This window comes from Lygodium microphyllum, chromosome 3 (assembly GCF_053477565.2).
Source record: "Lygodium microphyllum isolate KBCC chromosome 3, Lygodium_microphyllum_v1.1.10, whole genome shotgun sequence".
Classification (NCBI taxonomy): domain Eukaryota; kingdom Viridiplantae; phylum Streptophyta; class Polypodiopsida; order Schizaeales; family Lygodiaceae; genus Lygodium; species Lygodium microphyllum.
In genome coordinates this window covers 62,362,806-62,434,894 of record NC_141137.1, presented here as the reverse complement: position 1 = coordinate 62,434,894, position 72,089 = coordinate 62,362,806, and the positions used below count along the sequence as shown (strand labels likewise).

At 39.2% G+C, this 72,089-nt stretch overlaps 1 protein-coding gene across 1 annotated transcript; it reads left to right on the top strand.

Annotated features, from left to right (window-relative positions):
* The first annotated feature begins 40,740 nt into the window (after positions 1–40,740).
* Positions 40,741–43,446, top strand: EMB3143 (YCF54). Its single transcript, XM_087671655.1, has 3 exons — positions 40,741–41,128; positions 42,285–42,520; positions 42,976–43,446. The coding sequence occupies exons 1-3, from the start codon at positions 40,844–40,846 to the stop codon at positions 43,157–43,159; spliced, it is 705 nt and encodes a 234-aa protein (XP_087527781.1). The 5' UTR covers positions 40,741–40,843; the 3' UTR covers positions 43,160–43,446.
* The last annotated feature ends 28,643 nt before the right edge of the window (positions 43,447–72,089 follow it).

Sequence of the window (72,089 nt, the reverse complement as noted above, 5' to 3'; positions counted from 1 at the left end):
GCCTACGATGAAGCAAAAGCTGGACTTAATCATGATGCAATTGGAAGAAGAACGAAGGGCTAGGCAAGCATTGCAAGCTCAACTGGCAAATTTACAAAGAGCGTCTACCGGCAAAGAAGAACCTTAAGCTGAAGATCTTATCCGACGTACCATCGACGCAACTCTTGAAGCTCAAACCATTCGCAAGGAATCAAAGATAAGTAAACGAAGTTTCAAATTCCATACTTTCAATGGCATACAAGAAGGAAAAACTATTCTAGCATTCATTAGTCAGTTTGATGACTATTTCCATGAGGAAACCTACGCAGAAAAAGATAAAATCAAGTGTGTTACTAATCATTTAGTAGACAGAGCATCTCTTTGGTGGATTGTAGTACGCAAGAGCATAGATTGTCCTGCTACTTGGGAAGATTTCAAGAAGAAGTTCATGCAGAATTTCCTTCCACCACAAATTCATGAGAAAGCTATTAAGCAATGGGATCTTCTCCAACAACGGGATCGTGAGCCTATACCTCAGTATATAGAGCGTTTTTGGAATGCACTACTCTAGCTACGCATGCTTGAAGACGTACTTGAAGCGACACACAAGCGCAAGTATATGTTTGGACTTCTTGGACATTACTACGCTGAAGTTAACATGTTCAAGCCTGCTACTCTTGAAGACGCCATTTCACTAGCTCACGACACTAAAGATAAGCTACGAGGTAGAGACAGACGACCACAGCAATTCCAAGCCAATGGTAACTATGGATCAAAACAATTCAATTCCAATTTTAGAAGATTTAATCCAGGTCGTTTCTCTTCATCATCTTTTCGCAAGAATTGGGCAAAACCACCTGCATTACCATCCAATCTTAATCAAAATCCTAAGCCTATTCCACAGCCAAATCCTAATGTACCTAGACTTCCCGCCATTGCAAACAATGTAACCAAAGCCAAGCCAATAGTATGCTATAAATGCCACTAGCCTGGACATCTAGCAGCAAATTGTCATTCAGAGAAGCCACCTACCCATATCAACTAGCTTGGAGCAATGGATGAAGACGAACATGAAGATATGCCTGATTTCACTGAAGATGAGGACGACACTACTACTACTTCCGATACTTTACCAGGTATGCCTACTCCACATTCATTATTGACTATGAAATGTTTGGTGCATGGAAAGGAAAAGACTATTTTGCATGATGACAGTAGTACTCATGATTTTATTTCAGCAAAATTAGTAAAAGAATTGAAATTACAGACTGTACCTACGCATTATCGCATCAAAGCTGCATTCTTAGGCACTAGGTATAATGCTACACAGAAAGTGCAAGACTTAGAGATTCACATTGGTCAATACACTGAAAGACGAAATTTCTTAGTTGTTCCATTACAGTCGAGTGACATTATTTTAGGTATGCCTTGGCGTCACCAACATAACCCAGATATAGACTATTCCACACACTCAATGAAGATTAATTTTCAAGGAAAATCTATTACATTATATGGTATGCATGCATCTAATGTTTTTCCACTGCTTTCGCATACTCAAGCTAAACGTGCATTACGCAAGAGTAGTAAATCTTATCTTATTTGGGTGAATGAACTGCAAGTAAAAGAAAGTCATATGCACCCTAGGCATAAAGAATTTCTTGCATATTTTAAGGACTGTTTTGCAGAAGACCTACCACCTGGTTTACCTCCTTCACGTCCAGAAGACCATAAGATAGATTTGATCCCTGGCACACAACCACCTTGCAAAGCACCATATAGGCACAACCAGATAGAGCAAAAAGAAATCCAGAGTCAAGTTGAGGAATTACTAAATAGAGGATTGATTCGACCTAGCAGTTCTCCATTCGGTGCACCTGTTCTGTTAGTCAAGAAAAAGAATAATACCTACCGTATGTGCATTGACTATCGAGCTTTAAATAAGATCACTGTAAAGAATAGGTATCCTATTCCTAGAGTTGATGACCTTATGGACAAACTACAAGGATCTGCTATATTTAGTAAAATTGACCTTAAGTCTGGTATCATTAGGTGAGACTAGATAAGTCTGACATATTCAAGACTGCATTTAGAACACAGTTTGGTCATTACGAATTTTTAGTCATGCCATTTGGATTGACTAATGCACCTGCTACCTTTAATAGAATGATGAACCGTATATTTCTAAAATATCAGTATTGTGTAATTGTCTTCTTTGATGATATTTTGGTGTTTAGTCAAAATGAGAAAGAGCATTATGAGCATTTGTCATTGGTTTTTCAGTTATTGAAAGAAAATCAACTGTATGCAAATCCTGAAAAGAGTGAATTCTTTAAAACATAAATTGAGTATTTAGGTCATATTGTATCATCTGATGGAATTAAAGTTGATCCTAAGAAAATTGATGCAATATTGAATTGGCCTGTACCTAAAAACATGCATGAGTTACGCTCATTCCTTGGTCTTGCTAGTTTCTATAGGAAGTTTGTACGTAATTTTTCATTACTTGCTTTACCATTAACCAAACTTCTGAAGAAAGGAATTGTTTATCAATGGACCGAAAATCAACAGAAATCCTTTAACTTACTAAAACATGCATTAACCCATGCCCCTGTTCTATAGTTGCCTGATTTTAATAGACCATTCTTTCTAGTAGTGACCGATGCTAGTGGATCAGGAATAGGAGCTGTACTTATGTAAGACAATCATCCTATAGCCTATTCTAGTTGTAAGCTGAAACCCTCTGAACTGAAATATTCCACATATGACAAAGAACTATTAGCAGTTGTACAAGCATTAAGACAGTGGAAACACTACTTAATGGGTTCAGAATTTATGATTAAGACCGATCAGCAAAAGCAAAGTATTAGACATTTACTTAGCCAACCCCAGATATCTGATCGACATATCAAATGGGCATCCTTTATTCAGAGTTTTCATCCTATCATTCAATATCAACCCAGTAAAGAAAATGTAGTGGCTGATGCATTCAATAGAAGACCTGCCATTCATAATATTTATGTTATATCTTTTGATTCTTTGATTGCTATGAAAGATACTTATCATCAGGATATTACTTTCCATGCTGATTGGAATAAATTAGTTCAAAATAACTTGATTCCTATTGATTCACTATCTTATAATGATGGATTTATGTTTTATGAAAAGAGATTATGTATTACAGTTCCATTTAGATCTTTTGTTTTGAATGAGATTCATTGTCCCCCATATCAAGGTCATAGAGGTATCATATCTACTTTACTTACATTAACTGAAGATTTTTATTGGCCGCATATGGACACTGATGTATCTAACTTTGTTTCTGAATGTTTGATTTGTCAAAGAGTTAAGAGACATCATGGTAAACAGTATGGATTACTTATGCCTTTGTCTATTCCATCGAGACCATGGGAACAAATTTCTATGGATTTTAGTGCTGGTTTACCTAATACTAAATCTAACCATGATATGATTTGGACAGTAGTAGATAGGTTTAGTAAACAAGCATATTTCATTCCATGTAAGAAAACTTTAACAGCATCACAGGCAGCACAATTGTTTTTGAAAACTGTTTTCACTAACCACGGATTACCAAAAGTTATTATTTCTGATCGTGATTCTAGATTTTGTAACAACTTTTGGATCACTTTGTTTGCTAACCTAGGCACAAAAATTGATTTCTCATCTGCATTTCATCCTGAAACTAATGGACAAACAGAAGCCACTAACAGTACTATTCTAGATCTTTTACGTGCTTACACTATTTCTAAACCACAGACATGGGATACACATTTGCATTTATTACAGTTTGCATATAACAATACACCACACACATCTACAAAGAAAGCACCGTTTGAAGTGATTTATGGATATAGATTATCTACACCTGTTGCATTTTTGTCAAATAGAATTCAAAGTGCTGATGATATTGCTAGTATGCATAACACTATTTTTGATGAGGTTAAAGATATGATTGCTAAAGCCCAACAATCATATACTAAACAAGCCAACAAGAAAAGACAAGCAATGAATTTCAAAGTTGATGATTATGTTTGGTTGAGAATAGAAAAACGTAGACTGCAAAGTGTAGATAGACATCCATTTGTCAAATTAGCCCTTAGATTCTATGGACCATTTAGGATCATTCATAAAATTAATGATAATGCATTCAAGTTAGAATTACCACCTCATTGGAAAATTCACAACACATTTCACATTAGTTTATTGAGACCATTTAGAGGCCAATTACCTGTACACCCTGTTTATGAAAACCCACCCTTATTAGAGGAAGAGACTAAAATACTTGAACCAGAAGCTATTATAGACACTGACTTTATGACCACTAGAACTGGCAGAAGATATTCTAGATATTTAGTTAAATTTAAGAACCATCCTATAGAGGAAGCACAATGGATGCACGCTAGAGACTTAAATGCTTTCCCCACTCTGTTAGCTCCACATTGAGCTAATAGCAATTGAGGTCAATTGCTATCCCACCCCGGGGGTATGATGCCAAGAGGCATATTTCACGGTGGATTCCGTGAGGTTTTACGGTGGATTCCGTAAACTTTGATGACCGGGGCTCATACACAAAGTGGATTCTTTGTGCGAGAAGTTGATGGGGATGCCTGTCCTTTTCGGGCGTTTCATTAATTTAGTGTGTACATGGGTGATTCCATAGCGGGTGATTCCGCAAAATGCATATTAAATTAATAAATGTTTATGAGTTTAGAGTGCGCACTTGTAATAAATTAAGGTTAGGATTTATTTCTAACCAGTTGATTTATTTATGTAGCTGAAGACTGCTAGGTATTCACTTTTGTCGGTTTAATTGTATTATTTTACTAATGATTGTGAATGCTTCAGTTGATGTGTAGAGATAGCAGCAGTGGCGGAGGAAAGCATTGGAGGATAGCGAGTATTCGATCTATGGATTATATTTTGATAGGCGCCACGCCTATATTTTGTCATGCCTATTTATTGAGGCATCGATTATTTATTATTATGCGCATGGGCGCACGGTTATGTTATTTCTATTTGGACATTGTATTGGGCGTGCCAGACTCTTTGGGCACCGTCCATTAGCTTTATTCCTATTTTTGTAAAAGCAAACTCAAAAGCTAAAAGCTTGATATATTTTTGTAAATTGGGCTATTATTGAGCATGAAGATGAAATATACATAAAAATACATGCTTTGTGAAGCGCTCACACAAGGCATGGGGGGAAATTGCACCCAATTGGTCTCTTGCTCTTGACGTTCATGCTTTTTACCTTGTAATTTGTGCAAAAAGTAGAGTTCTATTGTTCTTGGGGACCTTCCGGCATTCACTACGCAAGCATACAACATCTGATCTGTGCACCATTATGGCTTCCCTAAACAACTACTATCACTTTACCATGATTAGCTTGTTGGCTTCTAGTTGAACTCTACATTACCTTTCATTATATAGGGCTACTCCCAAGGCATCAGTGAGCTTCATCAAGGAGTCTCATAGAGTCCCTAGATTTTGTGTTCCACAGTGCTCATGGACCATGTTAGACTACTAAAAATGGTTTTCTACAAGCTTACATATGAGGCACTCCATTAGCTATGTAATTGCTGACGTTCCAAGTGCCTTGTTTCATTCAATTCTGTATTTTCTTTCTCTTGGGTCACTTCAATTTTAGTTGTAGAAAACTGGTGGTTGATCACCATTACATGTGTGCTTAGCTTAATTGTTTTAGTTCTTTAGCTCGCAAGTGACTAATCTTGCTCCTCTAGTTGATCATGAAGCTTACTCATGGTAGCCTCTTGCTCCTTTAGTTGATCATGGAGCTTCTTAAGCACTATGTCACACTCCTCTAGTTGATCTTGAAGTTGTTCAACATGTTTTCCTTGGAGCTCCTTAAGTGTATCAGGACCTAAAATGGGCCCGACACTAGCTGTGTGGTACTAGCCATGCCTCTACTACACACCCAAACCAACCCTCACAGCCTTGCGGCCAGGAGCATCTAAGGGCTATATTACCCTAACCTCTGATGTAGAACTTCGCATTTGTATGGATCATAATCCAACGGATAACCCTTCCCAAACACCTCAGAGGGAGTCCCTACACATATTGGTGCAATACACCACGTAAGCATAGACAAAGGGAGAGCCCCCTTGGCTGATTGCCACAGCCCCCACTACGGCTCTCCTACACCTCGAGGATTGGCCCCAAGATGCGTCGCACATATATAGAACACATACGATACATGCTCCACTCTTTTAATGAATCGTTCCAAGATCCTCATTGAATATACTCCCCAAAGGAGATTGAGCACTAGCCCTACAGCTTAGGGTACCTCACCTCCTCAACATAGGTCATCATTCATGAGAACAATTGTTGTGCATCTAGGATAATGCCATGTTTTGCATGCAATACAATTGTGTATGATTTATAGTGCTCAAATAATTTTTCGTATTAGAATTCATCATATTATCAGTCCTTAACGCCCCCCTTCTCCTCCTACCGCTTAAGATTGTGCATTTGGTGGTGGGTTTAGGGAGTATTTTTAATGTATTTTTCCTTCATGAAAGCAGTAAAAACCCACTTTAACATAGAGATAGGACTGAACTAAGGTTAAAACTTATGCCTCAACCTTACAATATATTCACAAACATAATTATCACTTTTTTGTATTTTTATGATGTAAACTTTTGATATTTTTCTATTTTTACTATTGATTTATGGATAAATATCAATATTTTTTATTCATTCATTTGGATTGATTGATCTTACTGAGAAGTATATACCTATCATATTCCATCCCATATGAACACCATATGCACAACAAAACCCCAAAACCGCACAATTTTTCTTAAAACTACAATGTTGCGGGTTTTGCGTGTTTATAAAGAAATAATTAGATGACTGATTTTTCTTGATTCTTTAAATATTTATGATCAATCACAACATTAACAACCAAATGCAACCATTTCCAATCAAAATTTATCATAAAACAATAAAATCTACCACTTACTCATAAAACCATGCCTTTATGATGTACATGTCTCATGATTGGAGTCCTGCTGATGCTTTCCAATAGCCACTAATGATCCTTCTAACCTCGATCTATGCTCCTTTATACTTCAGTGTCATCCCACGATCAAAATCTCTCATCCTAGAGCCCACCCCCTTCTCTCATAGAATCAACCATGGAAACACACAAGAGGAGAGAGAAGAGAGGAGAGAGAAATACTAAAAACTAATCTCTTCATAGAATGTATCGTTTTTCGATTTGATTCTTGCATTGGATGGAGTCAAATTTCTTCATCTTGTTGCCCTTTGGTTTTGGAACTCCTACTCTTGCCTTGCATGAATCTCTTTTAGTGCCTTTCATGAGCTTGCAACAAATCTCAAAGCTACTTTGTCTACTATTCTAAATCTATCAAAAAGTTTTTGTACTCCTATTGTGTCTTCTCCAATCTTTCGTGTAGCTCCTAATTGGTCTTGAGTGCATTGGTATTGTCCTCCTTGAGCCCTTTGATTATTTTCTCAAGGGCTCCTATTCTCCTTGCAACAGTCTTTTCTTTTAGAATATTCTTGTGCATCTATCGTGGAATCAGTTGAGTGGATGCTCTTTTTTGACCCAGTGATGGTTTCTTTTGGAGGGGGTTTTACCTTAGCCAGCTATGATATTTGTGCTTGCATTTGTTCTATCTATTTCTGTAGGTTGTGTAGAAGAACTGTGTCAATTGGTTAGGCTTCTATGGTTGCATTTTCCTTTCCTTTTTTGGAGCTACTTTCACCTCTCTTTACTACAATTTTGCCCACTTGCCTATGCATTAATTCCTTGATGGATCCTCTTATGGGTGCTTAGAACTCTTTTCATTCTTTTCTCATGAGATTTTTCCTTTTTTAAAATCCCTCCTTGGACTACTGAAGAGCTTTTTCAAGTAGATCCTTGTCTTTTGAGTCCTCATTGGTACTATCTTCTTTACATCTTTTGCATCGTCTTTGGTGCTATTTAGGCCCTTTTCTTCCCTATCATTCTTTTGGTGTGTGAAAGGTAGTAGTGGCATTAAACATACAAGCCGCTATTAGTGGTGGATTAAAGAGCCAACGAGAGCAAAGGAGTAATGGCAACCTAGCACGGCAAATGGGCAAAGAGAATGTCCCACTGCTTGACATGGCACATGGGTAGTCGAAAGGCCCCTCCACAAGCAACAACCTATATAATAGGAGGAAACAAATCATGGTTTGTTGTTGTTGTTTGAGCATACTCATTTTCCTAAAGGCCAAGCAACAAGAAGTCTTTTTGCTCTATGCCATATCCTTCATGAGTCTTTTTTCTAGTCCTCTTTGACTAGCAACCTTGGTGCACTCTAATAGTAGAGCTATATTGTACTGTTCCCCCCAATCAATGTATTCGGAAATAGTACTACTTTAGTCATTGTATCTATCAGTGTTTTGCTCTTGTATTTCACAGGATTGTGTTGTGACCATTTGGTCCCTAACTTATGTATTGACTTTGATTTTAGCAATACACTTTGCACCCAAGCTTTAAACATCAAAAGTGATGGTTCTGAATGCGTTTATCATTATTTTTGTGGTATCTATACAAGAAAATTGATAATACATGGCAACCACAACTTCCATTCCTTCATGTGCTAAGCTAATTGCATACGCATTTGCATGGCTCTCTTGAGGCAGTTCTAGTTGTAAACCATATACGATAGTCCCTTGGTCTAGACAATGCTAGATGATACTACCTCCTAAGGCAGTCTCGTTCCTCAGTGAGGCCACAGCCAAAGCGCAACATGCTACCCCAAAATTGTGGACGTGTTGTTTGCCTTTTACTCCCCCGACTGGGAGCGAATTGAATCCTTCTATCTTTCTGCCTATTACACCTTTGAATCTGACTAACTAATTTCTCGCTTCACTCAACCCAGTAGGTGTCCCACTAGTAATCCCCACTTCACCTGCCATCTTGATTTCAATGGCACATCATCCTAGTATTTCCCCCCCAAGTTCTCAGGATCTTCCAATGAAGGTTAGATGCTTTTATCTAGCTATTTGATGTGGTATACATAGAAAGTTACCTTAGTCAAGTTAATGAAGATGACAAGGTTGCCGTTTTTGAATCCTTGATGTAGAAGAAGTTTGCAACATGGCTAGCTGCCAAAATGTCTAGTCATCATGGAATGAAGCCCTAATTGCTTTCTGTATCCAATTCTAACTAGACCAAATGAACACGAAAAAACTTGAATGACTCTGCCACCTCAAGCAAGGCGATAGATTGGTTCAAGGGTATACTACCAAGTTCACAATATTGAATAGCCACATTGATCCAAATGCGCAATCGAAGGATGAAATGTTGAATACCATGTATGTCCAAGGTTTCAATTGACCTATTGAGAAAGCTTTTGCTTCTGATGATCTCTCTGGTACTAGCATTGACTTGTTCTATAAGAAAGTTCTCAGGTTAGAGCAATTCCTATCGAAAGAGAAGTCAGGAAAAGGGAAGAAGTTTGGCAAGTCAGCTGGAAAACACTAACATGACGATAACGGTGAATCAACTTTTGATTCTAACCTAAATGTAGAGTCTAGTAGTATAGAGTCAAATTTAAAGGAGGAAGAAAAAATGATTAAAAAAAGAAAGATGCAAGATAAAGGAAAGAAAGTAGTAGACAACAACAAGAAGAATGTCATTAGCAACCTTTGGAGCACACACTGCAACAATCTCGGACATGTCTAGGCTGAATGTGGCCTGAACCAAAGATAGTGCAACATTTGCAACTTGGCCACACACAACATTGAAAACTATCAGTATAATGGCAAGTTTTAGATGGCCCCGTCCCGAAGGTTAGCAAGGGACTAGAGCAACCAACTTCGATTAATGGAAAAACCTCCATGCCAATTCAATTCCTACATTGGCCATGGCTTATACCAATTAGGATTACTAGCAACTCGATAAATGGCCGTAGTGGGCGTGGTTGAGGTTGAAGAGATCGAGGGAATTTTCAGCCCTTTTCACAGCATTGCTTCTTTTACATGTAGAAAGGACACTGGCAAGCTGAAGGCCCTAATGCCCAAGCATATGATGCCTAGAAGAGACAAGGACAAGGCATGTCACATATGTTAGGAGCAAATACAGAGGAGATCAAGGAATTGTTAGAATCAGAGGTGTATGTGATCACTGGGCCTAGCAAGACCTACAAGGAGGCCACATTGCTCCCCATGGGCACTTCGTGGGCCGAACAAGATAGTGTCCCTTACCAGGTGGTTGGATGGATAATAAGCGAGTCAGCGGCAACCATAGCATTTACCCCATGCTTCAATCTGAATGTTAAATCCAAAAATCAAACGGGAAACTTGAAGCAACTACCAATCAATAGGCATATCTTGCCCCCTCAAGGAATGCAACATCGTGGGAGGACAAAGTCCCACCTAGGAGGAAGCCAAGTCAGTTCCAACTTGAGCATATATCCAGAGTTTGTGAAGTTCAAACCATAGCTAAATTCAACCTTTAAAACTTCAAACCCACCCTAGGTGTGAGGTGTCTGCCAAGCTCATTCCAAGGTGCACCTTTTTGTAGTCCATCATTAGGTTTTCCAAATGATGCTGCCCGACGAGGTTTGTCACTTAGACTTCACTGAGTCTACATCACAACGGAAGTGTTTCGACTGATTGGGATTGACATGAATTTTCGAGTTCCTAAAATCAAACGGGTCTCTTAACAGCTAGCTAGTGTCAGTAATTTTGAGTTCCCACTATCTACAGGATTACTCAAACTAAAGTGGACTTGCCATTGCACTTGGTTCAAAGAGAATGGAAGATGGAGGGGAGTGTGGTACATCAACCCCCCTGCCCATAAGGAAAAATCCCATTCCGGCCCCCTAAAACAATGCAAGTCGATTCTATCTAATGACTAGTTGGTCAATTTTTATGTCACTGATTTAGAAAAGCTCCTAGCTAATCGAGACTACCCTACTATTGAACGGACCCATTGAGGGTTATGCCCACTCGCTTTTCTTTAATGATGGAATCATCTTTACTTTTTTAATTACTTATAGCACATTTATTGGAACATATACAACTGGCTTCCTTAATTAGTCCATTAAATCACAGATTCATTCACGTAATTTATCTCATGGACACACATACAATTCAAACAACCCTTGAGTAAAACAAATTTCTTTATTATATTGGAAGTTTATAACAATTTTCATCTTTTCAACCCTGCAAAAGATATACAGGATCCATGAGGGTATTCTGCCTACCAAGATTCCACCCTTGTAACTAGTATTTAGGGCTTTAGGATCCCATCTTGGGTCACAAAGGGGCTCGTCATATTTTAGGAGTAATGCAGAATTTACCTCAAATTTACGGCCAGAGCCCCCCTTGGCACCCACAAATCCTACAGCCCAAGGCTATCCCTATGGATAGACCTTTCGCTACTACGGAGCCGATCTAAGCCTCTCGAAGTGATAACCATGATCCCCTTGGAGTAGGGTCTCGCAGCTAGTTTGGGGGTAGCCTAGCGTGATCTTTCCTTTTATCCTATTTCTCAATGTTTTTAATCAGAGATCTAGATTCCAACACAAACAATCATTTCAAACAATGAAAATTACACCATCGTGCAGTTCATAGCTTCCATAGCCAAGGTAGACCTTATCCTAAGATAACCTTACATTCTAATGATTATTCTCCTCCCCATTAAGAAGTGTTGAGTACATCTCTTACAACATGTTAAGCAAGACATGAATTTCCTGTTTGGGGCTAACTTACCCAATATAAGCGAATTTCCTTTAGAAAAAATATTGCGACAATAATTTAACGAGATGATTTATAAGACCCTTAAATAGAAATTCACTTTTCATAACAAGTGTTAATCAACCTTAACCTTGTCGCGTTGACAATATATCGAGTTATTTTATTAATCTCAAGTGTGCATATAGTCTTTTACTCTGCAATATCCTCTTGCAACTATTTCCATCATGATCTTACGAATTATAATCTTGATTAATTTAACTACAAATCATAGGTAGTAGCTAACCATTTATGCTTGTATTAATATGCTCTCTAGATAAAATTATCAATTCGTGTAAGTGAAAAATATAGAAGCTAATATATTTTTTTGTACTTAATTACTATATGGATGCTGTCCATGCAATCTAGCAAGTAGATCTTGTACCGTTTAATGCAAAAGCTAATATTTTATGTAAAAATTCGATAAAAATTTTATCATTTTATACGGTGATATGAAAATAATATCCTATTTTTGAAACGTGAATAACCCGGTTTGGCACGACGATATTGGGAATTTTGTCTTTGCTTGCACTTGCATTCGCTACACCCGATGTTCCGTTTAGTAGTGGCAACTCCAACAACCTCGGGCACTCTTGTATCTTCGGCAATACCCATTCTTTGACTGGTTGCAGTGGTTCTCATGGTCTTTCCACCTTGTCACTTTGGAACCATCGTTCGCAAGTGGATTGGAGAGATAAAGAAGGAGGAATGAATTTGGGATGAGAGAGCGTAAGAGAAGATGGCTTAGTTGAAGACCAAGACAAAGGGGTTGAGCTAACTCTCTCCCTTGTAGCCTCTCGGGGTAACCTCTCTCTCTCTCTCTCTCTCTCTCTCTCTCTCTCTCTCTCTCTCTCTCTCTCTCTCTCTCTAGCTTCATCTCGCAACCTCTTGGAGGGGTATCCTTCTACCTCCCTCTCTCTACCTCCCTCTTGTAGCCTCTCAGGGTATCCTTGTGCCTCTCTAAACTACTAAATTATAGAAGAAGGGTTGTGGCTAAGAAGAAGAGCTCTTTATGGCAGGGATCTTAGCAAAATCAGCAATCTAAAACTTCTAAGATGCAATCTGATGCTCAAATCACAAATCAGATGGTTTTGTTGGCTTTGAAAGGGGGAGTAAACCCACATGACACCTGCGCAAAAATCTTTTAGACCACTCATTCTTCTTCTCCCTGTTCAGAGTGTTGTTTGTTGCATGTAAACTGCGATCACAACACGTTTGATTTCGTCAATCCTCCTTTTTTGCATTAAATCTCCAAAACTAGCTAAAAAACCATGAATTTTTTACATGACACCGTATTCTAGAAGTTTCTATAGATTTTTAGGATATTTACAATAAATAATATCCAAAATATGTCCAAAAATCTAGTATTTTTGGACCATCCATACTATACACACTGACACTAATGGCTAATATGGCTCATAACTCTCGTTCATGTGGTAACTTCCGTGATGGGTGGCTATAGTCCTTATCAATCCGAAAAAAATATTGGGTTACGATCCTCGATTTTTTTAAAATTGTTAGTTAGTTAGTTATTAATGTTAGTTAGTTTTTACTTTAGTTAGTCTTTAGTTAGTAACCTCACTAACTTACTAATTGACTAACTAACTTTCGAACTAACCAACTAACTTTTAATTGCATGGAAGTATTACACCAAGAGAAAAACAAACAAGTGGCAAGAAATCTTTACTCCCTACAATCAAAGAGGGAAGCCACCAAAAGCTTATCTTGGCAAACAGAGAAGTCAGATTTCACAAGATAATTTTGAAAAAAGTCAAAAATAGAATTTGGAGGATCATCCTAGACAGTGTGATAGAGAACCACTCTGGATGCTTATCCCCCATGGTAGTGGCAATTGAAAGACCAAGGGGAGTCCTGCATCAATGGAAGGGAACATGCCAAGCACTTTGGCTATTCCAGACTCATATGAAGCATCAGTCAGATGGTGTCCTGTCCACATTATTGTCCCACTAGGTGACTTACTCAACCTAGTCTCAGCTTTCAAAGATCATCTCCTAAAGATGATTTAACATGAATGTGTGGTACTACCAGAACCAAAAGCAGCGACCATGATGGCTCAAGCCCTAAAGGAAATGGTGAGGAAGATTCAACACCAGCCCACTGCTAGTAGGGCCCCTATCCATCCCAACCATCCTAGTTGTTCTTGTTCGGTGCAAAGATCATATCGTCTAGAACATCTTGCTTGACAACATGTTAGAGGTAAATATCATCACAATGGCCACTTTCCAACAACTATGATTGATAGATTGGGAACTCGCCCCTAGTATGGACGTCCAATCAACAAAGAATATGCCCTCTCAACATCATTAGGTTGGTACTTTTGGAAATTGGTTCTCTTGATGGATGAGCTTGCTGTCTTGGAGGAAGCACACCAAGGAGCTACTAGTGGTCACTTTGCTTCTAAGGTCACAATTTGAAAAATCTAGCAAGCTGGACTATGATGGCCAATGATGCAAGGGGATGTTCACAAAGTGGATCTAGCACTACGATTCCTGCCACACTGAATGGGCCAACTCAGAGCCAAAGATTGCTTATCACTCCAACCAATCCTTCCCTTGGAACCTTTCCAAAAGTGGGGATTAGACTTTGTTAGACCCATCTCTTCAGCTACTACCTACATCTGCAACAAGCACGTATTGATGGCAACAATTAGCTACTACACCAAGTGGGTAGAAGCTCCAAACAACACCACCAAGTCAATAGCCAAATGCCTATTTCAAGATATCTTCATGAGGTATGGAATGCCGATCGAATTGGTCAATGACTGAGGTACACACTTTGTAAATAAGGTCATCAAAGAGCTCACATCATTCTTTCTAATTGTCTATAAAAAGCCATCTCCTTACTATTCACAAGCCAATGGTTTAGCAAAATCCACCAACAAAGTTATTTGCAAGATACTAACCAAATTGGTATATCAACACCAAAAAGATTGGGATATCAAAACCAAAAAGATTGGTATATCAATGCTAGAAAGATTGGTATATCAACACCAGAAAGATTGGGATACCAAGCTTCTTGCCACACTTTGGGCTTTTCAAACATCTTTCAAGGTCACGACTAGCATGACTCTTTACAAGATAGCCTTTGGATTGGAAGCCATTACACCATTGGAATTTGTAGTCTCTAGTTTTTGACTAGCAGTACGAGATCGACTGATTCCGAAGGAATCCCTCCCATTTCAGATGGAAGCCATTGCTTAGCTCAAAGAAGATCAAATACATAGCACCTACATCCTAGCCAACATCCAAACCTGGTAGAAACACCAAGTCGACTAACTATCCAAGAAGCCATTATTTTGCAAAGGTCAACTCATCCTGGCTTTCAAAACCCGAAGATGGGGAACCTCCCTTGAAAGCTCCGATGAAGTGGTTCGTTTTGGGTATTTCATGACTCCAGTCCTAATTCATTTTATTTGATTGACTTACAGGGTAAGTTGGAGCCAAGACTTATTAATGGATTCCGACTATGACATTACCATGCGGAAGGCTTCCAGTGCCCATTCCCCCTAAACCCGAACTCCCCACTTCTCCTTCTACACTAGATCCCAAATTATCTTCTCCATTGGTCACCCAACTTCAAATTGAATTGAATCTAGAATTTGCAAGTCCTACTGGTGTGACATGCATTTATGACGTCCACTCATTTGATAATATGCCGGATGGCTACATGATTTCTTAGGAATCTCAATTGCATTATACATGGTTATGGGCTATTTTGATGACATCGTGTGCATGCATTGGCCATAGCCCCTATGCATCAACTCATCAAACTTTTAAGAAGTTTTCCTCTCTCACTACTCTCATTTTTTATCTCCCTATTGTAATCATTGCCTTAGCTCCCCAATCTTCCCTCTATGTTCCCTCTATGCATCCTTCACTGCATATATGGCTATGGTAGACTTTTAGCTTTACACTGAGGAAGTGTATCCTCCTATTATAGAGACCATCACTAGTGCCTGCCACCCTTGGTTGGATGCATTGTAGCTAACCCAATTCATCATGCTCTCATGGGCCACTTAATCAACCCACTAGCTCTCTTCACACTGGAAATGGAGGACGCATTCGGTCCAATCACAACCAAGGAGTATCGGCTCAGCAACATCCTTACACCACACAAGTTGAAGTAGGAGGTCCTCAAGTTCTTGGTCAAGGCACTCGACCTGTAGGCAAAGGCCTTCGGCATATCAAGGATGGTAGTCTCTTTGTTCTTCTCTCCTTTTTCTCCTATTGTTGCTTGGGTCCATGTTCTTTGGGAGCATCTCTTTGTCAAGGCTAGAGGTGTTGCCCACATTGGGCATTCACCGTCAAGGCCATGAAGGTGATGTGCGAGCAATAATTCACCCTTATTTCCCCTTTCTTTAGTTGAACCTATCTACCTCCTTGTCTCCCAGTGCTGACACTTTTCAGTCTCATCCCGAGATGGCAACCACTATAGAGCCCATCCCCAACCTAGTCAAGGAGCCCATGGAAGGTGAGGAAGGACAAGGATTCAAATATGAGGTCTTAGTTGCCATCAAAGACTAAGTCCTCAAAACGAAGGACCACTTAGAGAGCAACCTGGACAAGTAGGCCATCGCTCAAGCACATCCCCATCAGGAAACCCCAAACCCCTCCCACCCAAGAAGTCCACCTTAGCCACTAGTCTCTTCTCCAAACTTGCCATCCCGAAGTCGAAGGTCTAGAAGTGCCCGCGGGAAGATGAATCCCAACAAGATACCAACCCCCTCTGCCAAGCAACCAAAGACCCTATAGCCCCCACCCTACTAATTACCGAGCCCCTCCCTACCACCACACCTGTGTCCCTTGTCCTCATCCCACAAGAGCTCAATTGGACATGACTCTCCAGGCAGTGAGCTTCTTCAATGGCTTCTTGACACAATAATAGAGTAGGAGCTCACCATGTAGGTTAATTGCCTAAAGTAGGGAAACACCACCCCCTTTGAGCAACTTTGCTAGAGAGATACTACCCTTTGCAACATTAACAATTGTTAGAAGCATGCCAAAATGCCTAGCTCACCTTCATTGATGAGATCTAGAGCAAAGCCCACTGGTGGCAAGAGAGGGAGAATGTGTTTCTCCAAGCTTAGGTGGTTAGAGTAGAGAACTCAAATGGCATGACCCTATTCACCCTAGAGATCATTGAGCAACTCTAGTAGGATTATGGGTGGGACTTCAATTGAAATGCAAGCTTTAGGCCTCCATGATGGACTCATGCTGCTCCAAACTCCCACATCTGCTTGACAAGCTAGATGAGCCAAACTTTGAGGTTGAGTTTGCCCCTCCCACCCAACCATCGACTTCTATGGCCTCATCCCCTCCTCAATAGCAAGGTGAGAGTGCCCTCATCATCAGCTCTGCACCAACAAACTCTACCTTCTTTGGCTTGGTGGCCAAATTCAAGCTCATCACCTTGTTTAAGTCTAGAGCACCATCCTCCAGATCATCATTATCGACCAGCTAGAGGAAGAGTCCCGACCTAAGTGCCCTATACCTATTAGAAAAGGAAAGCAAGTTATCATAGAAGAGCCCATCCACACCTTGAGTGATGAGGAAGATTCAAGGTCCAGTCCACCTGATCTATTCGACTTCTCCACTAGCAAAAGCTCTGTGAATCCAAAGTGGCAGATGATGGTCAAGCATTGAACTACCAAGCACTAGAGCAGAAAAATGCTAAGGCAGAGGAGCAGATCCAAATCCTATAGTAGGCTATCTTAGACTTGAACTTGACTAGAAGGTGGAATTCAACCTTCTTTGGTAGTTCATCCTAGAGGATCAGCGGGTTAGAGTAGCCCAATAGATGAAGAAGGCTTTTGGGCCATCGACTCTTGTCCTTCCCCAAAGTGATATTGGAGTGTTTGCCTCCATCCCTAGCTCCAAATCAAGAAGGAGCTACACTTCGATCAGGGGGTGGATCCCCAAATCATGATGGTCCAAGTTAGGGTTAGGGAGGTAAAGATCCTAACCCTAATGATCCACTCCTTGAAAACCCCTTTGCTCCCACCCATGACATAATGAAGTTAGCTACTAGTACTCAACTCCAAGCTCAACTAATCAAATTTGAAGCCTTCTCCCTCAAGTGATGGCATCGCATTCATGCCCTCCCTAGTGTCGAGACCATGCATAAGCAGGAGATGGACGGTGTGTAAGCCCACCTTTCTCGAGTGTCCTTCAAGTAGCAGGACCAACTCCAATAATAGATTTGACTTGACGCAATCTACTTGGAGAAGGTCACGACAAGTTTTTCTTCCACAACACCCCACAATCACCCCATGGACCTACATGGACCTTTGGATCTAATAGCACCACCTCCAATGCAGCCCTCTCCCTCCATTGTGACCACAACCACTTGGTCTTGACAACACCCTGCCATTTGCCCCCACCAAACCCCAACTTGCCCCACCCCCTACTCCCACCCATCCCTCAGGGTTTGGTCCCTCTTGCTCTAATTTCGAACCAATACCAAATTTAGCAGCAAAATGATGCACTTGACACTGAGGATGAAGGTGATATCATTGAGTAACATTGTGGGTCTAAGTCCACTATGCACGCTAGTGTTAAAGGTAGTGGTGGCATTAAACATAAAAGCCACTAATGGCACATTGAAGAGCCGATGGGAGTAGAGGAGTAATGGCAACCTAGCATGGCACATGGGTGGAGAGAATATCCCGTCGCCCGCTTAACATGGCACATGGGCAATGAGAAGGCCTCATTGCAAGTAATGACCTATATAACAAGAGGAAGTAAAGCATGGTTTGTTGTTGTTGTTTGAGTATACTCATTGCCTTGGAGGCCAAGCAGTAGGAGGCCTTCTTGCTCTATGCCATATCCTTCTTGAGTCTTTTTTCTAGTCTTCTTTGATTGGCAACCTTGGTGTGCTCTAATAGTAGAGCTATATTGTATTATCCCTAATTAGTGTATTCCATAGTAGTACTACCTTGGTCATTGTATCTATTAATGCTTTGCTCTTGTATTTTGTAGAATTGTGTTGTGACTATTTAGTCCCAAACTGATTTATTAACTTTGATTTTAGTAATACACTCCCTATTGAGTCTTGATTACCTTTTTGTGCTTGTGTCCTGTGCTTGATTATGTCTTGCTTTTCAATCTAGGATCTGAATGTCAAAAGTAATGCCAATGTCAGTTTTGAGTATGCCCGTCATCATTTTTGTGGCAATTGCACAATGAATCGATAACATGGTGTTGGGGATGGCACCATATGGGAGGTTAGTTTGGTGCTTGTCTCTCGGTGGAACACCCTGGAAGCTTTTTACAGAAGACTTCAACAATATAGCTCAAGTTTGAGCCTTGTGATAGTCAAGTAAATCAAACTCTCTACTATGCTCTTGAACATAGTAAGTTCTCTATCTCATCCCCACTATTAGTGCTCAACTTCACATTTTGCTCTAATGGCACTGAAAGAGGCTTACATGCTATCATACCATCATCACATCCCATCACCTCAATACCAAGAAAGTACCTTAGCTCACCTAAATCCTTCATCTCAAACTTTTTCTTCAAATGGTCCTTGACTTTAGTAATCCCATTGTCACCTATAATAATCAAGTCACCCACATAGATGACTATGATGACCAAACTTTCATCTCCCTTTCTCACATAAAGCGACTCAGCATCAGAAACATAAAAGCCAATGTTGACAAGATACTCTTCAATCTTGCCAGAAAATACTCTAGGTACTTGCTTCAGTTCATAGAATGCCTTCTTTAACCAGCATACATATATGGGATGCTCTAAATCCTCATAACCTGATAGCTGCTCTATATACATGTCTTATTGCAATTCACTATGCAAGAATGTATTCTTTGCATCCATTTGCTACAAACTCCACCCTTTGGCTACTGCCAAAGTAATCACATATCTAACATTTACAATCCTAGCAATTGGACTGAATGTCTCTTCATAATCTATGCCATATGTTTGAGCATATCCTTTTACAAGTAACCTAGCCTTATACTTGCTAATAGGACTATCTATGTTATGCTTAATTTTGTAAACCCACTTATAGTTTATATCTTTCTTACCCTTTGGCAATGGTACTAGATCCCAAGTCTTATTGCCTTCTAATATAGCCATCTCCTCATCCATTACTACATTCCAATGAGCATGACCAATAGTATCCTCAAAACAAGTGGGCTTATCCTCAGCCACCTTTATTATATAAGCATAATGGTGAGCTATAACCTTCAAAACCAAATATTTTAACAAGGTATCTAACCCTACTAGACCTACATAACAATGGATCACTTAGTGGAGCCTTTACATTACCATGTGCTCCTTGTACACCTTGTGTTCTGACTATAGGAATACCAACCTCATCATCCAACCTCTCTAAAACACTGGAATTTCTATTAAATCCCAAATGACTAGCAAATGCATCGGTACCATCTCAAATTTTTTTCTTCCCTTCGTCTTTACTTAACATTAATAGATGCACCTGAAGATGTGGGACTATTCCTTAGTCTCCCAGACAAGACGAAGGGGCTATAGATCAAGCTATAGACCAAGGGCTAACTGTAGATGTAGTACCAAATGATGTTTTTGTCCACTAAGACTCTCTAATTATTACTTTTCATTTTGTACATAACTATCATGATCATGATTAAGGGCTAACTGTAGATGTAGTTCCAGATGATGTTTTTGGTCCACTAAGGCTTTGTAATTATTACTTTTCATTTTGTACTTAACTATCATGATCATGATCATCATCCAATGCATCACCACTAGTTGCATATGAATTGCTCATCTCATAAAAAATAACATCCCTACTCACTCTGAACTTACCTTGACACGGTTATAACAACGATACCCTTTCAGCTTCAAATAGTATCTAATAAAAACGTAGGAGAAGAATGCATAGATTGATGATTTTGGAGGATGTATAGGCTATGTGAGAGATAGTTGTTGCCAAATCGAATGAAACACTTGAAAGAATAAGAATTCTATCAAGTTTGATAGTGAGCTTGAGAAAGCTTCAATATTTTGGTTCTATTGTCAAGACACGACGAAATCATATGTAAAGGTAAGCATTCTCTTTATCATGCATCGGAATAGAAGCATTACTCCAAAATGGAATAAGAGCTGAGCTCAAAACAAGTATGAGATAGTTTAGAATGAATGGAGTAGGAGAGACGTAATCATTTTGAATTGAGAAATTGGTTTTGAAGTGATCAACCCCAGTGCTCCATAACCCATGTTAAGTGATTTAAATTAACTCATAGGCCCAATAACTACCACTAAATTGATGTAGATGGCTAAAAGCAAGGGCTAGCATGCACAATTTAAGTCTATGTTGTCATATTCATCCCACACCCCAATCTCCTACTCACATCCAACCAATATTCCACCTAAATAGCCCCAAGACTTTGCTCAAATTTCTCTCTCATCTAAGCTAAATATTTGTAGAGGCATCAACCACATATGCTTAAGCTAGAGAGGCTTCTACAAACCTCCTAAGCATTACACCTATGAAAGTGTATTTCAAGGAGCTTAAATCACTATGGCACCTAAAAGACAACCAATAATAGTCAAGAAAGTCACTATCATAATAAAACCAAAGCAAGTTGTAGCTACCACGAGTGTAGTTTCCCTTTGCCATAGGTTCCTTAGGTGTGTTTTGTGTAATAGAGCTAATTAGGAAAATAACATAATTAAATGAAATAAATAATTACAATTTAATAAGAATTATAAACCCTAGACAAATCTTAAAGTAAAGACTTTAAGAGCTTAAACATATGTTGTTCAATTAATAGTCTAAAATACTAGCCAACTACTCTCACTAAATTGAAAGAGAAACTTGATAACACACTACACTAGTTGATTTCTAGCAAACCCATAGATAAATTGCATGGCAAAGATAAGATGCCAAAGTGTGTAAAACTATTTGGATTGCAAATTTGTAATTTGAGATAAATCTTGGAGTATGATTTGGGATACTTAAAACCTTACACAATGAAAAAGGGATACAATACTAATAATAACAAGAAACCCATGGACTTTTCAAAAGAAACATAGAGTAACATTCCCAAGTTCGTCATGTGATATAACCATGCAATTGTAGATATTGGATTCTTGGCTATTTTTATTGCAATAAAAAGATACAACTAGGGGAGGATTATTTGCAAAATATTGATTTCCATAAAGAGAGGATATAATGATACCAATTGCCATGGATTTGGTTTCTCAATGCAAAGATTGGCTAGTTAGTCCATAAAGTTGGTAGTGGAATAGTGATGGATCTCCCCAAGCATTAGTCCCTCCCCATTAGAATTGTTGTCACCTTAGGTTATTGGATTGACATTGTAGATGAGAGATCTCTTTATAGACATGACTAATTTCTTGAGAGTCATGGTGACTACCAATAATTTTGAGATACTATCACCATGTCTTGGAAGGGATTAGTGCCTTACAAGCTCGAGAGGGTCAAAAAATCCCCATACTAGTTAGGGGGATGGATGATGGATACCTAGTGTGGGCAAGTTTTTGTGCTTGATATTATAGGGTGGATACAAATAGGTCTAATATGTATTATCCATCTTGCTTGTAGTAAATAGACTATTTTTGAATAGTTGATTTGTAAGTTTTCAAAATAATTTTGTTAGATAATTAGAAACTAAAAAGTGCATTGGGTGCACACATGGGAAGTCGGTGGACTTCCGCATAGAATTGTTCTATAGAATGGTGGCCTTGATAACTCAAGTGCCTCTCAACTAGGGTCAATTTGTTTAAGTGGATACAATGAAGATCATGGGGTTCATATCTTAGAACTAGTTTAGCACCATTTTAGGGGGTTGGGGTGAGATTATGTCTTATGGGAAGAGGGGTTAATATTCTACTTTCCCTCACCTCTCACTCTTATTGAACCAAGTTTACTGTTAGCCCACTTTGAGATTTGACCAATCATAGAAGTGACACTCTTGACTTGGTGCTAGATTACTATTAAATTACCTTACTTGAGTCATTAGGAATTCCAAATCAATCCTCATGGATCAAGCCAAGCACTTTCCCTACAAGCTAGACCTAGAAGCAACCTGACAAATTACACCCTATGTTCCATGGAATCAAATGGTGTTTTTGGGGACAAGAAATTGGGTGATTAATGAATCTTACCTCCTCGGTTTTCTAGGCGGATACATCCCACAACAAGAGCCCAAGCAAAAATAGAAGATAAAAACCTAGGCTTCGTTTAATTTTGTTTGGTTAAGTGATGAAGGTGGATTGCAGTTCTTGAGAAATGACCTAAGAATTTGGTTTTTTTTCAGGTCCTCTTTAATTAGTTCATATAGCTAACAAGGTATTCTAGGCTATCTATACCTTGACTAGGCTTCATTTGATTTTGTTTGGTTAAGTGATGAAGGTGGATTGCACTTCTTGAAAAATGACCTAAGAATTTGGTTTTTTTTTTGTCCTCTTTGACTAGCTCATAGCTAACAAGGTATTCCGGGCTATCTATACCTCTCCTTACAAGTGAAGCAATTATTCTCTCTCTCTCTCTCTCTCTCTCTCTCTCTCTCTCTCTCTCTCTCTCTCTCTCTCTCTCTCTCTCTCTCTCTCTCTCTCTCTCTCTCTCTCTCTCTCTCTCTCTCTCTCTCTCTCTCTCTCTCTCTCGCCACTATAGCTCTTATATCCTTTATGCTTCTACTTTAGGGATCACTCTCTTAAATTGGTATAGGAGCTATCTTCCCTAAGAGCTTGAGCCAACCCAACTTGTGGAGAAAAGCTTCATCTCACAGTTTAATGGCAACCATGGATTCTTCACCTTGAGATATGCATTGAGCTCTATCTCCTACTTGTCTTCTTCCCCCCCTTTTTCCACTTATTCCCTTGAATTATTTGGTTCCTTTGAGAACCTTAGAGTGCTTTTAAAGCTTCAACACTAGTAGTAGCAGCAACATGGACAACCACATTAGTGTGAATTGTGCATGTTTATTGCTCCTATCGATTATTTTGGATGATGTACCGATGCATATGGTTCATGTTACATGCCATGATAGGCGTTTGGATTACCTTTGAATTGAGATTGGAGCTTTGAATCTTGCCATTGGTTGTCATTCATAGTTATGTCTGGTTATTTGATGCTTTAGTAAGAGCTTTGCAAGGTACTTAGGTCGGATGCTCCCGAATGTATGCTACTTGGATCTTGGATGTATGGATGCCTTCCACATGATGTTTTGAGCTTTGTTTGCTCGTCCTTGTCATGCTTTATTTATGCAATTGATGCTTAGTGAACTAATTCGACATTAATTTTGGGTCAACATCTATCTCTATCACGATATTATCAGTGATGTGTGCATCTTAGTTGGCTATTTGTTGAGCTTATGTTACATTACCTAGTCCGTTGTGTCTCTAGTTGGTCTCTTCTATTTGATCCTTGAGACCCACTCTATGTATGATAGTTATGCACCTATGGGATGTATCTCATCCTAACACACTAATTCTTTACCACTTCTTGATGCCAATTGCATATTTACTCACTGCTAGTTGGAGCTATTCCTTGGCAATTGCATTTTGTCTTATATTAGTGATTATCCATCTTTGGTATTGAATTCTTTTACTGATGTACATCTTCACCATGCTGTAATTGTAGTTTACTGCACTATTTATGCAAGCAATCTCCTTCATTTGATTCTTTGCATTGAGTTTGTGGATAGGTCATCCTAATATGATAGAAAACCTCCCTCATATACTTATTTGGATGTCTTTGGTTGTGAGGCTTTTTGCCATGTACCCAAGGACAAGCGCAATAAGCTAGATCCTAAGTCGTGGAAATGCATCTTTCTTGGTTATGGGGATGTAGGTGAGATGTGGGCTATCACCTATGGGATTTGCAGGCTTGGAAGGTTACCCACAACCATGATGTTGTTTTGCTTGAGAAAATATATATGCAGCTTGAGCATGTCGTTGAGGTATGCAGGGTAATCTTTCAAGAGGAGCCTCCTACTACTGTACAACCAGCTAGACAACCTGAAGCAATAACAGCCAGCTGATGTCCCAGTGGCCTATGTCCTTGATGCTACACAAGATGTATAGGCCCCACAACCAAATTTGAGGGAGTCTACTAGAGATAGATGACAGCCAATGTGGTTTGAGTCACTTATAGATTATGTTACAGTGATAAATGCCGGTAAGTCTCTTACCTATGAGGAGGCTATGCATAGAGATGATATTCACTCTTGGGAGAGGGCCATGTAGTCAAAGTATGACTCACTACAGAAAAATCATACATGGGATTTGGTTCCTTTGCCTAGTGGTGGCAAGCATGCTTTGCCATACAAGTGGATGCACAAGTTGAAAAGTACCCCTAGATGCCCCAAGCCAGTTATAAGGCTAGATTGGTTGCTAAGGGATTCAAGCAAGAATATGGTGTGGACTTTGATGAAGTCTTTTCTCTAATTATGAAGATGACTACCCTACACTTGGTGTATTGGCTTTGGTTGCTCAGCTTGACTTTGATCTTTATCAAATGTGGATGTCAAGATGACTTTTCTTCATGGGGACTTGGATGATGAGATTTACATGGAGTAGCCTAAAGGCTTTGTAGAACATGGCAAAGGACACCTAATGTGCAGATTGTGAAAGAGTCTTTATGGCCTTAAGTAGGCACCTAGGGAATGGTACCACAATTTTGATGCTTTTATACATTCATAGGGATATATTCCCACAGTGATATGAATCAAAGAAGGCTTGTGATATCAATCTTATGATTTTGATCCTCTATGTGGATGATATGTTGATTGCTGGGAGTGCTCGTGATGAGTTGGATGCCTTGAAAGGTCAACTCAAATAGATCTTTGAGATGAAGGATATGTGATAGGCCTCACATATTCTTGAGATGCTCATTATGCAAGATTGCTCGAAGGGGCTCCTGTGCTTGTCATAGAAGGAGTACATCTAGAAAGTCCTTGAGCTTTCCTTTGTAGGATGTTAAGCCTATTGGTGGTTCTTTACCTTCTCACATGAAGGTTAGCCAAGCTGATTATCCATAGTTTGATGTGCAGAAGGGCAAGATTGCCAAGATCCCTTATGCATCCATAGTGGGCAGTTTGATGTATACAATGATAGCCACTCGTGTTGACAACATTTGCAATGGGAGTCGTGGCACACTATATGGCTACACCTAGCAAACGACATTGGGATAGCGATTAAGGGTATCATGAGGCACCTGAAGGGCACAACAGCTATGTGCATATGTTATGGTGGCCAAAATATAGGAGTTATAAGATATATTCACTCTTTGATTATGCAAGATATGCAGATAGTAGGAAGTTCACCTTTGGCTATGTGTTCACCTTTGCTGGAGGTGTTGTTTCTTGGATCTCTAGGGTGTAGAAATGCATGGCCCTATCTACTACAGAGGTATTTGAAGGGCACAATAGCTATGTGCATATATCATGGTGGCCAGGATACATGAGTCATAGGATACACTAACTCTAATTATGCAGGACATGCAAATAGTAGAAAGTCCACTTTTGGCTATGTCTTCACCTTTTCTAGAGATATTATTTCTTGGATGTCCAAGGTATAAAAATGCACGGCCCTATCTACTACAAAGGTAGAGTCTGTTACATCCATTAAGACTTGAAAGGAGGTTCTTTGGTTAGGCTATTTGGTGACAGACCTTGGTATTACTGATGTGCTCCCTACATTGTATTTAGATTCTATGAGTGTTATTTAGTTGGCTAAGAATCTGGTATTTCATGTGTAGACAAAGCACATTGAGGCATGTTACCACTTTATTCAAGAGGTCATTGACAACAAGTCCATTGAGCTTGTCAAGACCTCAACTGACCAAAATCTTGTAGATCTGCTCACTAAAAGTCTCTTAGCGGAGCATTTTTCATTCCTTACGAAGTTGATGGGCATTGGAAGAGCTGATGTCTTTCCTCATCCTATTGTACTTATGTACATTTGTACTTTGTCACTTTTTTTATTGTTCTCTCCCCACTAGAGGTATATTCACCTTTAAGTGGGAGGTTGTTGGGAGTAAAGACACCTATGCCTAGCTGCCATGTATTAGTTACATTGACAGTATCTACATATCCACACACTTGTACATTACAGGTGGTGGTCACCCATCGATGTCACTTCATTCTTTATTCTTTCAATGACATTTGAATAAAGGGAAGGCTGGCCACACATTGTGATTGTTGAAGTTTCCACATCTTATGTCTCTCTCTCTCTTGCTCTTGCTCCTTCCACCATAGCTCTTGTTTTTGCTCTGTGCTTTCACTTCAAGCCTCACTCCCTTCAATGGTATATGGACTTAGGTGTCTCTAACTATATGATACCTCATGGGGAATGATTTAGAGAAATGAAAAATCTTGAAATGCCAGGTTTTGTTGAAACAAGTGACAATACAATGCATCCTATTGCTCATGTTAGGAGTGTCCCATTATCTATGCAAGATGGAAAAGTTGAGGGTTTGGTTGATATGCTAGATGTGTCTAATATCATAGATAACTTTGTCTTTGTTGGATAAATGTTTAAGTAGGGATTAAAAGTAAAGTTCAATCAAAATGGTTGCCTTGTAGAAGATTTCAAAAATGGATGTAAATTGGTTGCAAAAGGCATATGGAAAGGATGTTTACCTTGGATATAAATGTACATGAGCTAAAGGTTGCTATGTTTACATCCATTTTTGAAATCTTCTACAAGGCAACCATTTTGATTGAACTTTACTTTTAATCCCTACTTAAACATTTATCCAACAAAGACAAAGTTATCTATGATACTAGACACATCTAGCATATCAACCAAACCCTCAACTTCCATGTCTTTGATGAGATAATGGGACACTCCTCAATTTACTTAATGTTGTACATTCAGATATACGGGGTCCTATAAATAATGTATCAATGGTTGGATGTAAGTATTATGTAACCTTTATTGATGATCATACAAGGAATGCATGGGCGCACTTTATGAAGAAGAAAATTGAGGTATTCTTTCACTTTCACGATTTTAAAAATTTGGTTGAGAAACAAACAGGTGTGTAGATTAAGTGCTTGAGATTAGATTAGATTAGAGGGGGAGAGTATCTCTCTATTGAATTCGGTAAGTTTCTCAAACAGCATGGAATTAATAGGTAGTTTACATGTAGATACACTCTACAATAGAATGGTGTTGTTGGAAGGAAGAACATGCACATTGTAGAAATTGCACGAGCTTTGATGCGGCGGAAAAGAACATGCCTCTTTATTATTGGGCCAAATATATCTCTACATATGTGTGTATTATGAATAGGCTCACATTGCTACATGCATAATGTGACACCAGAGGAGAAGTTTATTGGCAAGAAACTATATTTGCCACATGTTAAGGTATTTGGACGCACTGTATATGCACATGTTCTTAATCAGCTAAGAAAGAAGTTGGATCTGAAAGTTGAAAAATATGTATTTGTGGATTGCTTCCTTAAGCAAAAGGATTATAGGTGTTATAATCCAATTACATGCAAGTTACAAGAGGATAGAGATGTTGTGTTTGATGAAATGAGCAGTTGGTATGCTATTGAGAAATATGTTGTTGTAGATGATGCAAAAGAAAAGATGATTATTGAAAACATGGATCCACAGTCAAGATATTAAGTGGGCTAGAAGAGTCCTCTTCTAGTAGGTCTATTGAGAGACCATGGAATGGCAAATTATGTGTGAATAGCACTCCTACAAGTGCAAGAAATGTGTCACATAAGGCTAAATAAAAGATGTTTGAGTCACTTGGTGTGCTAGATATTTTTGCATACTATTCACATATAGATGGTGAGTTTGATGGCTCATATTAGAGTAAGGATGAGGAGTTTGGTATCCTAGTTATTCATATACCTTGTGTAAGGAAAACCAAGGTTGATGCAAAAGGATCATAGAGTGCTTCGCAAGTTTGGAGGTCAAAGAGAGTAAGGTATCCTGTAAATAGATTGACATATGATGGTTATGTTGCTTACCATTATGTGTACATGGCAAAGGTTATAAAATTAGTTGAGCCCACTTTATTTGAGGAAAATATTGGTCATGTGAATTGGGAGAAAGCCATGGATGAAGAAATGGCTGCATTAGATGTAAATCAAACTTGGGATTTGGTGCTACTACCTAAGGGGAAGAAAGCTATAGGCTAAGTGGGTTCACAAAGTAAAACACAATGTAGATGGTAGCTTGAGTAGGTATAAGGAAAGATTGGTTGCCAAAGGTTATGCATAGACTTATGGGATTGATTATGAGGGAGACATTTACTCAAGTGGCAAAGATGGTAACTATAAGAGCTGTCATTGCAATGACTATAGCAAAAGATTGGGTTTTACAACAAACAGATGCAAAAAAAATCCATTCTTGCATGGTGACTTGTGGGAATAAGTGTACATGGAGTAGCCACAAGGTTATTAGAATATGGTTCATCCCAATTATATGTGTAGTCTACGCAAAGCCTTGTGTGGGCTAAAACATGTACCAAGAGCATGGCATGACAAGGTAGCATATTATCTTGTCTCTATTGATTTCCATGGTGGAAATGCAGATCACTCACTTTATGGCTATCAGAGTGATAGGGGTATTGTTATGATTACCTTATATGTGGATAATTTGATTAGTGGGGGTGATAATGTGCATGAGATGGAGCATGTGCAGGGACTTTTCAAGTAGAAATTTAAAATGAAAGATTTAGGGGAACTAAAGTACTCTATTGGCATTAAGGTGATACAAACATCTAAGGGAATATGGCTCTCACAAAGGCAGTATATCTTGGATATGTTGACAAAGTATAGTATGGCTGATTGTAAGCCAATCTTAGTGCCATTGTAGTAGAATGTGAAACTAAGTGTTGATGTGAATGAGATATTGAGGATCCCACAATGTATGTGAAGATGGTGGGAAGTTTGATCTTCATTACTATTAGTAGGCTAGATTGTAATTGCACAGTTGGTTTAGAGAGTCAATTTATGCAATTGCCTTGTAAGCCTCATTTTGGATAGTGTGAGATGTACCTTGCAATACATTAAGGCCACATTGGATTATGATATCTTTTATGAGGTTCACTCGATTGTGTAGTTATTTGGTTATATTGATGTAGATTGGGCAAGCAATGTATGTGACAAGAAGTCCACCAATGGCTATGTATTTTTCTTTGGGAGTGGAGCTGTGACTTGGAGTAGTAAGAAACATCCCACTATTGCATTATCAAGTACAAAGGTAGAGTACAGGGGCACTGCTATCACACACACACACACACACACACACACACACACACACACACACACACACACACACACACACACACACACACACACACACACACACACACACACACACACACACACACACACACACACACACACACACACACACACACACACACACACAAAAGGCCGCACATAATCCTTCACAACTAGATTTGGAGCAAAAAGAAAGGTAAAGAGGGCTATCCATAGTCGTGAATAGCTGTCCAAAGAAGTATCGATCCATCCCAACCCTCCATAACTCCTAAGTGATTCAAGTCAACTTGATCTCTATTTCCACCCCTTATTTAGAGTGAAGAGAGTACAATTTGTTGGAGATTTTTTGAGGCTCTTGAGTTACTATTATTGATTCAAAATTCTCTCCTATTATAGCTAAAGAATCCATAGAAGTATTGGATGGCCACACTTGGAGCTATTCTGTGTGTGTGTGTCTATTTAAAAAAAAAAAACTTATGAAAGGACATGTAAGGAGATAGAGTGTTTGGAAATATTCATAATTTAATATTTGAATATCACATACTTAGATATTTGTATTTATACTTTGTGTGTGTGCGTGCGTGCGTGCGCCTCTTTGATGTATGAAAGTAACATGTAAGAAGACATTAATACAATTTGAAGGTACAATTAATTTAATATGTAACTATGCAAAGATAACACACACACACACACACACACACACACACTCTCTCTCTCTCTCTCTCTCTCTCTCTCTCTCTCTCTCAATACGAATAGTTTAATAGAGATATTTAGTTAATTTCAAAATAGTTTGATAATAACATTTTGAAACATAGGAAGACTCTTCTATCAAAGCACTTACAATATATAATAACTTTGATCTTGCTAGCCAAATGTGAATTCCTACCGCCATCTATAATAGTTCTTGGATTATGTTGCAAACAAAGAAGAAGAGAGGACATGGAAACAAATTTACAACACAATATGGGAGCCTCAACACCATTAGAAATCCCTAATTTCTTTATCATGGCTCTAGGGACAATTTAGGATCATGGCTTGATCTAGGATCAATATAATGTGATATAAGGGCATCTTAAAAGAACCCTTAAGTGTGTTAGTTTAGTACTAGTCTAATAGGTAAGGGTTCATGGCCAACTTTTGAGGACCCTCAATCATGTTGTGTTGGCTTGGGGTTCAAGTTTTCTTATGAAGACCAACACAATCAATAAGGGAAATTGAACACAATTAGGAACTCTTTATTGGATTGTGTTGGTCTCGTGTTCAATTCATTGACTAGTGCCAAAGCAAGAGAATAAAAATAGCATTGAAATAACACCAAGCCACAATACAATATTACTTTATCATGGTAAAAAGCACTCATGGTACCAAAAACTTAAAATTTGGGTGGAGAATGGGACAAAATAAATGGTCCATTGCGTCTAGTAACCCAAGAGTCTTAATAAAGGTAAAAAAATCCTCAAAATGGACAGTAAGAGGCCAAGTGATGAAGAAATTGGGAAGGTACCTGAGAGCAAATGCAAGAGCGCCATTCCAAAAACTACAAGCCTCAAACATATTTTCCCAACCTTTTCTTGTTCCTTTATCAATGAAAAGCACCAAGGTAGTACTAGAAGAAACAAGGGTATTTCACCCAAACAATCTAACAGAGAAAGTAATGCATTGTGAATCCAATTGAAACCCTTCATTTCAACTATCTAATAAGAAGTATACATTAGCCTAAGATAGGGTACAACTTTACAAACGTTCCCATTACTATTGAATTCAAATGGGATTTGGAGTACATTGGTAGAAGAGACCGAACTACTCCCTATAAGTTTTCAAAAATGTTCACAAATGTCATCTTCCACTTGTGGATGAGAACATGCAGAAGTCAAAACCTTGTTCGAAGCCTTTTAAGATGGAGAAACTTTGAGTACTAGGCATCTTTGTGATTAGATTCTTTGTTTGGCTTTTTATGCTATTGTAGGGATGGTTGTGGTTTTTTGTTTGCTTGGATATACCCTAATTGGCTTGGGAGGGACCATTTCTTTATTTTTTGTCATTTTGATATCAAGCTACCATTCATTAGTGGGTAATGAAAAAATAGACTGATTAATGATTTCAAGTAGAATCCTTTGAGTGGTTTCATTTGACTTCATTATTATTATTTATCCTTTGTCTTTAATGTAGCAACAACATAAGATGCATGAAGACCTTTCTTAAAGAGAGGCATATTAGTAATAAATATATAACTTTGATGGAGGCACGAATATTTTTGGATTTTTTTTGAAGATAAAATACAAAATGTTATATTTTGGTATTGGTAAGAGGCATCCCCTATCCCTATTGAGATAAAAATCCACGGTCTTCTATGTAAAAAGCTAAAGCACAAAATTTAAACAAACCTCCTTCTCCATAAATCTTCTTTGCATCAAGCTTGGGTGATATCCATTTTGATGCAAGCTTTGCTTCATCCATAATTATTGTATTTTTTCCTAATAATTTGTATTTTTTAGAGAGTCCTTCCAAATTAGAGCTTAGTACATTCTTTCTTGAAGTAGCAATAATAGTTAGATTAAGAAGTCTTATGGGACTTGAAGGAATTGAGCACTCTATAAATGGCACTACACATCAATTTTCCTTAATATTCTCCACATGAAAAACACCATACAAGGCTTCAATTGCCAAATAATATTTATTGTCCTAAATAACAATCAGTAATTGCCTTTCTACCTATGGCATGGATAGGACCAAAAACATGTGGTTGTGAACACACCACGACAAGGGGTCCACTCTAGTATTTGCAAAGATCTTATCAAAGTGTGCTTATCACCATGGTGCTTTTCGAGCTCCTTTGTAATTTGGTCTCCTAGTACACTAGATAAGGGTTGCCATCAAGCAATAGAGGTTGCCATGTGGCAATAGGTTGCCACGAACTACTTGATGGTGATTCTTGAAGTCAAGAACACTAGACAAGTGTCATTACCAAGCGATAGAGGCTATCCCATGGCAATGGGTTGCCACTAATCACTTGATGGTGACCCTCAGAGTCAAGAACACTAGATGAGGGGGTGGTGACCAAAACACATCACAAAAATATCACATAGGTGGCATGAGGGTCTCCACCAAGTGAAAGAGGCTCTTGCATGGCAATGGATTGTCGTGAACCACTTGGTGGTGACCTCAAAGATGACACACATCATGATGGGTCACCAACAATGTTGTTGCTCCATGGTAATGAATTGTCAAAAACTGCTTGGTGATGACCCTGAAAGACCCCCACAAAAGTGAATCCATAGTGGGAGGACTATTAACAAACAAGGGAAGACTCTCAAGTTGCATGCATTGGTCTAGGGATTCTTTAGAAACAAAACATGGCCTTACTGGTGTGGTAAATAGGTCAAGACAAGATGGGTTTTGTAGTTGCAAAATTGCTTCTTTTAGGGGTAAACTCCCCATATTGGGGTCAAAGATACACTCCTTCTAGGGGCAACTCAATGGAGAGCATAAGGGCTCAATAGATGACTGGTTGGGAGAGAGGTAGAATAGAGTGCTAGGCAAAGGTGAGAGTAAGAAAATGAAAAAAAGTGTGTAAAGTCCAATTTAATGGCTCCATAAAATTCCCCAAAAGAGTCATTGTTGAACTAACATGAGCTCTTTCTTTGATAGATTGAACTATTGGTTGAGAGAGTGTGGATATTTCCATATGCTTGAGTTGAAGTCCCAAACAAATGTTTACCCCTTTCTTGTAAACTTTGAATGCTCGAGGGAGTTGCTCTATTGCTACTATACCATGGAAAATGCTAAATTGGATTAAGTCTAAAGCACACCATAGTAGAGTAAAATTTTTGGTTGGGGAGGGCCTAGCATGTTCTTTAAAGGGAAGCATGCCCTAGTGAGTTGCCATGGGTAACTTATGGAATCACGTAAGTGCAAGGGAGGGGTGTTTTTCAAAAAGTGAATAAGCATATATATTAGGTGTAGGCCCCCATTAAAATTTCCCTCCAATTGTAAAAATTAAAGGGGGAGGGGGAGGGAAATGAAATATAAATTATTTGTTACATTTTTAAATATTATCTTTTTGGTGTTTAAGATAATGCAATATCGTGAAACACTACTTTTGCAGTGACGCAATAGTGTATTCCCTTTAAAGTGCAACATCTAATTCTTGTGTTATTATTGTTCAAATATTTTAACCTCAACTTCTTTTTAATTTTATTGCATATCCACTCCCATGTTTGTTCAAGGTAGTCCCTGATGAAGTGACCAACCTGAATACACTTGAAACATGCATTCGAAAGGTTCCTATAGGCCACAGTTGTTTGGTGATTATCTTACCTTCTATATTTGAGATGAGGAGAAAGTTAAGCAGCTTCTTGCTTAAGTCTATTTTAATAAGGGCATGTGAAAACCATCATGGGTTGATTAGATTGGTGGGTCTTTGCCCTAATAACTTCCCTAGAGGTGAAATTAGAGACTTGACAAAAGGCCAAAGGTTTTGAGGGAGATACGTAAGCTCAACCTAGATGGAGACCTTAGTAGGCTTATCATTTCTAGGAATAAATCTAAGTATCCATTTAAAGAGTGTGAAAGGGGGAAATTTTATCATCCATTGGCCAAGTCCCAATACATTCGTTATTGAATGGAAAAACGAAGAAATTATTAGGTACATGGCTCATTTCAACAATTCGACAACCTGATGGCTCCCAATTGTTTTTTACCTGCTTCCTCATGAATTCAGTAGGTGGTTTGGGGCCATGGCAAAGGCCAACCAAAGCCTTTTTTTCACATTAACATTCCATAGTCTTAAATTAGAGGTAGGGACTATTATTGGAATGTTGACTTCATCACTTTCTTTGGATGCATACATATTTGTTGCTTTTCTAGTCAATGTTGCTCTAGCTACAATCACCTATTCATTTCCTTAGCTAGCGTTTGGTTGATTTCCAACACCGTGTGGATGCCTATGATTTTCAAGATGCTAACATTGTTGCAGCGCCCCATTGAGCATGCAGTCCAAAAGTAGGAGCTCTTTCTGCCTTTACCTAGTTTATTGAGGCAAACTTAGGGTGGGCAGTGGATGAGGTAGATCTACATCTCTTGGTTGACTTTGCAATCAAAGATACAAAGGTTACAAATGCTAAGGCTTATGAGGGGTGACAATTGGCCACTGAAGAAGAAAGAGTCACAATAATTGAAACTCTTGGTCTAGCCAACATGGGAAAGTTTGAGGTGTTAGTGGCACAACAGGATGGGAGTGGCATAATCCCTTTGTGGATAACACGTTTTCTTGAAAGCAATGAAAATCAATGGGTATTTAGTTTGTGCTCTCCTTATTCTTAGTCAACCATAGTTCTTGGTTTTCTTTTCCAAGAATGCATCTTTGCAACTAGGTCTTAGTTGATAGTTGTGACTTCCTTATGCGAGTAGGGGGCTCAAGGATATCAATTACCCCCAATAGCTCCAAGTCAATAGGGCACAAAAAAGATATGCCTCTTTCACAATACATTGGAAAGTTAGATTATAAAAAGGCACATATACACAAATACAATGCCCTATGATGTATTATAGAGAAAAATTATATTAATTTGAGTAAATGATATACAATATGTTTGTGACGACCACATATTATAAATTTTCACAGTGAGTATTCTCCAAGCAATGCAAGACTCCCCCTTTTTGTGATCAAGGTGCTGATGAGGTTTTGTGGAGGCTATGCCCTACTGCCAATGAATGCAAAGAAAATAATTCTAATAAAAAAGTAATTTGCATTGTGGATGTTTGGCCTTGGGTATGGATGTCAAGCTTTAAGGGCTAGATACTACTTATCATATGCTACTCATGAGATTGTAGCAGGGTCAATGATTATGCAATTTGATATGGGAAAACACAATTTTTATTGTGGATGAAATGCAAGGTTCCTATAGAGTCATTATCTCTAACAGTATGAACGCCACTTATACAGCTTCCAAGCTCAATGGATGAGGGTGACAAAGACCTATAAAACCAGCAGAAAACTTCTAATAGGTTGTTTGCCTTTTGTGCACCATCATCATGTCTTGTATGTATGAAGTGTCTAGTCCTTTATATTGATCATGTGACTTCTCTATTCCTTGGGTGGACTAAATCAATAAATTCCATACTACCTCACAAAGCAAGGATCATGATTATAGCTAATGTGCTATGCGTAAGAAATGAGATGGGGTTAGTTAAGAGCTAAATAGTAAGTACAAAGGCATAGAAACCAAATATGAAGTTCCTTATAGTGTGTGAGATTGTTAGCTCTATGAGCATCCTTGATGGAGGTTTTGAATTTGTCGAATGTCTTCTATGAGCATCCTTGATGGAGGTTTTGAATTTGTCGAGTGCCTTCTTGAAGGCTGGGTGATTCTCCTTGGACTAATGTGTCTGTTCACAATGCATGAACATTGTATCCAATGCCTCTCAAACTCCAGCCTTCAACATTCCTTGGTTTTCCATCATTCCTATGGTCTTTGACTGCATTACTATAGCAATTTCCATTGGTTATAATGAATGCAAGCTAAAAATTTCATGGAGTTCCTTTTACTAGCTTGCTAGTATGGAAGCCCAAAAACATTCTGGCCTTAACTCCACCTATTGAGAGTTTGCTAGTAAAACTATTTCCATTTTTGGATCTTTGAGGATCTTCCTCAATCACAACATTACCTCCATGTAGACCAATGTTTGACAAAACCCTCTCAATAGCCGTAATAGCATCATTCCTTACCTTTTGGAGTTACGATTTCTATGCAAATCCAATGTAAAGATGCACAATTTTCTTAATTATTCTACACAAGGCATGCATGCAATGTGCACATGTGAACATGTATTAAAGGAATAGGTAGAATGGCTTGAAAGTTTGGATATTTGGTATCTATATGGCACCTTATTCCAACTAGCAATATTGCACTCCTTGGCTAGGGCCATGTAGCAAAGTAAGGACTCTTAGCAATAATGCCTTTTCACATATTATACATGCACTTTAGTATCTTTAAATATGTGGCTATGTGACACTCCATGTTATATTGTCCATATCTTTATCACTTAGTTCATTTATTTTTTGTTGAGCACTTATCACCTTAGGCTTATAAGCTCATTGAAATACCTAATACAACACGTCAAAATTTTCCATATCAACCTGAAATGCTCCCAACCACCAAATGTCTTGCTCTAATAGCACGTTGAAATGCATTGAGCCTTCCATGCCTTCATTCGCCTCGCTACACAAGTGAAGACTCCTATTCATCAAGGTGAGAGAAACCCTCTCCATTTTCTTACCCTTTATAGTTTCAAAATAATCCAACTTGATAACAAAATGGCAATCCTATTTGCTATTGAATGCTCTAGCCTATAAACCTAATTATAACTCCCTACAAAGTGCTTAGGTCAAAGAATATATTGTTCAAATTGTCATACTTTAGCACTCTCTTCTTTCCAAGATAGCTCTCTCTATGATGTGGAAGGATTCATCAAGGACTTTCAAGACTTTTTGGTTGATGCAATGTCTTGTTTGTTGAACTATATATGGCTTTGGGTTTCTTCTTCAAAATCTCTTGCATAACTTGAAAGAGTTGGTTGTCTATTGATCCCCACTTTACCTAGGGTGCCTTAGATATCCTCTTTGTCTAGGCAAAACCTTTGCAATAACTTTTCAGCACATTGTAGCTTGGCTTTCCTAAATCCCTTCTCAACCAACATGTTCCTTATAGATTTGGGGGAAATGATGTTGTTATAGGCTTGTGTGCTCTCTCCATTGCTTTGTTTGGATGGAAAAGGGTCATGTTAGTTACAACGACAACAACAACAATGACATACATGTAAGCATGGATTCATAATGCATTCACATAATGAGCACTTCTTTAAACTTGATGCTCTTGAAACACAAGAGAAGAACACAACTATTCAAGGCGAGTGACTAACTATTACCATATTGCTATTATTCTTCTCTTGCAACATCCACTTTTAGGCTTAAGAATCTCAATATTCTTCAAACTTCTCTACCTTTCATGCAACTCTTTCATTGTTTGCTTTCGTTTGGCTACACATAGTTATGTTTTGAGACTCCTTATTTTTCCTTGACTCCCCTCTAATAGTTTCCTCATTACATCTCTTTCCTAGCATAACCACTTGTTCTCCTTCTTGAACATGTTTGAATAGCCTACTAGATTCTATGTATAAGCTAGAGGCCCTCGACGACCATCTCTAACAAACCTTAGCACAATGAGGAACATGAAGAGAATGGAGGGGTGCTTCTTATTGTAGGATCCATAGGATACAACTTGAAATCAGTTCATAGATCGAAATTCTTTCTTGATCTCAGTGATTCCATTGCACTTGGTGTGTTTCTTTTACAAATAGATTCATACTCATCTTCCAAATCGATATGGAGATAGTATTAAACGTCATTTATGGTCATCCATACTTGCAATATAGTTACCAAGAAGTGATCCATGCTTGTAATACAGATGTGGTTTAGAGTCCCTCAAAATGAAAATTTGAAAATGAAGAGGGAAGATTTTGAGAGAGTCATTGAAGGAGAGATTCTAAGTGGTGGTGAGGCATTGAAGGTGACAAATGCATGCTTTGTCATCAATAATAGACAACAAAGGTACTAAGATACAAAAGGGAAAAAAATTCCGTGGATTACAATCCAAACAATATTATTTAAAAATTACATTACATTTTCTCTCTCCTCAATTTCTCACAAGGCCAAAAAGTGACATCAAATCTCCCCTAATAAGTTACTTTCCTAGACTGAATTCACCTATAATTATGCTAGTCATATTTCTACTATGTAAACTCCATTCTTTGGTCACGTGAATCCAATCACTTATTGTCTTCAATCACCACAATCCATGAGAATTCACCCAGTATTCCATGCCTTTGTCTTGAAGCCTCACCATATATCCTCAATAAGAGGGAGGAACTTACAACAACCACCACCACCTGTTGAAATCAAAGGTCATCTAGAGTACAAAGTTGAGACTATCCTTGATTTTAGAATTTCTTGTAGAAGGCTTGAATACCTTGTTCATTGGAAGGGTTATGATTCTAGTGAGGAAACGTGGAAACCAACTTCTCACCTTGATCGAGCATCTACTAAAGTAAAGAAGTTTCATCAACAACATCCATTGAAGCCAAGAGACTTACCAAGAAAGCCCACCGCTCCTTGTGGAACTCATCGCTAAGGGAGGGGATAATATCATGGATGCCAAGAAACCTAGCATATTCTAGAAATGTACAAGACTCTAAGAAGGTTCTAGAGGATTTTTTGGAAGATTGTAGAAGAGAGCTTGCATTAGCACATCATCATTGCTTATGTCATAGCTTATGTTAGTGATGCAATGTCATCAATGATGTCATCATCTAGAAGCTTCCCCTTAACCTCCTCTCTTAACCTCATTCCTTAACCTCCTCAACTCTAGTATAAATAGGGGTCTTGGACTACAAGTGCTTTAGTCTTGCCGACCTCAGTTCTAATTGAAGTTATGTATCTCCAATTCTTGTCATCTTATATTTGATCCAGTCTTGTGTCAATATCTTCTCTTGTATCAAGGATCTAGCCTTGTTGTAAACACCCAATAGGATGATCATGGAATCAGATAACTCACAAATTCAACCTCGATCAAAAGAAAAAGGAACGAGTAGCATCAATTTTATAAAAGAAGAAGGATAATTGGCATATATCCACTCTAATAGATGTTGATGGAGCATGGAAGTGTCTTGTTAGTCGCAGAGGCAATTTGGCTATGAAGATAATGAAGTGATTAGAGCTTTAGAAGCAATTGAAGGGTTTCTTAGCCAAGATTAAGTAGAAGTGGAAAAATCTCTACCTGCAGGCTTCCGAGAAGATGTAGAGAAGGAGAGTAAATGTTTGGGAGGCTATGTCAAATAAGCAATTGAACTTTATGTTGTGTGGCGTTGTGACCAGGAAGCTGTTGACTAAAGACAGTTAAAAAGTTCATGAGGATCAATGCAAGATGTCCAATGTGTGTGTAGTAGATGAAGGCAATCACACATCTCTAATGGAATAGTTGAGATGCAAGGAGTATATGGAATTAGCCAAGTTTCAAGCGGTTAGTCTATATGACTCCATCAAGATGTGGATGCCACTTTTTGGTTACAAAGGCTCAAGGGATGATGAGAGCAAAAAACTACGGAATATTGTTAGAGTTGTACTTAGGAACAAAGTCCTCTTGAAGACAGAGGAAAAAACTACCATTGACATTATAAAGCTGAAAGCCTAGCCTTCTTTAAGGGCCTAAGGAATGCCAAACTTGTTTTTCTAGAATTGCTTACAAGCACTTATGTAAGTGTTGAGGGGCGTTTTTGGCATAAGCCTATCCATCCTACTTTGATGTAAATACCATCTAGAATTGCTGACAAGCACTTGTTTAAGTGCTGAGGGGCATTTTTGGCATAAGCCTATCCATCCTACTTTGACATAAATATTGTATTGATGCAAGATTTATCGATAACACATTAAAAGAAATCATTTTTTTGGACATAATGCAATATGTTTTTAAGGTACAGAGACCCCCCTCTCCTACAGGTGAGGCAAGTACACCCGAATCGTCTCTAGGAATAGACCAGAGGGGGACCGCGTATGCACAATGCTAGTATAACGAGCTCACCCTTGGTTGTCACAATACATTATAGATTATAGATTATAGATAATAGATTATAGATTATAGATAGATATGGATCATAGATTATAGATAGATTATGTATAGTGAAATCTTCGACATTTCGTTTGTTATTTGATCTTCTAATAACTCTACAGGTAGGCGATAAGGTTGGCAGTCTCTTCTGTACAGATTCTCTCCCTCATCAGTCGCGACAGTAGCTCTTCCTGGCTATGGCGATGGTGGGCGCTGCTGTAAGGGGTGTCTCGACGTCTCTATTGCAGCAGCCTCAACAGCATCAGGACGACAGTCTTGTCTGGAAGAGCTCGTGGCTGGTCTTCCCTCGGTCCTCGTCATCCTCCTTTTCTTCCTCCGGTAGAGTTCTCTCTGCGGGGGCTGCCAGCAGCAGCAAGAATGGCGCCGGTGTAGTCTACCTACCCCCTCTCAGGGCTGTCTCTGCAGCGTCCTCTGCCCTCCAGCAACAGCAAGACGGTGGATTTGCTGAAGCAGCACAGGAGGTATTTTTAGGGTTTTCTCATACAGCTCATAAGCTTTTTATACATATGTTCGTACTGTGTTAATTATTTGCATACTCTGTTTGGGATACCTCCCTGTAGTTTGCATGCCTTTGATGCATTATTCCTGAAGGGAAACGAGTGATGTTGAGATTTTATTAAGAGCTCTGGAAGAGAATAGGTCCATAGGTTTTTGTATGATTCCTGGAGAGGAGGAGTGATGAATGAGGTTTTATCAGGAGCTCTAGAAGGTATTAGGTGCATAGGTCTTTGGATGATGCAGTTTTTGTTGTGCTATGTCATCGATTGTGCTGACTCCATTGTGGGGCCTCATTTTGTGATCTGTATTTATCTGCTGCATTGTCTCTGAGGAAAAGGAGTGATGGATGCAGTGATGTTTTCACCCTTTACACTAATGTGCCCTTTCTAATACTATTCTATTTGTGTAAGTCTCTGATCATCAAGCGTGAAGCAGATTTTGGGGATATATCTTCTATTGACCTATACGTCTCATCATATGTTGAAAAAGAATTTGAACTAAAGCAGAGTTCAGGATAAATCTTATGTCGAACCACACATCCCTTTGTACATTGAAAAGGAATTCAAATACCATACTTTTCTCTGCAATAAAAGGTGTGGCTAATTATGTTACTCAGAAGAAACTTACAAAGAAGTACAAGTGCTCAACAGTCCAGCTGGAGCTGTCTGGAGATCAGAAATCCCTCATATATATCAGCCTCTCAAGGATTTAACCATTATATGATGATGAGGGTTATTTAAACAACGGAATGAGTTCTCTACTCATGTTCTTGCAAACTTGTATTGAGAACTATGCATTTACAAGGTATATTACCCCCTCATACCATTTTGTGAAGGCATTTTCAAAGCTTGGGCCAGCTCTATGATGAAATGAACCTATCTTTTCTCAAACCTAAGGGTAGACAGGGGATAATATGGTGTGGTGAAGGTAGGGTAATGGTGTGCACGCAATTGTTATATGGGAGCATGTGAGGCCTAGATAAAGACTTGAGTGTGGATGACAAGAATGTGGACTGAAGACTGAGTAGCAATGATAAGAATGTGGGCTAAGGCTGAGTAATAATGACGACTTTAAGGCTGAGTAATAATGATGATTTTATCGGTGTCTGTTTAAATGCAGAAAAGCAGCACCAAGACCTTCCATTTTCTGGTAGCAAATGCCAAGTTCATGCTGGATGAGGAGGAGCACTTCCAGGAACTGATGAAGGAGAGGCTGAGGCTCTTCGGGGAGCGGAAAAGGGAGCAGGACTTTTGGATTGTTGTTGAGCCCCTGTTCCTTGACCAGTTCCCAGACATCACCAAGCGACTTAAGAGACCTGCAGCTGCCCTTGTCTCTACCGATGCCCTGTGGATAACGTGAGTTCATGCTACACTCAGCAATTTCTTACCTCATTCGTATCTCCATGTGACTCTTCTGACTGTGTCAGTAGTTAAGGCTTTTGATCGTGCACAAGAAATTTTAGACAATTTCCTGTATGGGAAAAGGGGCCCATTTCCCTTGTTTTTCCCTATAGTTTTGAACGTTGAGAGGCACCCACATACCTAGCTAGATGCAGTTGGGAGCAGGGGGCCACGGGTGCCGATGAAACCAGCAGTCCCCTGCCCCCAACTGCACCTAGTTAGTTGAGTGGTCCCTCCCTTGCAGAAGCTCATGACGTTGTTATAATTCACAATGGGGGAATTATAGTGGAATTTGTCCAAAACTTCTTGTGATGGATGGCTAGCCTAATCATTCTTTTTGTATGAACTATTGGTTACTTCAAATTGTTTCGGGGAGTTTGATAGGCTCTTTGGGAATGCATTTCTTTCAGGTTCATGAAATTGCGGCTTGATCGCGTATTGAGAGGTGAAATCCAAGCAGATTCAGTTGCTGAGGCTCTGAAATCAAATTCCGCTGACTTGAATTTTGAGAAGCCTGATAGCTGGACTGCACCTTACTCAAAGTATGCTAGTGGCTGGTGGACACCCTTTTTGCCACCTTCAAATGAGGCGTAGAGTAACTGTGGAGTACATAGCTTAAATTCACTTCATTTTCCCCTTACCAAGCATAGCACCTTCACAAACAAAGCCCCTGTTAGATCTGCCATAGATGTACTAGGGAATTGAGTCAATTAATTCCTTTCTATCATAGGAATTTCTCCCTTTCTGGTTTATCATTAACTTCAACTTGAGAGAATGTCTTTGGAACTAAGCACGAAGGTCATATTTGTTTTTTTTACTGGAGAGCATGCGCTTGTGTATCTGAGGGTTATTAATGCAGCTTCCATGCATGAGAGGGGGGGGGGGGGGGGGATGATTAATAATTGCAAGGCCTTATTAGCTTGCCAACTGCAAGCTCTTAAAGGCAGTGTGCATTTTTATGTCTTCTTAACTTACGAAAGATAAAAAATGTTATTAATCTTGTCTCTCAACATATCTAAGAGTGCAATTATGAGGCTCTTGGCATGCATTGTGTGTGTGTGTGTGTGTGTGTGTGTGTGACACATTACTGGAGAAGACCTTAAAAGTAAATGCATTACTGTAAACGTAGTTATATAAAACTCAGAGTGAAACACGTTATGACGGTGGATGTGGTTGTGAACGATCAAAGTGAAATTTGTTGTCACAGGGAATGCGCCTTGAGCAGTGATGCATGGAGCAGTGCATGCGGTTGAATTCACTAGCGACTGCTGAAGACAGTGAATGTAGTTGAATGCGATAGTGAATTCTCATCAAGCCGAATGGGTAGGCGAAGAATGAATGCAGTGAATCACAGTCATGTTACACATGCACGTCACTGTATTCTGGAGAAGGAGAAGGCGTTTCATCTGACTCTGGGGATGTCATAAAGTTGGAAGGTGGAGGAATGGCTTCGTAAGGTTGATTGCTGATGAAAATAACGTTCATACAGGTGAGCTCACTGGCTCCGAGCCACGGCTGTTGCCGCTTGGCCCACCACCCAACGTTGCCCACCGCCCATATCCCATGGCACCCTAACGTTTGCAGCTCCGGCTCGGCAGTCGAACCCACCTTGTTGCCGGTGCTCCTCGCTCTTGCTCTGTCTCGCGTCAGGTGGCACCTGTACGCACATGCAACTCACACACGCATGTACGCGTTGCAGCGTCTCCACCACCACGAGCTCCAAATATTTTGCATATTGACTCGTAGAGGCATGCCCAAGAACGGCCTGGTATGGAAATCGTGGATTTCATTGGAGTTATCGACAATGACGCATGCAGCCCATGCGCATGAACAAAGCAACGGTGACGGCCTCATCTCCACCCATAACATGGATACCCTCGTGCCCTCTAGGGTAAAGGGGCCAATAAAGTAGCGCCTTCCAAAAGGAAAACACACCCCACCCCAATTTAGTGACAATTTTACAAGAAAGATTTGGCTTTTTTAGTCACTTAGTATTATATTACGATTCTTTTAGAATTACATATGAGCCTAACCTAAGTTAAACAATTGAGCCATGTAAAAACTTTTATATTTTAGATTTTGTAAAACCTTAAAGCAATGCATCATGGAGTGTCACTCTATTGGCTCTTCATTGCCTCTCTTTTATGAACTTCTCATTTGTAACTAAGGCCATTTGATAAAAATATCAAAATATTCTAATATCTTTTCTTTGAGTTCTATATAATATAAATAGTTTGGCTATTAAAAAACATTTATGCAACTCACTTGGAAAAAAAATTTGTAATGGAGGATTGTTAGATAACACATCTTTTGGCCCCTTTACCTTATTGGACTACTAGAATAATAGAAACAGAGAAACTCACATGCCACCATTTTAGGTGAATTATTTCAATTAAGGATATGTGAAGGTACTTGTTGAAATTTAGTGTGGGTATCCTTTTTGGGAGGTTGCACATAGCAAAACGAAAGGAATCTAGGCACATAGCAAATTGTATGTGGAAACATGTAGATGTTGTGAAAATATGTATTTGGAGAGCTTATTGTCTTATTCGAGAAAGATGCAATCATGCAGTCAAACGGTTACCTCAGCTACCCCTTGTGATGCACTTGCGCTCGATACTCACTCAACACGGCACAAAAAGGTAACATGATATGTGAGAGCAAGTTATACTCCTGTATTATTCAATCAAAGAAACAATACAACATAGGCACATCCAAAGACTATACTCTCATGATGCCACACATAAGAGGGTTCACCACTAGGTATAGAAAATCACACGTAGAGTGGAAACCAAGTAGGGCTCAGAGTTACTACTACTTCTCATATAGGTGTTTTCGGTGATAACGCCATGGTATAGCTACAAAGCCCTTACACTCATCCCCTCTTGTTAGATTGTTGTCCTCAACAATCTAAGGGGAGCGTTTATTTTGACTCATCTAAGGTCTTAACACAACTTTTGCTAATAAGTTGGCCAGTGTCTGTTGGTTTAGGGTTTGATGAGACATTTGTGGGGTCTTAACATAGTCTATGCTATTAGACTGGTTAGTGTTTGCCGCATTAGGACTTCGGGGTCTTATTATAGACTTTTTTAGTAAGTTGGTCAATGCTTGTCCATCTAGACTTGGTGAGAGCTCTTTGGGTTACCATGCGAGTCCACCCTCGACTAAAGTACATTCGAGGAGTGGAGACGTTATTGGGCCTATGATTGGGGACTGTTTGTTTGTGAAGGTTCAAGAGGTGTTGGAATGATTGGTGGGATTCTCCTTGAGCCAAATGGCAAAGGCGTCTTTGCCACATTCATGCACCTCCACTTCCGAAATCCAAGTGGCTTCCTTGAGAGGATGCCCACTCCACTTTGTGAGATACTCCGGGTATCGTTTTTGTTCCCGATGTCGGAGGAATGCTTCTACTTTGAAGAGGCCGTTAGAATGGGGCATTGGTACGTGCCGCCCCCATTGGTTGTTGGGATAGAACCTGCGCAGAAGACGAGCATGAAAAGCATTATGAGCACATATACTTTCTGGCAGGTCGAGTTTGTAGGTGACTTCATTCAGCACTTGAGTGATGCTGTAGGGTCCATAGTAGCAATGATTGAACTTGGGACTCATATTCTTTGGAAGTGACATATTCTTAGAGCTGACTAGGACCATATCGCCTTTAGTGAAGAGTATGGTCTTTCTCTTTTTGTTGGCTTGCTCTATCATGGTGATTGTGCTTTGTTCAAGGCTCTACAAGAATTCCTATGTATCTTGATCTTTATCTTTGGCCGTTCCAGATGCTAAGGCAAGGGGTGTGATGACTTTTCCTGTGGCTAATTCAAAGGGTGTGTAACCTGTGGCGGAGTGGATGGAATTGTTGTAGTGGAATTCTAGCACATTGAGATGCAAAGCCCATTCCTTTTGGTCCACTTGAGCGTAACTCTTGAGATAATCTTCAATGCCTTGGTTGACTCTTTCTATTTGCTCATCTGTTTAGGGTGGAAGGATGATGAGAATCGCAACTATGTTTCCAGGGACTTGAAGTGTTCCTTCCACATGTCACTCATGAATTTTCCATCTCTATCTGACACTATGGCTAAGGGTAGGCCATGTAGCTTGAATACATGTGTAAACAAGAGGTGGGCTACATCTTTGGCATTCAGTGGTGGTTTGGCAAGGATGAAGTGGGCTTGCTTGGAGAAATAGTCCACCACTTCAAAAATGATGGTGTATCCATGGGATTTGTGGAACTCCATGATGAAATCCATGCTAATTACATCCCATGGGCGGTTAGGTATTGGTATAGGTTGAAGCAGGCCGTGGCTGGCTTAGAGCGTGGTGCCTTGACAAGTTGGCAAGTAGGACATGTCTTGATGTAGTTAATCACTACTTCTTTCATGTTGGGCCAAAAGAACTACTTCCTACCGACCTCCAGTGTCTTACTTTGTCCTTTGTGTCCTAGTTTTCCATCATGTATTTTATGTAAGATGAGTTTCTTTAGCTCCACATTGTTGGGGATATACAATCTCTTTCGTACAAATAGAATTCCCTCCTCGAGGGTATACATTCCATGTAGTGTCTTGTCAGTTTCCACATCTTGTATAATTTTGTGCATGTCTTGGTCCTGTTCCAAGGCTTACTTCACTAATTCCATGAAGTTGCTATTGACCACACTAATGGCTTTCAAATCAGCTTTACGGCTCAAGGCATCGACTATCTTGTTGGTGGAGCTTGGCTTGTGTTTTATCTCCAAATCAAATTCAGCTAGGAAGTCTAGCCAACGAGCTTGTTTGGTTGAAAGCTTGGGTTGGGATTGGAAGTATTTGAGGGATTGGAAGTATTTGAGCTTGTTTGGTTGAAAGCTTGGGTTGGGATTGGAAGTATTTGAGGGAGATGTTGTTAGTGAAGACTACTATGTATTTGTCTTGAACATAATGCTTCCATTTTTTGAGGCAATGGATGACTGTAAGCATTTTCTTTTCATGTGTGCTCCACTTGTTTTCGACATTTGTGAACTTCTTGGATTCATAAGCTATGGGGTGGCCTTCTTGCACTAGTACGTCTCCAATGCCATAGTCGAATGCATTTGTGGATATCTCAAAGGGTTTGGTGAAGTTGGGATTTTCAAGACAAGGGTTTGACTCATGCATTTTTTCATTTGTTCAAAAGCATCCTATTGCTCGCTAGCCGATGTAAAAGTGTTGTCTTCTTTGGTGAGGTGGAATAGGGGTGTGGTGATGAGACTGCAATCCTTGATGAACCTTTTGCAAAATAGTATGAACTCGAGGATCTACCGCACTTCCCTTACAGTCTTCAATACATGCCATTTTTGGACAGCTTCTACTTTCTTGGGGTCCACTTTAATACTAGCTGCTCCTACAATGAAGCCTAGAAATTCTAACTCTCTAACTGCAAACTCACATTTTTTTGGTTTGGCATATAGTTTATGTTGCCGCAGCTTCTCAAAAACTAAGCGTAGGTGTTGTTTGTGTTCTTCTAGGATTTTGCTTTAAACTAGTAGATCATCAATATAGATAATGACAAATACATCTAACTCAGGTCTAAAGACTCCATCCATGAGGCCACAAAATGTGCATGGGCTATCGCTTAGCCCGAACCCTAAGACCAACCATTCAAAACTACCATATTTGGTGCGAAAAGCTGTTCGTGGGATATCGTCTTCTGCTATGTGAATTTGACGTGAGGTGTCTATGCGGCTAAAGTACTTGGCTCCGTATAGCCTATCTAAGAGGTCCTCCACTAAGGGCATGGGATATTTGTTTTTGATAGTGATTTTATTAAGGGCCCTATAATCTACACATAGTCCAAGCCTCCCATCCTTCTTCTTAACAAACAACACTAGGGCACCAATTTGCTAGGGCGGATGAAACCTTGTTCATCTAATTCATGCAGCTGTTTCTTCAATTCCATGAGTTCTATGTGATTCATGCGATAAGGGGCTTTGGCCGATGGGGTGGGGCGGGGCGGATCCTGGAATGAGCTCGATTTTGTGATCCACATCCCTTCTAGGTGATAGACCCTTGGGTAGTTCTGCTGCCGGCATTACATCTTTGAACTTCTCAAGTATTTTTGCCACTTTTGTATTGCTAGTTTGGGGTTTGGGCTTCTTGGTGATCTCTTGCTCAATGGGTCGAATCATACATAGATAGACCATGTCTCCTTGCTTAACGCATTTCTCCACTTGCTTGGTACTACATGTCATGATGCATGGCCTAATAGGGTTCACTTGACACATGTTGCTTGGGTTGGCACTCCTGATTGGTTTGGGCTGACTTCATTGCTTGGCAAGCAACTCCAGACTTGTTCTCCTTCATTTGCACTTTCATTGGTGTCCTGCTTGGTAACTGCATTCTTTCACAGGATACTCTGACGCCTTCTCCTTGCATATCTAGCATCATCTCATTCACTCCCTTTCCAAACATTGCAATGACATATTTATCATAGAATTCCAAGCCTAGGATAACTTCAAAATCATCCCCATGGGGATTACTAAGAAGTTATAAGGGAGAGATTAAAAGGTCACCTAGGAAGGCCTCGCAAGTAGAGACCAAATCACTCCTAACCAACCTATGCGAGTGCTACTTGAATGCTTGGAACTTGAGTTGAGAGTTAGGGAAAACAATTTGTAGAACCATTCCTTGTTGGGTAAAACTAATATCTAAAGCAAAAAAGGATTAAGACTTCAAATCAACCAAGCTAATTGGAAAGTTATTGAGCATGGTGATGTATGTTTTGGAGCTTTGATATTATTGTCAAGTTGTAAATGTTGCACGTCATAGGCATGGAAATTAACCAAAAAGTTAAATATGCACTCCTATCACATAAAACAACATTACTCCTATCATGTTGTAAGGCACGTGGGTGATTCCATGACGGGTAATTTCGTAAAATACATATTTAAATTAATGGACGTTTATGAGTTTAGAGTGCACTCTTATTAAATTAAGGTTAGGACAAAGTTCCAACCTATTTATTTATTTTGTAGCTGAAGACTACTAGGTATTCACTTTTGTCAGTTTAATTTTATTATTTTCTAACAATTGTGAATGCTTAAGTTGATGTGTAGAGTAGGCAGCGGTGGCGTTGGGAAGCACTGGGCAATAGCGTGTATTCAAATTACCTAGAAGAAATTATCATTTTTGATGGGTGCGCACCTTATTATTAAAGGCGTGGCACTAATATTTATTTAGGCGCTCTTATTTATTGAAGCACTTGTCAAATATTTATTATTTTGTATGCGCATAGACACACGATTTAAATATTTCATTATTGGACATTGTATTTGGGCACAACCCGACTTTTGGGATGTCCAACCGCTTTATTCTTTATTTGGACAAAAGCAAACACAAAAGCTAAAGCATCCTAATTGTAAAATTGGGCTATTTTTGAGCTTTGAGATGAATAAGTTTATAAATACATGCCTTGTGAAGTGCTCACACAAGACATGGGGGGAGATTGTACCCAATTTGTCTTTTTGCTTCATGTTATGCAAACTCTCTTCTTGCTTTTATGAGTTTTAGTAGAGTTCTTTGTTCTTGGGGACTTTCCAGCGCTCGCTACGCACACATCCAACATCCGATTTGCGCACCAATATATGGCCTCATAGCCTTGTTAACTAACCCTGGTTGTATCACATGCTATTTGAACTTCTTCTACGAATAAACTATTAAGAACATATGTAAGTGACCTCATTCAAAGCAGCAAGTCAGAGGGCTTGATATTGAGGGCTTCTCAAAATTCCAATTGAATGCTTGCGTTTTAAGAATGCCTTTAGAAGCTCCATTTGTTGACTCTCATCTTGGCCTCCAGCATCATAAAAAAAGTTCTTTAAAAAAAATTTAAAAGAAAATAAAGTAGATTCAGATTGTCTTTCAATAGAAGATGATGAAACTTAATGCTTGTACATGTCTTTTCTGCACTCCCACCATTCAAGGATAGTGATAGCATTGGAAGTAATCGACGTTTTCTTTCCTTATAACCCTTGAGAGTTTACTTGTATCATTATAACTTTGCTTTTGTAATATTCTTATCCTTCTTCATTTTCTCCAAAAGTGATTTTAATGAAGCATTCTTATCCTCCAAGGTTAAATTTCTTTGCATGTCCATTGCCATGTCTTGTCCTTTGTCTTTATATTGCTTCAATTCTTCTTCAAGCTTTTGCACTTTTGATTTGTTGATCTTATAGGGATTTTTGCAACACATTTAAAGAACCTTGGGATTGTAACAAAGATTAATGAGTGCTATATAATACTGATAGATAATATTAATACATATGAATATTTCCATCTAAGTGTTTGTAATAACCTAGTAGACCATTTTCACCATCCCTGACAAATGTATGCAACAAAGAAGTGGAATTGAAAGGTGGATTTAGCCTAGTGCTGGGACCATTATGATACAAAGATCGATATTTTTATTTTTCTATAAATCATATTGGGAAGTAGTTGTTGCATCTAGCCCATCCTTGCTATAAGGGGACTTTGTAATAGTATACTCTTCATCTACACGAACATGCAAATCCACCTTTCTCTTACGATTGCTTATATTCCTATGTAGTTCAAGTAGACTAGGAGAGAAAATAGAGTAGATTAAGTTTTCATGGAATAATACTGATTTGGAAGGGCCAGAGGACAAAAGAGAGTGTGAAAAATGCTTAGATACACATATAATATGGTTAAGCAAGTACCACTAGAGATGGAAAAAACCGTCTTGAGAAGAGAGGAATAAAGGTGACTTTTTGGGATCACCACCCTATCGATGTTGCAATTAGAAGGAGTAGTGGAGCATAAAGTAGGTATATAACTACTGCTATAAGGTCCCAGGTATCACATGTGTAGGTATTAAAAAATATAAGTTGATTTTGAGGGCCTTCAATACAAAAAATCTATAGAAAATGAGTATTTCAACTTGCAATATGATTGGGTGCCTTTTGAGAAAAAAATATTTTTTGTTTAAAAAAATAAAAAATTTCAAGGATAAAAATAAATTTGACTTTTTGATGGGAGGATGGACTGATGTAGAGGGCCTTTATAATGCAAAAAAGTATATAGAAAATGAGTTTTTTAACTTGCATTATGATTGGGTACCTTTAAAGAAAAAAATATTTTTTGTGAAAATGTATACAAAGTTATTTTTGAGGCAAAAATAAATATAAGTTTCTAATGTGGCACTTTTGGAAAAGTGGTGGTTCCAACTTGGAGGATGATAAGGGCTAGTTATAAGGGTGAAAAGAAAGGGAGACCTCTCTCCTTTCTAGGTAGGGTCCACCACAAAAAGTGGGTGGAGCCTAGAAATGTAGGGGGACTAGCGCACAAAAATACATGCAATGATGACCATTGAAGAGGGACTAATCCAAGATTAAAGATTCCTAATCAGCTTCTTATGAGGTCCTTTTTGAGTCCATATTCCCTTTAGTAATAGTTTGACAAAGTATTGAAGCCTTTACTCTCTCTATTGATCATAAACCCTTTGAGATTCTTAATGTTCCCCCAAATTTGTCCAAAAAGAAGAAAGTGCATGTTGTTAAAGATGTTACACACTTATATTCTATAAGAACTATGGCTTAGAGAGAGGTCTCTATGGAGGATAAAATCAAAGAGGAGGTTGAAAGTGAGGATGTGATTTGCACAAGAAAGATTGAGTCTCTTGGCCCATTTAACTATGAGAGGATGGACAAAGTATTTGGCCAAACAATTTTTAAAAATTTTCAAGATACAAATAAAGAGGATTACCTTAGAATATCCTCAGAAGAGGAGTATCTCCAAAATACAAGAGTATGTTAGAGAAGAATGATATTTAGTTTAGATTTTGCGGTTTATTATTGTTTGATGTAAGGCCTCTCTTTGTTTTTATTGACTTTTTTCAAAGCTCATTGTACCTTTATTCTCTTATTTTGGGCTTGTTTCTATACATGGAATATGTTGCTTCTCTATATATATTTATTGTTGATCCACTTCTCTTCATGGATCTATTTTCAAAGTCTAATTTAAATATTATAAGTTTTTTTTTCAAATATTTCATAGTACCATACACTCCCATATCTTTTTTATGTACATTGAAAGGTAAATTTCTTATATATACTTACTTTTGGTGTTTTCACATGTGTTGCTGACTTATGTCTACTTTATAGAGGACATTGGAGTTTGACCTACTTTGATATTTTTACTTGAGAGATCATTCTTATGAATTATCTTCAAAAATTTATCATCAATAGTTTTATCTTATTTTTAAGTTTTCTCTTGTTTTCTAAATTTGTTGCAAGTAGGTTCTTTACTATTGGCTAACAAGTTTTTATTTGTAGTGCAATTGAACTTGTTACTACCTAGTGGATGCCAAATTTGAAGACATTGGTGACCCTTAGAGACCTTTCAAGTTTCTCCTTGAAGAGGTCCCACTAAAAGCGATACACAGTTGCAAATGGAGAGTCATTTCAAATGTTTGAAGGACTATGGCTTCAAAGTTACTAAACATAAATGGGATGAATGTAAGTTTTTTATTTTTTGCTTTTAAGTTAAAAGTCTCTTGTGATTTTAACCTAGCTATTGTGTGTTCTATTTTAGTGCAAAGATCACTTTGAGTCATACATATGGTGGACAAGGGAGAGGTATATTGAGATAATTTTGGACAAGGAAATAACATCGACATACCTTGACTCCCCTCTTTCTCCTAAATCCTCCAAGGGAAAAGCCAACAGGTGCAAGCTACAAGCAAGGGTAAGGGCATGGTCAAGTCAACCATTAAAAAGACTTCCATCGCCTCTACAAAGAAAGGTATGCCCAAGCTTTCTCCTTTGAAATTTGATCTATTTCCTTTGAAGCCTCAATAGAAAAGGGTGTCCATGAAAGTTGAATTGTTTTAGCAATGAAAAAAATATTCTACTGTAAGGAAATAGTAATGATAAATGGAAGAGACGAAGAAAAAACTATACCAAAGAAGGAGAAATGTTCAAAGGAATGAGAAGTGATGATAGAAAAGCTAAAGAGTAGCCTTGTATTTATCCCTTTGTATATTTATACTACAGTTATGTTATCTTTGTAAATGTGTACTTCAAATTTGTAACCTAGATATAATGAAAATTTTGGATCTTGCTCACATGAATTCTCTGCAATACTTATGAGTGTCTATCAAAGAATACATTTGGCAACAATATTTGTGAGAAAAAATGAATTCAAAATTGTTTATATATTCATAGTTCAAAACTCAAAATACTAGGAGGCAAACACCTCATACAAAAGAAAGACCATTCAACTCTTCTTTGTATTATAGTGCCATTGATCTTGAAATTATAAAAAGGAGTTATGTTTTTTAGAAACTCCAAGGTGTCTCTTATATCATTTAGACTCCAGTTAGAAGTTATGTTAGTCTCCTTTGCTTCTTATCCAATTACTTCCCCCTCCAGTTTTAATGGAATACGATCAATATCAAAATCTAAAGAAACCCAAGTACCATATCTATGTTTGTACCCCCTAAAATCAAAACCCATAATAAGAGATTGTCAGAGTAATTGTAAGATATATCTAAAGACCGATGATATGCATTGCACTGTATAAAATCACCCTTCTAATCACATTTCCTAAATTTCCACGATAGTCCTAGAATGTTGTCCAAATCCTCCTTTGAAAACTTTTTACTTAGCGATGACTTAATCCTTTGTAAATTATTTGTTTTAAAATAGGTTGCAAAGATATATAAAGATACAAATCACAACAAGCATGTTTTTCTCAAGATCCTTCTCCAAGAATCGTGGCCATTTGAAAGTCTTTGACTATTTTGAGTTTAAAGCTCTTTATCAATATTTTATCATAGGAGTCTCCTAATTCAAGGATGCAAGGCTTGACAATGATAAATCCTCAATATGTCAATACATACCTTCTCTTTGACAGAACCATATATTGTGCACAATATAAAAAATCCTACCTTCACTAAAAAAACCTACAATTTGATTAGAATAGATAATGCCTACAAATTTTTTACAAATTGCATAGAATGTGCTATTAAGACTCTCCATTGGCTACCATTCAAAACTTATTGATGGAAAGATATCTAATACTAATAATCTATTATTTACTACATATTTTAATAGAAAAAGTATATTTGCATACAATATTCAACTCAAAACTAAACCTACAATGGCTTTGTTGAGAAAAACATTTATTTGGATGTAAGTACATCTCATTCTCCACGTAAACATATTGCACCTGAGCAAACCACCCTTGGGCTATGATTTTTAAACCAATAATACATCTCTTCTAGTGATATTTGATATCCTTCATCTTTGCCTTATGAGAGCCCTTAAAAGATGGCAACATGGTAACCCAATTGTCTATACTAAACATTTTGGGCTCCCACTTTCCATCTGTACTTTTGTTAAAGATGGTGTAAGAGTTTATTGAATAAAAGGATGCCTTATAGAAGCCATGTATAAAAGGAAGCACATGTAATGTGCAAAGAAAGAAACTCAAAGAGGAAAGGTTGGTGAACTCAAAACAAATGTCAATAAGGCTAACTAAAATACAATGGGCATAAAAAAGAATATGCAAATGCCTCTCAGAAGTTACAAAATCGATAATATTAACAATTATTAACCCTTAGAATGACACAAGGCGCTAAGGCACAAAATAAGCAACATAAGGCACAAATAGGCTTATGAACGAGCATGCAAAGAGAACTTGTTAGAAAAAGAAGCCCAAGAAGTGTGGGAAAAATGTTAAAAAATCAAGAACAAGACACACAAGAAATAAAGCACATTTTTTCCCTTTGTAAAAGAGTGTGAGGCTCCCTCCTATGCAAAGTTATAAATGAAAAGGTGCATATAAAAGAGCCATGAGAATAGAAAAAGAATAGGAAAGAAAGTAGCAAACAGGACCATGACTGGATGGCCAGTCATGGAAAAGGGGTTGGGTACCCAAAGGTAGAAGGGCATGTATAAAAGTCAAAAAGTGAATGGATAAGCTCATTCTTGGTGTGTGTGCAAACTAGCTCTCTTCTTGTTCTTGCTCTTACTTCCTTCTTGTGCATGAGAGAGGGAGAGTGTGATTGTGCAAGAGTGAGGGACCTAGAGAAGCTCTTCTTATCCTCTCGTCATCTTCACCTTCATCTTCTTCTCTTCTCTTATCTCATGTGGATGGGTATGGGAGCTTGGACATGGAGCTTGCTTGAGCGAATGCCTTGAAGCATGGAGCCGTTGAAGGACTCATGGAAGAGGATTACAATAATTGGATTTGACGGTAAGCTCACTACATCTTTGAGTGGGAGTAAGCTTAGCTATGTGAGAGATAGCCATTACCACTCGCTTGAAATGCTTGACTTGATAATTAGTCCATATAGGATCTTGACGGTTTTTCTTGTGATAATGATGACATTTTGGTTTTGTTGTTGTGGGCACCAACGGATTCAAGCTTGAGTACTTGTGCACTCCAAATTGAGCAATGAAGTAAGAGTTTGTCTTCGAAACAAGGCTTGGTTTAGATAGGAAGTGAGGGGCTCGAAGGGTGTTTGTGATCTCCTTTTCTTGATAGATTAGGTGTTGCAAGATTTAATAGCATTAGTTAGATTAGTGGTATGTTGTTTTCCATTACTAGTAGGATCCATTAAGGTTTGGGAAATAAGGAAAAAAGAAGGAAAAGATAAGTCTTTGTAAACACTAAGAAACATGGGAACAAAGAAAGAAAGGAAAAAATATTTTGAATATATGGGAAGGAAAATAGATAGTAAGGGAAGAAAGAGTGAGAGCATTAAAAGGAAAGAAAAGGTGGGGAAGAGCTCATTTGAGTTGGTGAGAGATTGAGAGAGAAAGCAACAGGTTTAGGGAGAGCAACAAGCCAAAGGAGTAACAAAAATTCGTATATCCTTGCCCTCGGTGGTTCCAAGTAGTGTGATCGGAACCCTCCTTTACTAATTGATGAATGTTAATAGGATCATATTTAGGCATATCCATGGTGAGTGAATCATTACCATCATTTTTGGTCATTTTGTGTGTTTTTTCTGTCACTTGGATGGCATCCCTTGGCCTTGGATGGTCGAATCCTAACTAGCTCTTGCACACCAGAGTCACCTTAATCCCACTCAGATTCGTATGGACAAGTCCACTCAAAATTGGATAGTCGAGTCACTTTGGTCTAGTCAGACACTTAACAAAGTCCACTTGGACCCGAATGGGCAAGTCCACTTGGACTTAAGTAGCCAAGTCACTTCGGTCCACTCGAACTATCCCTGCTTCGACACTTAGATGGTCGAATTGTCCTATCAGATACATTTTTTTAGAATCAGATGGGCAAGCTTGTTTGAGTCACACTCAACCATTCGAACAAGCCAAAACCACCACTTAGATGGCTGAGTTTGGGGCTTGGATGCTCATAGACCTACAACTCAAACATCCAAATTAGAATATTGCCAAGACCAAAACACTATCTGAGGGACTATCCAAACCTCCCAAACATGCCAAAGGTTGTTAGTTACCAAGTGACCCTAGCTAGATACTAGACCCATGAGCATGACCATAGAGCTGATCAACATGGAATTCACCCCAACAGGCCCAAGAATTGACCAAATTTCCAATTGCTGGCATCCTACTACCTAGTAGAGACAGTGTTGGATTGCCTAGTGGGTGTGAGAATGATTTCATTGAAGGTTACACATTGTAGTGTAGACACTTAGGTGCATGAGAAAAATCGAAAGCCTAATTGTGCATAGCTCACCTTGTATTGCATCATCCAAATGTGTGAGTGGGTGTAAACTTGTGAAGTGACTTCATTTACAAGGAACACACTAAAGGGGAATTAAGCTAAGAAACAAACCCACTAATAGGACTTGCAACACCCCTGGGACCACCAAAACAACCACGAAACCCATCACTAAGAAGTGAACAACCTCAAACCACCTGAGAACCGAGTGAAGAAAGGAATAAACCACAATTACAGACATGTCCTTAGCTGACCTGATCACCCTCATTGACACCTTAGTGATTCAAGAGACCGCCAATATGGTAAGGGATAGCACAAACATAGGCGACTAAGACATTGACCTATGAGATTTTCTAGTCGACATACAGTAACTCATATCATGATATGATCAGCAAACAAAAATAGAACACAACGAGAGGTCTGTAGATGAAATCATAGCTAATCTTGAGGAGGAGAGAAGGCTAGGAAGAGTTGCCTTGCAATGCTTGGCTAGCTATACTCAGGAGCAACGTGCTTAGAGACTATGCTAGGAAATAGAGCTAACAAGGTCCAACGAGTCCTAGCAATCGCATGAGGCAAAAATAAAGCTAGAGAAAATGCGGATAGGGAGAGAGTATTAAAGGCCTATCTTATGTTGAGTGAGCTTCTCACAAAGCGATTGTTGGATAACACTACCACATAGCAAAGCGGAGTGGCCCTAGCAACTTCATTGCTAGTTGAGGGATCGCCCCAAATGCTAGAAGCCAGACAAAGATACCTATAGTTGCAAAAGAAACTTGAGAAGTATCTGATATGTAATGATCCTTATAGCTTCATTGAGAAGTTTGAGCAAGTGTGCAAGGCAAATAGCCTTATGGATCTCTCTCTAGACTCTGGTTAGGAGACAAGGGACAAATTTGGTTCACTAGCCTAAACAAAAAAGAGTGCAACAACTTCAATAACTGGAAGGATCTTTTCATTAAAAGATTTTTTGAAGTAGGATACTCAAACAACCTCATTGTCAGGGTGATGAATGTTAACCAAAAAGACAAGGAGGAAATTCAAGACTATGCCATTCATGTGAGGATCTCTACAAGAGGATCCCAGTGTGAGCAACCCAATGAGAGAGCTATCTCCACCGTGTTTATCAATGGAATTCGAAATGAGGAACTCTATAAGGCCTTTAGCTAGTAACTCAAGCTTGCAAAGGGATGTGTTAACCATGGTCTTTGAAGAGGCAATATGTGTGGATGACTTACTCAAAGAGAGAAGCTCAAGAGCCACACCACAAGAGAACATCACTTTGAGAAATACCAAGAGAAACACAACCCTTAGTGAGCAATCAAGTCATGGCATGCAAGATAAGGGAAAAAACATGGACCAAAACTAAGAAATAACTGACCTAAAGCTAGAGTTGGCCAAGCTACAAGAGATGCTAAGAAGGCCAGTGCAACCCCATGTGTAGTGTGTGCATTGTGGTGGGAATCATCTTCCAGATGAATGTCCAAACCCTAGATCATGACCTTGTGCTAACTACATCAGGTCTGGACGATGCATTGCATTGCCATTGCCAAGAAGGCTCCCATACCCACAACCCTATACTTAGCCCTACTATTTAGGGAACAAACAGTCCAACTTTGGAAGGGGATCTCCATTAGCTCTACCAATTCCCAATGACTCAAAGCCAACTGCCCCTAGGATGGACATCAAACCCATGGGGATCTTAAGGCCTCCAAGACCCATAGTGACCCATCCACTGAGCGATGCTCCAATACACTTTGTAGAGGAGCCATTAGAGGACGAAGTGTATGTGAACCCCTATATCTCCATGAGGATGGTAACCCTATATTGATGGAATTTTTATTAATGACAGTTATGGCTTTAGGTAGAGGAGGGGGTAGAGGTCTAGGAGAGGGCCCAAGCCAAGAACCACTAGCATGTTGGACTTGTGGATATCCCGGGCACATTTCATCTCATTGTCCTGAAAAGGAGCAAGCAAATAGGAATAAGGCCAACTTGAGATGTCCAAATTGTGGAGTTACACAATTGTATGCTGATTACCCTAGATAAAAACCCTCCACTAGTACGGCAATTATGCCATCAATATCTCTTGGACCTTTTAGCATTGAAACACTTGATGATGAAGCCACACCAATCCCACTCAATGTCCTGACCCGAGCCCAAATGAAGCAAGATGGTATCTCATTACCTAGATCTAGCAACTTAGATGTGACATTTGAGGGAAAAAAAAGACACAACACTGATATCAACTCTTGTGACTTGCTATTAGAAGAATTGCTTAGGCAAAACCCCATGCTATGGTAGGTGCTGAAGCAGTGGATGGAAAGACTCGATGGGCATGGAGAGACAACCAACTTGCCATACCATGACATAGATGTTAACCCTCAGATGAACAAGATGGAAAATCTAGAAAATCTAAAGCGGAAGACAAGGCCAAAGCAAAGTGAAACGGAAGACGAAGGCACGCCAAGAAAAATATGGAAACACAAGAAGTGCTAAAAAGTCCTAAATCAAGGAGAAAGGCACACAAGAAAAATCGCAAGGCAATATTTTTGTAAAAGAGCACAAGGTGCACCATGATTTATTTTAAGAGCGCCCGTGCAAATTGTAAAAGTAGATGGGCGGTAGGAAGGAAGCTAGGAAGATAGGATCTGGACAATGGGAAAAAGGGCCTAGGCCACGACCAGCCATGAAAAAAAGGGGATAAGGAGATGACCACCCAAAAGGGGATTAGGGTTTTGTATATAAAGTTGAAAAGTGAATGAGAAGCTCATTCTTATATGTGGCCAAAAGTAGCTCTCTTCTTCTTCTTCTTCTTCTTCTTGCTTTCTTGAGCTTGTACTTGAGAGAGGGGGTGTGAGAGTGTGAGGGAGTAAGTGTGTGAGGGTGAGGGACCATGGTGGAGAAGCTCTCCATCTTCTCCTCTCTTCTTCTCTTCTCTTCTCTTCTCTTCTCTTGCTCGTGGCAATGGAGCTTGGAGCGTGGAGCTTGAGGATGGAGCTTACTTGAAGCTTGCACTTGGACCATGGAGCTACGGAAGTGCTCGGGAGAGGAGGCAACTCGATCAGGCATGGAGGTAAGCTCACTACACTCGTAGGGATAGATGGTGTGTCAGCTATGTGAGAGGTAGCCATTAGTGCTTGGCTTGGAACACTTGAAACAATAAGTGGTCCGTGGGTCTTGGCAGTTGAGCACCTCTACATTTTGGTGCCATTGCCGAGACAACGGATTCAAGCCTTGAGTGATTGCACACTTCAAATCGAGCATTGAAGTAGGGTTTTTCCCGAACCGGTGCTTGAGGTAGATAGGTAGGAAGCGAGGGAGTTTGAAGAGGTATTCGATCTCCTTAACAAGTAGGTTTTTGGTTTTTTGGATTTGGAAAAGCATGTTGGAGTAGTGTCGGTATTTTTTTTGTGATTTGGATACATTAGGGTAGGAAAAAATGCAAAAAAAGAGAGGAAAATAAGCAATAGGGTTTTTTCTATCATAACAGGGCATGAGGGTTTGATTTGTTTACCGATTTGTATTTTGAAGTTTATTTGCTATTCTAGGTATTTACAACTCTTCTCCTCTATCCATAGCTTTGATCTAGAGGTGTGTGCGATAGGTCGTGACCTAAATCATGTGATTCGAGTGATTTATTATTGCATCGTTCAAAATGGCCTCGCGTTTGGCCTGTCCGAGTGATGGTGATTCTGTGTCGAGTCCTAGAATCAGCCCTTGGCCCTCTTGTATTTAGCCCTCGGTCCACTACCACTTGGATGCCCACTACTTGCCCCATCTGAATCGACCATTCGGACCAACTTGGCATTTGGCCCACATGATTCGGCCCTCGGCCCTTCCGACTCGACCCAAACCCCACTCGAACAACAAGCTAGGCCAATGCCGAATTCTCCATTCGGACCTCGATCCACTTGACTCGACCCTTGGTTGTTCGGCCATTCGGCCCTCAGACAACCACATTCAGATTGGCCGAATTTGATATTTAGACCAGTTGCATTCGGCCCACAACCATTCGGACAAGGGCCGAATCGAGCATTAGGCCCCTACAATTCGGACCTATTGGGCCAAATTTGGATTTTTTCAAAATTTTAACTTGTAGACCCTGAAATCGACCCATGGACCATATAGAGCCAAAACCACATCATAGATCTAGTGAAAATTTGGATTTTTTCAAAATTTTAACTTGTAGACTCTGAAATCGACCCATGGACCATATAGAGCCAAAACCACATCATAGATCTATCACTCGACTGAAATCTAGAGTAAGTAGCTCAAAACTTGGCAATGAACGGTCCTTCAAATCGTGCATGGTATTTATTGTAATGGCCCTACGGGCTGGGGGGGATTGCCCCCCCAAACCCCTGTAGAGGGTGCTATGCCCACTCCGCACCTCCCCCAAGTAGGATGGAGAGAAAACACGCACCGTGACAGGTCCTTCAAATTGGATCTGAGCGTAGTAATGGCTCTGCACCAGCATAGATTTTTACTTGTAAAACAATAGCCGAAAGCCCATACCCGAACAAAGACAAATAGAGACCCTAGAACCTCAATGGGCCAATCTAGCCAACAAGGGCAAAAAGGCTACACCGCAAGAACATGTATGTGTTCCATTGACCTCACCCAAGTATGGCCCAAGGATGATTCACACATACCATTCACAATCAAGTGCCCATGTGATTGAGTGAGCATCCCTTTAGAGTCATGACCACCTAGTGACATATATTGACCTTGACTTGAGTGTCCAACCCTCAAATATCTAGCATGTAACCCAACTCAAAGCACTTGACTAGCCCACACCATGCACACTAGGATACTTCACACCTAGACCAACCCACCACTTGAGTACATCCCACTCAAGCACTCACTCACTTGATTAGAATGCACATATCCATTGATTGATGTACACTTGAGTAATATGAACATTTTCAATGAGCAATCGAGCACTTAGCTAGCCATTAGCCAATCAAGTCAATTGACTTCAAGCATGGACTTCCATACTACAATCTAGGATTCACAATCATTGAGACTCGCTTAATCAAGTCCCACAATCTAGTCAACCTTCTAAGTGCCATGCACTACTTGTTCTCAAGCATAAGCACACGAGACCACACCCCCCAAACTAATCCTTGGTAGATCTAACTACCATGCTTGAGTCATTGAATCCTTAGGATCCTTCTACCCTCATGCTGGCACACTCAAGTGACTAACCCATTGAAGGCAACCTTGATCTCCACACACTCATGCCACTCAAGTGAAGCACTCAAGCCTAATCTTGTAGGAATTAACACCCACCGTGACTATGTGAGCTCTTGAAGCACAACTAATTAGTTATTATCACTCGCACTATTACTATCATCACTCTTACTTGCACAATCGAATGAATTCAATGTCAATCTCGAAGGCTCAATATCTATTCATGCACAACCACAAGGAACACAAGTAGTAGTTGTAGCAAATGAGTCTAAAACGTTGTGACGTTGTCAGAGCATTTGGGGTCGAAAGTCTACCACCGGAGTAAGAGACAGCAGGGTGAAGGGAGATTCAAGGAGAGGACTAGACCGAAAAGAAAGGGTTCGAAGAAATAGAAGATGTAGAAGAATACTCATAGAGGTGAAGCCTGTCAATTTATTTTTGCATCTTGAAAATACAAATCTCTTGTAGACAAAAACATGCATAAAACAATGGCTTCCACTTTGTTGCTCAGACTGCCAATCTAATGCTTCCATTGGCTCCAAAAGGGGGGTAAAATACCAGAACACCCGCTTAGATTACTCCCAGATCACTCCTTCTTCTTCTCCCATTTTGGAGTGTTGTTCACTGCTTGAAAACTGCGATCGCGTGTCACACGATTTTGCCAATCATTCTTTTTACATAAAATCCCCTAAAAATGGCTGAAAGCCACTTGATTTTTCTTATATGTCATCCTATTCTAGAAGTTGTCTACAATTTTTGGATATTTACAATAGATAATATCTAAAATATCAAAAATTGGTTAAACTTGTCCAAAAAGCTAGTATTTTTGAACCATCCAAACTACGGACACTAACATTAATGACTAATATGGCATTGGATCCCTAGATCAATAAGAAAGCCAAGTGATGACGCACTCTAGAGTTTTTCACACTGTGACCGCATAGCGACACGACATCCACCCCCTCCTAACCTGCACATCCTCCGACATGTGCCAAAGCCTTATGGATTTGCAGTGTCAAAAGAAATATCCTCTGCCATGTCAATGTCTTCATCTTCTACCTCTTCTTCTTCCATATTCTCATGTTCATGCTCAATATCCAACTCCTTCAACTCATATGTTGAAGACTCCCTACATTTAAAGAGCTTGATACATTTTCCAACCACTGGAATTTTTAGAGCTATCCCATCCATCTCATTTAATGCATACGTAACATTATCAAAAACAAACCTTACCACATATGGACCAAACCACCACTTTGCCATCTTCTAACTAGCACTATGCTAAATTTCCAAGTTGTTGTCATAAACCAACACCCAATCCCCTTCTTATATAGCTCGTGGTTGAAGTCTGTGTCACTTGTCAAACCTCTTATTGTTCTTGATCCTTGCAATTTTCAACTTTTTCATGGTTGTCTCAATGTCTTTAGGCCTTCTTTCTAACTGTCTAATGTGTAGGACCAGCAACTCTTCTCTAATCAAACCCTCTTCCCATGGTAGAACACTCCAAGTAGCAATAGTCTCCTCAATAGGCATGATTGGTTGTTGTCCATACCTTAAATTCAACATGTATATACCTTGTAACTATACTATGAGTGGTCCTATCAACCCATAAAGCAAAGGGTAACATTCTTGGCCACTCTTTCATCCTACCCTTGCATGACTTTGCTAATGCCTTAATGATAGGCCGATGACCTCTTTCACTTTTGCCATTTGCTTTAGGATTATAGGCTGAAGTTAAAGCCAGCTTGATACCCAATTGTGAAAAGAAGTCATGAGCCTCATCTGCATCCAATTTTCCTCTATCTGCAAACCACTTTACCAACACAACCATACCTACAAAAGACTTCTTCCAATAAGAACTTGTAAACTGCTTTAGTAGTCTTTGTACTAAGAGCTCGACCTTCCACTTGATTTGTCAAGTCTTCTTGTGTAAGCACAAGATATCTCATGTTCCATAAACTTGTAGGCATGGTAACCAAATCAATTATCCATTTGTAATGCATAGACAATGGATAGGTCGGTTGCAACACATCTCTATGCTTTACCATGAAATACATTTGACAAACAATGCATGATTCCACATAATGATCCACATCTTTATACATGTTTTGCCACCAATACTTCTATTTGATCTTGGCAAATGTGCCCCAAACTCCTCTATGTCCAGCCCATAAGCTTTCATGAAACTCCTGCATCACCTGTTGTTGAGAAGCCCTATCTCCCAATACACGTACAAGAGCTCCTCTCTTTTTCTTTGCATGCTTCCATAAATATTTGTCTTTCAAGAAAAACCCATAAGCTTTTCCTTTTGAATTCAGCTTCAGATCACTCAGCCTTCTTTGTCATGAGATTGAGATATTGGCCTATTTTTTAGCCAATCATTCTCATACAACTCTTCCAAAAATTGTGTTCTCACAAAAGCATAACACTGATGATGCTTTCTCTCTACTACCCATCTCTTCTCCCCCATGGCTGTAAGTTCTTTTCTTACTACTGAAATCCCTATCACAAAAGTTGTACTTGTAGTAACAAGAGCTGCATACTCATTCCTTGCTGTCATAAAGTCGTTTTCAGCACCTATCACATTGTTCTCTTCATCTTCCATCGGCTCCTCTTGATCTTCAAACCTTGCTCATGAAAGCATGTCAGCCACACGGTTTTCTCTACTTGCAATATGCTGAAAATTGGGGTATCCACCATAACACAACAATATCAAGAGTTGAGCAACTTACTATCATGCCCAATAGAGGTAGACAATTAGTCTCTACAACTACATGAGCTCCCATAAAATACTCCCTATCACACTTAAGGGCTGTCACTACACCCAAAGCTCTCTTTTGACTTGAGAATACTGTCGTTTCCATTCATTAAGAACCTTTGCTCCAAACCAAATGGCATACCTATTCCCATCAGCATTATCTTGACTCATTGCCTAACCAATGCCAATTGGGCTTGTATCCACTGTGAGAATAATAGGCCACCATTCTTCTTTGGAACAATAAACCACCTATTTGAATATGGAGTTGAAGAAGGCTCCAAAATCCGCATTTTGATCTTCTCATTCAAAAGCTCCAGTAACTTAGGCAAATATGCCCAAGGCACTGGAATATGCTTTAAATTCCATGGCACATGAGGTACTGTAAAGATCACCATAGGTGCAAGTATGGTTGGATCAACACACCCAATTTCATTTGGCTGAAACGCAAAGGCTTTCCCATGCCTTGCCAATATCTACAAGAAACATGTTCTTTCTACAAGAAAAAGAAAGCTCGTATCACCAATCTTTAGCTTTTGTAAAGTTTCGATTGTAAATTTATGTCCTACTCCATGTCAATCCCGTAAACTAGGTTGCTGGGTCACTTTTTTAGCCAACCCATCACTTTTAGGTAGTAAAGGCAAAGCTAGAGGGTTAACTTTCATTGCAATTGTTTTGTACAACCCATATTGTAGCCCTATTTTACAACCCATATTGTAGCCCATAACATTCATACTTAGTAAACTCTTGAATGACCTCATACATCTCTAAAGTGTCAACTTAAATAGCCTCTTTTTCTACCCTATTTTTAGCATTAATTGCTGCAGAATTTTCAGCCACTGTATCAACATCAACCAGCCTTGAAAATAGCACTAAAATACCTTCATTTGCAGCCATCAAACCATATGTCTTTAACTCTTTTTCAACCCATCCTACATATTTCTTTTCAGCCCTGCACATGCTTGAAATATTCTTAAAACTACCAAGACTACATGCTGTCCATTCCTGCAATCCAGACACAAACACAGTTTTCCCCTTTCTTGGAGGCATAATTATCTTCCTAGAGGCACTACCATAGCCTCCACTTACAACATTGCATTAGGTGGCATGAGATTATCCGCAGTCTATCCTGATTGCGGGGATGATTCACACAAACAATGAAAAATTGTACTACCTTTGTATTGTCTTTACTCCGAACCCGAGCATATGAAGAACCATCATCCAAGGCTTTTTTTTCCAACCTTGATTCCAAAATATAGGGCTGCCCCAAAATTATCGGATAACTACATGAATCCTACGCAAAAAAATGATATTCATCCCTAACATCTCCAATACATTCGGACAAGTTATATAAAGATCCCCTGATAAATTGTTTGTTGCTCGCATGCGCCATCTCGGATCTACATCAATTGGCCAATCTCCATTCTCATACAAGCTACATGCCATAACATTGATTTCAAAACCAAGATCCAAGAGAGCTATGCAAGGTGTCTCTCTTTCTTCCACTTTAACCATTGTCTTTGTTGTAGCATGAGCCCAATGCGTTCATGAATAATGATTGCTTGGAATAAAATGAGCATCTTCTTCTTTATGTACTTGTTGATGGGCATTCCCATTATACATAGCCTTCTCTCTATGCTTATTGCTGCCCACAAGACCAATTTCAGTCACAAGCTTGCTATCTACACTCCCATTTAACCCATTTTCAACATCAGCCTGCTCCAAATCAGCATTACATGCATCATCATATTCCCTCTGAAGTTATTTCTCTATGTCTTTGTCAACTTGCATCAATGCTTGCAAAACTTCACCATCAAACTGTCTTTTTTGTTTTAGCATATTAATGATTGCATCATGAATTTCACGCTTCGCGATTCCAAGAACTTCGCCAAGTGTGAATTCCACTCTATTGCCAAGTATGCGATCTTCCAAGACTTTTTTAAGGTTTGTGGCAATCTCAAGATCCAATTATAACTTGTAATCAAGCTACTTGCCCCTTTTCTTCCCTTCTTGTTTCTTCTCTTGAGATGCATCCTCCATAACATGCTTAGATATGGCTTTTTAGCCTCTTTCTGCTACTCCCTTTTACTTCATGTTATGCGTTTAGATGGGCGTGAAGAGGAAGGACTAGCAATGTCCTCATCTCTTCTTCTCTTTTCTTCCATAAGAGCTTCTTGATTATGAACCTTAGCCAAATAAGCATAGGCTGAAAATGAATCCACTGGTGCACTCCATCATGTTCTCCCTCGTATACTCTAACTTGCATCAGCCAATTCAGACTTCGTTGTTTTGCCCTTTTTCATGCAATGTAATGCTTGCATCCAAATGTGAGATTTTGCTTCAACCATGCCTACTTTACGAGCTGCATCAATCCTTTCAATTCTCAACCCATATGTGTCTAGATTTATGGCAACAAATGTTGTCCTTGTAGCCATATCTTCCAACCTCTTCTGCATGCCACCATTTCCAAAATTTGGCTTTATTGGAAGACAAGTTTCTGTTACATGTATTTTGCCATCTTTCCAAAAGACTAACCTTTTTGCTTCTGCTTCATAGTAGGCTATACAGACTCGATGTTCATGCTGTAAACTATCACACCAAATGCATCTCCTCTTGTATCCTTCTCTATACAGCCTTTGGGTTATTGCCCAACCCTTTTTTTCTACCTTGACATCCAATTTTTTGACCTTTGCATTGATTTATGTCAAATTCAGCCTCAAATCATGCATGCCTGTGGGAGCTTTCGCTCAATCACCAAGACCCACGGACCGCTTATTATTTCAAGCATTCCAAGCCGAGCACTAATGGCTACCTCTCACATAGTCGACGCGCCATCCACATCTACCGGTGTAGTGAGCTTACCTCCATGCCGTTCGAGCTACCTCCTCTCCCACGCACTCCGGTGGCTCCAGGATCCAAGTCCAAGCTTCAAGCAAACTCCATCCTCAAGCTCCACGCTCCAAGCTCCATCACCGCGAGCAAGAGAACAGAAGAGAAGAGAAGAGAATAAGGGAGGAGAAGATGGAGAGCTTCTCCACCCCACGGTCCCTTACCCTCACACTCTCACACTCCTTCTCTCAAGCACAAGCTCAAGCAAGCAAGAACAAGAAGAAGAAGAAGAAGAGGAGAGCCACTTTTTGCCACACACAAGAATGAGCTTCTCATTCACTTTTCAACTTTATATACAAAACCCTAAATCCCTTTTGGGCGGTCATCCCCTTTTCCCCTTTTTTACATGGCCGGCCGTAGCCTAGGCCATTTTTCTCATTGTCCTTCTATCTTCCTAGCTTCCTTTCCACCACCCATCTAGATTTACAAATTGCACAAGTGAGAGCTTGGCACTCCTTGAATTAAACCATGATGCGCTTGCGCTCTTTTACAAGAGTTTTAACTTGCGCTTGTCTTCAATTTTAGCTTTCCGGATTTTCCACCGCCTGGTACACTTTTACAAGATTTCAGGGTGCGCCTCTGTATTTTAAAATGCACTTTTCTCCTTTTTGCAGCTGCCTTGGACTTTTATGGTTGCCCTTGCGCTTTTGGCCTTTTCTCCTCTTCTTTCTTCAGTCGAGCTACCTTTTCTCCACCTTTGCTATTTCCTTTTGCTTTCTTCGTGTTGGAGTTAACAATGCCCTTGATTAATTCATCCACAACATCACCTTTAAGAGTTGGACCAACACTTATAGCTCACTGCTCCACCATAGGTATAGGCACCTTGGCTACAATTTAAGCCCCCTTCTAAGCACTAGCAAGTGTGGTGCCTATACCCCATCCTAATTTCATCCGCTCTCTCTTTTTAAAAGAGGCATCTTCTAAATGATCAGTCAATTTCTCCTACAAGACAGGATCTGTTGCCTTAAAAAACAAATCAATTTTCTGACTCACCAATGATTGCTGCTCATCGACATCCAACTACGCATACCAACTTTCAAATTCACTGAGCAAAGCTGTAGCAACCAACCCTTTATTGGGCTTTTCAATCCAATCTGTAAATGTCTTTTTAGTTACCAATCCTGTATCTTCCAAGAAAAACTCTTCTCTCAAAGCTTTCTTAAAAGCTATCCAAACATCATCTCTTCTATGTAACTCATCAATCCGATCATGCAATGCATGCATGCCCAAACGGGAGAAATACCGACTCCATACATATTGCGATAACCCATGAAACAACATCTTTTCTTCATACAACCAAATGAAGGCCGAAATATTTTGACCCTTAAACTACTTCAATTCTTGTCCCACTATCTGCAATGCATTCACAACTAAGGAATCAATCCTTTTTGCTTCCTATTGAGTTTGCATATGCTATTGTAACAACAACTGTTGTTGCTCCGCCATAGCTACATGTGCCTTGGCTGCAATTTTAGCCCCCTTTTGAGCACTAGCAAGCGTGGTGCCTATACCCCATCTTAATTTCATCCACTCTCTCTTTACCAACATATGCATTGCCTCAATTACATTAGTCCCCAATCTGATTTCAACCCCGTTTTAGAAGAGGCATCTTCTAAACTATCAGTCAACTTCTCCTGCGAGACATGATCTGTTGCCTTTAGAAACAAATAAATTTTTCTCACTCTCTAATGATTGTTGCTCATCGGCATCCAACTATGCGTACCAACTTTCAAATTCACGAAGCAAAGCTATAGCAGCTAACCCTTTATTCAATCCAATCTGTAAATGCCTTTTTAGTTACCAATTCTGTATCTTCCAAGAAATTTCTATGTAACTCATCAATCTGATCATGCAATGCATGCATGCCTGAACGGGAGAAATACCAACTCCATGCATACTACGATATCCCATGAAACAACATATTTTCTTCATATAAGCGGATGAAGGTTGAAACATTTTGACCCTTAAACTGCTTCAATTCCTGTTCCACTACCTGCAATGCATTCACAGCTAAGGAATCAATTCTTTCTGCTTCCTGTTGAGTTTGCATCTGCTGATGTAACAACAACTACTGCTGTTGTTGTTGGTGCAGCAAAACAATCATCCCAGATCACTTCTTCTTCTTCTCCCAGTTCAAAGTGTTATTCATTGCCTGAAAACTGCGATCGTGCGTGGCACAATTTTGCCAATCCTTCTTTTTACATAAAATCCCCCAAAAATGGTTGAAAGCCACTTGCTTTTTCTTACATGTCATCCTATTCTAGAAGTTGTCTACAATTTTTGGATATTTACAAGAGATAATATCTAAAACATCAAAAATTGGCTAAACTTGTCCAAAAATCTAGTATTTTTAAACCATCCAAACTATGAACGCTAACATTAATGACTAATATGGCATTGGTTCTCTGGATCAATAAGAAAGCCAAGTGACGATGCACTCTAGAGTTTTTCACACTGTGACCGTGTAGCAGCATGACAATGCTCATGTGTTGAGGATTAAGTCTAGTGTCTCATCCTGTCAATGTCCTTATAGATTAAGTTACATCATCTTCATCGAACTCAAGCAAAGTCGAATATGTTACTCATATGACAATCTTTCGTGGGCCAACTTGGTGTATTGTCCAACTTGTTGATCCCTCATCATCTAAGCCCCAATCTTTCCAAAAACTCAAAGGTTGGTATTTGTATATGCCAATTTATTCAACTAAGTGTATTGAGCATGCAAAAACAAAATGCAAACATGTGAATTACAGTTTTTAGATTACTTCTTCAGTTCATAGTAGCCACAAGTTTTGGTTTAAAAGATTTACATTTACTATCATGACCTTTGGTATGGATATCACCCATAATGCTCCAAATATATTGAGGTATACAAGAATTTGCAAGTTGTGATAGAATATGGAAAGCTATGATTTAGAGGGTTCAAGCTAATCCCCAAACTTCTCCCACCTAAACAACCAAAAGATCAAACTTGTCTTTTGTTGTTTATCTTCCAAATTGGGTATTTGCATGCTAGGAGATGATCCTCAATGCAATTTTGCATAGCAAATGCTGGACACACTCTATCCATGATAATCTATACCCACCTTGATATATGCATTGAGAGTGCTTTCTAAACATCGGTTGAGAATATGCACAACACAATGGATGATATGTCAAACCAATCCCATCTAGACTTGAATAATATTGCAATTTTTAAGATTAGAATGGCATGATGTCTTATTAAAGTATAATTAGATGTTGGAGTTGGAAGACACTTGCAAACTATACACCATGGTTGATCTATAGACCTAAGAAATATTGTATAAGTACAACAAGATACCAAGACATTCATTAAGTGCCACTTGCAAGTATCTTTCCATCCATATGAAGTAGTAGTACACCTATACTACTATCATGATGCTCAAGGAATCCCAAGACTAATGTGAAACAAATCAACTTTAAGATTTAGCCAATTGTTCTTACAGCCTCCAAATTAGTAAGAGTTATGATAGCAACTATAGTTAAAATAGCTTGGATTAATCTCTTAATAGGCACCTATATGAGCAACATGAAATGCAATATTGCAATGATAAAATAATATTTCTTCTACAATTTTGGCTTTCTTCTTCAAGCCAAGCACCCCACTCATTGCATTGCAATTCGGGATGATGGCACTCGTACCTTCTTACTAAGTCCTTATCCATTTCTTACAAGACTAGCATATAGGATATCAATAAACTGATTGGTGCTCTAGCAACTATGGGCTCTTTTACACTAGCATAAGAGTTTCAACGCTAGCGATTGACACATCCATGGTGTTATCACTATCCCACCACCTACTTGTGTTTGAGTTTGAGAAGCTTGGCCTCTCACATTTGCATTCTCTCTCTACCAATTGTGGGTGAACCTATCATCCTAGTAAGAGGACCCTTTAGCTCTCCCATTATGCTCAACCATCTTGATTGGCCTCCACTATAAACCATTTAAAAACTACTCTTAGATCCTCATGCATCTATATATT

Excerpts from the sequence above, each read along its gene's own strand:
- EMB3143 (XM_087671655.1), top strand. The coding sequence starts at position 40,844 with ATGGCGATGGTGGGCGCTGCTGTAAGGGGTGTCTCGACGTCTCTATTG. Across the intron at positions 41,129-42,284 it reads TTGCTGAAGCAGCACAGGAG|AAAAGCAGCACCAAGACCTT; the intron begins GTATTTTTAGGG and ends GTTTAAATGCAG. Across the intron at positions 42,521-42,975 it reads ACCGATGCCCTGTGGATAAC|GTTCATGAAATTGCGGCTTG; the intron begins GTGAGTTCATGC and ends CATTTCTTTCAG.